This window comes from Xenopus tropicalis, chromosome 5, assembly GCF_000004195.4.
Source record: "Xenopus tropicalis strain Nigerian chromosome 5, UCB_Xtro_10.0, whole genome shotgun sequence".
NCBI classification, from domain to species: Eukaryota; Metazoa; Chordata; class Amphibia; order Anura; family Pipidae; genus Xenopus; species Xenopus tropicalis.
In genome coordinates this window covers 133197977-133270065 of record NC_030681.2, presented here as the reverse complement: position 1 = coordinate 133270065, position 72089 = coordinate 133197977, and the positions used below count along the sequence as shown (strand labels likewise).

General features: G+C 40.4%; 3 protein-coding genes across 3 annotated transcripts in view; all 3 read left to right on the top strand.

Moving 5' to 3' along the window:
- LOC116410959 (probable serine/threonine-protein kinase DDB_G0277449) overlaps positions 1 to 1734 on the top strand; it is a 3700-nt gene extending 1966 nt beyond the window's left edge. The window contains exon 3 of the mRNA XM_031902695.1: positions 100 to 1734. Within this exon, the coding sequence (XP_031758555.1) occupies positions 100 to 213 (114 nt within the window). The 3' untranslated portion in view covers positions 214 to 1734. The remainder of the gene's footprint in view (positions 1 to 99) is intronic.
- Positions 1735 to 16430: 14696 nt separating this feature from the next.
- Positions 16431 to 24896, top strand: LOC116410992 (protein kinase C delta type-like). Its single transcript, XM_031902752.1, has 9 exons — positions 16431 to 16941; positions 19242 to 19348; positions 19497 to 19664; positions 20280 to 20371; positions 20960 to 21022; positions 21475 to 21613; positions 21859 to 22050; positions 23498 to 23626; positions 23983 to 24896. The coding sequence occupies exons 1-9, from the start codon at positions 16431 to 16433 to the stop codon at positions 24094 to 24096; spliced, it is 1515 nt and encodes a 504-aa protein (XP_031758612.1). The 3' UTR covers positions 24097 to 24896.
- A 14693-nt stretch (positions 24897 to 39589) lies between these two features.
- On the top strand, positions 39590 to 45559 carry LOC116410991 (protein kinase C theta type-like). The gene is made up of 8 exons (XM_031902751.1): positions 39590 to 40100; positions 42403 to 42509; positions 42656 to 42823; positions 43434 to 43525; positions 44108 to 44170; positions 44629 to 44767; positions 45013 to 45204; positions 45554 to 45559. Exons 1-8 carry the CDS (start codon positions 39590 to 39592, stop codon positions 45557 to 45559), a joined length of 1278 nt encoding a protein of 425 aa, XP_031758611.1.
- The last annotated feature ends 26530 nt before the right edge of the window (positions 45560 to 72089 follow it).

Below are 72089 nucleotides of genomic sequence, written 5' to 3'. Positions count from 1 at the left end.
TATATACCATATGCTTCTACTAGATACTTATTTTGTTAACTATTCTTTCCTTAAAATGGAGCTTCTCATAGAAATTTGACAAGTGTTTTTTTTTCTTAGATGCAGCAACTGGCTGAGAATAATGAAGGGTGTCAAATGAACAACGGCAGTGTCCCAACAGGAGTTAACATCATTGAAGGGTTTTCCTATCAGAGTCCCAGCTGGCAGGAGTGAGTCCGTGCAGCGAAGTGGCGATGCACAATATCATTTTTTGCATCCACAGTGTACCATCAAATGTCACCATCAAATGTCTATCAACATCATTTGACCAAGGCCCCACCTATTCTGTTGTATTGCATCATCTGCCTCATACCTTCTGCTCTGTCTCCACCTTACCCCATCTAATTGTGCCATCACCTCCTATAGAAGAAACATCTGCTCTGTCTATGCTATGCCATCTGTTAAACTGACCCTGCTATTTCTATCTGCCCTTACTGTCTAGTCCAACTCAGTGAGTAATCTGCTTCACCTGGCTGTACTATCTCAGGATTTTTTTTCTGGTTTCTTACCATAACATCTTTAATCTGTGTCATTTACTCCATCAAGCAATGCTACCACCTTCTCCATCTGCAATTGACACATATTACACGTTAACATACTGTTGCCCCCTGTACCAAGTTGTATCTGTATCATCTAAGATGCCCTACCATCAAATCCATCTAACATAACAGATTTTGGTCCTTCTTTGTATCCACTTTGAGTGTAACATCTAGTCAACCAACATATCTACTTACTCTCTAAGATTGTTTATGCCTGTTTTATCTACTTGTGTCATCTACTTTATTAATCAATGCTACTTTCTTTTCCATCTGCAATTAACATCTATTCCTCTGTCCCATAACATCGGCACCTTCTACCATCTGATCCATATGGCATTAACATCAACTGCTCAGGGACCTCGCCATCTGCACTACCTGTTCTAATCAAAGCAGCCATTAATATGTGGCTGAAATAAAAATCAAAAAATACCCTTTTCCCACAATATATATATAATTCTATCCCTTACACTCACTTAATATGCCAGCTCTGTGCCCAAAATCCTATTCAATCGCCACACTAAATATGCCACTTCTCAACTCTAGACTAACATACCTCTTCCACTACTCACCACATCATTCATTAATATTGCAACTTCCGCAAAACCAACTTGCTTCCACTACACCAGTCACACACATATATATATATATCACATACCGCCCCTCAAGAAACAATACAAGGTTACATCTCTCTCCTATCACAACGTTGATCCAGAGACTCATCCAATTGCCATTTTGGGATCAGGAAGGAATTTTTTCCCTGTCTGAGGCAAATTGGCTATAGCTTCAGAAGGGGTTTTTTTTTGCCTTCCTCTGAATCAATGCTACTATCATTTCCATCTGCAATTAACATCTATTCCTCTGTCCCATAACATCGGCACCTTCTACCATCTGATCCATATGGCATTAACATCAACTGCTCAGGAACCACACCACCTGCTCTACCTATTGTAATCAAAGCAGCTATTAACATCTATGTGGCTGAAAAATACCCTTTCCCAGAGTATATATATATAATTCTATCCCTTATCCTCACATACCGCCCCTCAATAAACAATACAAGGTTACATCTCTCTCTTTTCACAAAGTTGATTCAGGGAACTCGTCCGATTGCCATTTTGGGATCAGGAAGGAATTTTCCCTGTCTGAGGCAAATTGGCTATAGCTTCAGAAGGGTTTTTCGCCTTCCTCTGAATCAACTATAATAATCCATCATCTTTTTCTCCATTTATTATAAACACATCTCCCCCTGTCCCAGCTAATATCTCAACTCTTTTTAAAATTTAAAATAAAGTCTTTAATTGCCCCTACTAAAAAATGCAATGACTATGGTGTGTTTCATTTAGGAAAATTAGGCATGAAAGTGTACGTGTGTTTTTGTGAGTGTTTATGGATTGTGTGAATGAGATGAGTGACAAGTAGAAAGTATTAAATGTATTGAAATGCATTTGTTATTTAAGCAATTCAGCCTTTTCAAGATTTAAGCCCATACAAAAAATGTAAAAATGAATTAGGGTAACGACACGCAGGGCATTTTTCCACCTGAGTTTGATCACAAAAGTACTTTTCCATTGCTGGCAACGTAAATTGAAGTGGGTATGTATACCCGACAATGCACACTGACATACATGTGGCAATTTACACTGTCAGAAATGTAAAGGCATTTTATAGTGTTTCGCTCTACAGATTGTGGATATGTTATGATGCAAATTGAACTGATTGGGAAATAAAAGAAATATTTAGGAATCCTCAGGTTGACCCATGAGAAATGCCCATTTAGAGCGGGTTATGGATACTAGGTTTTCTGGTGGGTACTAGAAGGCACACTCTGCCAGGGACTGCACCTCCTGCTACTGAGCATATAGACGAGAAAGCTCTAGATCTAGTGCAGTATCTCTGTATCCTTTGTGTCCAGGGACTGGTCCAGGGACTGGTCCGATTGCCATCTTGGAGTCAGGAAGGAATTTTTTCCCCTCTGAGGCAAATTAGAGAGGCTTCAGATGGGGTTTTTTGCCTTCCTCTGGATCAACTTGTAGTTAGGCAGGTTAGGTATAGGCATTATGGTTGAACTTGATGGACGTATGTCTTTTTTCAACCCAACTTACTATGTTACTATGTTACTATGTTACTATGTGTAATGAATATAAATCATTACCTGTTCCTGGTTGTATCCAATCTCTTAGTAACTTGGTATAGTGCTGTGCTGGTCCATTTTTGCCTCCTCTATTCTGGTCACATAATCATGTGTACACTTCAGCCAGCCCTGGTAGAGTTTCCAGACATGCCAAATAGAGAAGACTTACCTATATATAAAGAAAATGATCAGCCACACTTTTTTGCTGTCAGTGGTAGTTGTAAAGCACAGGGCTGTCTTGGGCCTTAGTGTTCATTGCCTTGTGCCTGAATCTGAGGAAAGCAAAATGGCTTATTAAAATATCCATGTGCATTAAAACATATTTATATAGTTATGTATTTTCCTCACAATGCAGTTTTACCACTAAATTCCAGTGTAATTGTGGGCTTCCATAAAACAGCAGGTTTTATTACGGTGAAAGATGTCACTTCCAGTGTGCTGATGCATTCACTGTCAATAAGTCTGCACGTGGTTCACTAGGCCAATGTCAGTTGTATGTGTATGTGCCACACACACTCCTCCTCAAAGGGGGTGTTAATTTCTCCCTTGTGTTTGTCCTGCAATGCACAAGTTATAAGGAGTCTGTATGAAAAGGTGCATAGATCTGCCAGTGAAGGATAAGGCTCCATCTAGAATAAGCCATACAGTTTGGGTTTCCAGTGCTCAAATGGGACATTATTGAATTAGAGAGGGTCCAGAGATGGGCAACTAAGCTGGTAACGGGTATGGAAGGTCTCAGTTATGAAGACTGGTTGTTTATGCTGGAGTTGCTTTTGGGGGCTATGATATTTATAAATATATAAGGCAGTGATCCCCAACCAGTGGCTTGTGAGCAACCTGTTGGATGTTGCTCCCAGTGGCCTCAAAGCAGTTCCTTATTTTTTAATTCCTGGCATAAACTCAAGCTTTAGTTGCATAAAAACCACATGTACTGCCAAACAGCCTCATTTAGGTTGCCAATCCACGTAGGGGTTACCAATAGCCAATCAAAGCCTTTAATTGGCGGCCCCAGACGATTGCAAATTGCCTCAGAATATTAATCTCTACATCATACTAAAGGTTAACTCAAAGGTGGACAACCCCTTTAAGCAAGTGAAAGAATAAAGGGACTGGTCTGATTGTCATCTTGGAGTCAGGAAATCATTTTTTCCCCTCTGAGGCACATTAGAGGAAAAAAAAGTAAGCGACCACCCATGGACTGCGGTGCCCTGCTTAGACCACCACATATTATTAGCAGTTCATCGCCATTACGTACTCATCAGGGGGTTACGTTGTAGGTCCGTGTCACTGCGCTTGTGTACTCTGTAGTCACACATCACTGTCTCATCTTGTGAGACTGTCAGCAAATTCTGGGAGAGCTGTCCGGCAGGAGCCAAGTTGCTGTGGCTTTCAATGGGGCTGTGGGGCATTTAGGCAGCGGTCCCAGACTGCAGGACAGTTGTGCAGTACGGGTGGCTGTTGTAGTGTATGTGTTATGTATGTATTTAATATATTATGTACAATTGCACAACACTACTATAGTTTATATAAACAAGGCGGATGTGCAGCCATGGCTGTAGCAAAGTGTATTATTATCAGATTCCCTGCTCTAGCATTTCTACAGTGTGTTTGTAACCTTTTACATAAATCCTTCTCAATCTTCTTGATATTATATTTAGCCTGATATTCCTTATGTCAAGGATCCCCAACCTTTTATACCCGTGAGCTACATTCAAATGGAAAACGTGTTGGGGAGCAACACAAGCATGGAATAAGTTCTTGGGGTTGCAAAGTAAGGCTATAACTGGCTGTTTGGTAGCCCTATGTGGACTAGTAGCCTTTAGAAGCCTATATGCAATCAAAACTTGCCTTCTAACCAGAAATTCAGAAATGAACACCTGCTTTGAGGCCACTGGGAGCAACATCCAAGGGGTTGGGGAGCAACATGTTGCTCCTGATACACAGGTTGGGGATCACTGCCTTATGTAATATGAGGCTAGGTTAGACATTAACATTCTTAATAACTGCCTCATTTTTGTCTTTTATAACAAATGCATACGAGTTTTATTAAGGCCAGGCAACCTTCTGTATTGCAGAACTATAGCTCCATACTATAAAAACAATATGTTGCATTGCATTCATATCAACACAACCATGTTGCGTGTAAATGCTCTGTTGAGTAATCAGCCTAAATCATATGTGCACTTAAAGGTGTTCTGATTTAAACAGGTATTTAGGCAACATTAAATGACATAAGTCAGACTGTAGAGTAACCATGCTGCAATGTTTAAACATGTCGGCTATGTGCCCTAGGTCTCCTTAGCCATAAGAATTGGAAAATTATACCAAACTATGGAGTTTGGAAACTGGTTACCCTAAATCTGAGCTGCCGGTTACCCTAAATCTGAGCAGCATACAGCTATGCTCCCTCAGTAGTAAGGCTAATGCAGCATAGCCAGTAGGCCCCAGTTTGAGCACATAACCTTACATGCTGCCTTATAGTATCCCATGAGCAAGGAGTTGATTTAAGGGGTAAAGGAGCAATAGACTTTGTGCCCAACAGAGGTGGCTTTGTTGTTTTTGTTTGAAACTGAAGAACAGGCCAAAGTCCAATGAGGTGGTTTCTAAAGGGTTAAAGAGACTCATAATAAGCATATAGGGATAGCCATAAAATATTTTCTTGCAAGTGATAATCATCACCAACACTGAGCATGTGCTGCACCTGGTTGAAATTGATCCATCTCGACTCCAACTGCACAAACTGCACATCTGCAATCAAGAAAAGATTTAGCGACGCAAAATGGCACCCTTCAACCCTGCTGGCTGCTCTGTTTTTTATCAACATGAAAGGAATAGGGGGCAAATTTGGGAGGTAAACCTTGTAAAGTTTGGGAGAGGGGCGCTCAGAAAACAATCTTACGGAGGGGTTTCGTTCATCTTTAATAGATCCAAAAGTGTAATTGAACCCAGGTCTCTGTTTTCCTTTTATATTAAATTATGCACAATGATGTCATCTTGGATAATGTCCCATCGGGTAACAAAGGCTACATTTTCTACTAGGATTAAAATGCACAATCAGACACAAAACTAGGGCAGGTAAAGGGGAAATCCTACATTATTAAAAGTCTGCCCATTTCTTTTTAGGCCTGTAAACAGATCTAAATCACATTCATCCGAAGCAACTCTAAATATTGCTGTAAAAAAAAAATATCTGACTACATTTTATTGTTGTATAGGCCCTTGTACGGCACTTAATAGGTAAGATGATATACTTGGCTTGCCCATCAAAATGATGATGCAATGTAATGAGTAATGTATATATTGTACTCTAGTTCATGGGGAAAACATTGCCTTCATTCTGAGATGTATTACTCTATTTACTATTACACAGGAGTCTGCAACGCAATACAAAAGTGTTCCCATGTGTTATGGTGGGAATTTCACATGTTCAGATTGGAGGTTTGGTTTAAACAATGTAACTTATTCCGACTTAGCTTCTGAATAAAGAAGTAGCAAGTTATTCACAGCTGAAGAGACATGTAACCCATTGATGCAAGAGGGATCTCTTTCAACACATAAATAACACCAGGATCACTCATCATGTAGAATGTCAAATCACTTGGGATTTATTCAAATAGAAAATACATATTCAAGTACAAATGTGTATAAAAGTAAAAAAATCAAAGGTCACTGTCTCTTACACCCTTTTGTGTGAGCTATTCCAAAAGCTTGTTAGTAGCCCTCTCAATGCTCAAGTACTTGGATCACCAGTCCCCTCCCCTATGTTGACTCTAGTTAGCCCACAAAGTCCAAGGGTGCCAAATCCTTTTTTTTTAATTCCCTATGGGACAAATTAAGGTCCATACAGAATAGGTTTGCAGATAAGAGAGTTGAGGAACATGAATAGCTTGAATAGAGCCAGTTCCTTAACTCACCTGAACTCTGGGATGAAATAGAATCTGGAATTCAAGCCAGGCCTGACAGCCCACATGTCATTGCTCAACTCACTAATGTTTTTGTAGCCAAAGGGAAACATTTCCAACTAATATTTAGTAAAAATCCTTTCCAGGAGAGTAAAGGCTGTCAAACTAGTAAAAGGAGGACCAATTTCGTATTAGTACTCTTGGATCTAAAATTTTGCACAGGTGTCCAGATCCTTTTAATATAGTGTATATTAAAGTATGTAAACCATGTAGGGGCAGTGGTACAGGAGGTGGGACAGACATAATGAAAGTTTATATAGCATATTACAGATACAAACTTCATAGTTCTACACCTTAGAAATCACATTGTATGTAATGTGTAGAACCAAATATGAACAATATTATCAGGTACGATACACTCTCCAGCTAGTGAACCAGTGCCCAGGTGGTTGCCTTACTCTATGTGAACAGAAGCAGAGGACAATTGCTTTCTCCAAAAACACAATAAACTAGTCATAGATCTGCTTACACATGTGTAGTTTCATCTTGTGCTTGTATTATGTTTGGTTTGAGTTTAATACTAATTACAGTGGTAGCATTTCAAAAAACATTGGCATGGGTCCGGAGATATTCGGGAACAAGGAAATTGGGTCAGTACATATCGACTTCCAGTTACACTGTGTGTTCTGCTAATGGTATACATTGCTGAAACTGTTACAGCAATGTATACCATTAGCATAACACAGCGCAACTGGCCTATCAACACGCTGAGGCATGGCTGCTTCTATTCATACAGATAAAGACTATACTGAGAGTGTAGACAATAAATACTTATAGAACTGGGCCTGTTATGTCTTTGGTTTACTAATCTCCATTTACACCATCTGTATCATATGAAATGGCAGCTGTTCCTGTACTACACTGAGCACACTGGTATAGGGTTAATGTATGACTATATAGGAATGTGATAATGTTCTCTCTAGCTTGTAATACTGAGATGTATATTTATTACACATGAAGTCTGTGCAGATTTGCAGCATTGTCACATTTGATACCTGGATTGGGCAGCTCCATCTGTGCCATGACATCCCTCAGTTTAGTTGGGTGTAATCAGATTAATCTTTTTAGTCTGCAAAATAAGGGAGAGAGATGTCAGCTCTGGTCATCAGCATAAAAACAAAAAGAACTGTGATTCCTTATAGATATCTATTATTTTACTTAGATATGATTCTCATATAATATTCACCAGGAGTACAAGTTTGCTAATGGTAAAATAAGTATGGTAAATACGCTTAGCCAGTAATTCCCCAACATGTTTTTGGATTAAATTTCCATTTAGGGGGGCCCACTTTGGAAGACATGCAAAATACATATTTAGCAAAAGATCAACAGTATATCAAGTGTATACAATCATCTCCTGCACTGAACGCTAAAAAAAGAGACCGTTTCTCAAACTTAATTAGATGTAGGGTTTTGGCAGAGCCTTGAATACTCAACCCCTGCACTGAGATACAATTGCAACTTATTAATCTTATCCTTGATGGGGTCAAAATTCAGAAAGTGAAAGAGTTACCTCCAATAACCAACCTCTTCTACCTGCTAACCTGCTAGCCTCATCCCTAGTTAGTAGGTCAGGACTCACCCAAGGTCTTAAGCTACTGCTTCCCCTTTTAGAGCATTAGGCAATCTCTGTCATGCTAAATCCCAGTACAGGTATCGGACCCCTTATCCGGAAACCCGTTATCCAGAAAGTTCCGAATGATGGAAAGCCTGTCTCCCATAGACTCCATTTTAATCAAATAATTCAGAATTTTAAAACTGATTTCCTTTTTCTCTGTAGTAATAAAACAGTACCTTCTAATTGATATTGGGTGAGTGGTCTTTATTTCACCTATCATTTCTACTACTCTAACCTCAAGGACAACTGGTACGCCAAACATAACTTAATGATTTATATACAGGTTTCATTTTATGTAACCTTACAGCACTTTGTAAATAAAACGCAGGGTGATACAGCACATATTTATTACGATATCAGGTTGATTGATTAACACCTTCGTGACTAGATACTGAGTAGCTTTACACATACTGATCAACTATTATAAAATGGTTAATGAGCTGAATGTAAAAAATTATGTACCGTATTTTTCGCCCTATAAGACGCTCCGGAATATAAGACGCACCCAATTTTAAAGGAGGAAAATCTAGAATAAAAATGATTCTGAACCAAATACTGTAGTAAAATATTTTATATCATCTGTATAAAGTTAATTGTCTCTGGGCTCGCACATAATGAGGCTTCCCCCAGGGCCCCCCCCAAGCATCTTTCAGCTTCCCCCAGGCCCCCCCAAGTATCCTTCAGCTTCCCCCAGGGCCCCCCCCCCAAGTATCCTTCAGCTTCCCCCAGGGCCCCCCCCAAGTATCCTTCAGCTTCCCCCCGGGCCTCCAAGCATCCTCCAGCTCCCCCACGGCACCCCCATTTCCCCACTAACCTCCCCCCAGCGGCCTCCAGCTCCTGTGTCTTCCTCTCTGTGCCGCGGCTCCCAGCTGCTTCTGTGCTTTTATAAGGTTGCGCCCTGTGCGTGTGACATCAGTACGCACGGTCGCAACCTTATAAAATCGAGGATGCGGCAGAGAGCCGCGGCACATAGAGGAGTTTGCCGTATAAGACGCACCAACTTTTTCCCCCCAGTTTTGGGGAAGAAAAAGTGCATCTTATACAGCGAAAAATACGGTAACAATAATTCCCCGTGACCCAAGATGAACAATGGGCTATAATAAATTATGCGTTGCAAGAATGAATTGAGACACAGTGAGAACATTGTTCTTAAACTCTTTATTATACAGCTTTTAAATAACATTTAATCGTTTTTTATAGTGTATAAGGGATCTTGTCAAATTTATTGTTGGCACTGTAATGTATACGTCATGTTTGTACGTCACTATCTAGTTTCCAGCCACACTGGGTATTTAAGTTTTGTTTGTTTGTTTACGTGTAACTTTGAGAAAAGCTGCTGTCGCGGCTGAAACGTCAGTTCTTGTTCTTTACACCTAATAAATTACTGAATTTTTTCATAAGTCCTGTGAGATGCGATCCATTTTTTCTACTATGTACGCCGATGAGGACTGCACCCAGGCATTCATTGATATATATATAGATATATATATATATATATATACATACACACACACACGCAGGGGAATGTAGATATTGTTCCCATTACTATGTGCCAAAACCCCCCTAACATCATAGAGTCTAGGGCAGGAGAGTTCAGACCGGAGACCCAAAATCTGGATTTAATAACATCTAAGCCATTACTATGGTGCATTTGGAGCAAGTAGAATACAGTGCCCTCTAACTTAAAAACATAACTTAGTTTGCATGGAAATCCCTTCTCTCATTTGTTTGTCAGAATTGCAGGTGTGAACATCCCCATATGACTCAATGAAACCTATATGTGAATTGTCACCACTACAGAACCACTAGCTACATGCACTCTTGCCTTCTTTGGGCAGGACCAGTACTAGTGGGGAATGATGGGAGGTATATGCCTGGAACTGCAAATTTTAAGTGACTTTCAGTTGGACTTTTGTTCAGGCGGTGGAAAAGCACCTGAACGAGTCCAGTTGGACTTTAGGACAGGTTACATGGGCTCTTACTCATGAGCCAGGGTGGGTATGGCCTGTGTGCCATAGGCAAAATCATCGGTGCCAGGGTAGTAGAGTGTAATTATAATTCTGTGTATATTGGACAAGGAAATGCAGTTGCTCCAATGGGCTCTCTACTTTGCACTAAGAATGAGATTTTTGAATTGTTTTTAAAAAAATCATTTAAAAATATACTGTGTATTGCGCCGTCCTCATATTTTATTTTTGTACTCCTGAGCCAGAATTCAAGCAAGTGAAGGATTATGATGTATGTACAAGAGTGAGAATTTCTTTTTACAAAAAAAGAGCAAGGGTATTCCGGATAAGGGATCTTTCCGTAATTTGGATCTCCATACCTTAAGTCTACTAAAAAATCAATAAAACATTAAATAAACCAAATAGGATTATTTTGCCTACAATAAGGATTCATTATATCTTAGTTGGGATCAAGTACAAGGTACTTTTCTATTATTACAGAGAAAAAGGAAATCAATTTTAAAATTCTGAATTATTTGATTAAAATGGAGTTTATGGGAGACAGGCTTTCCGTAATTCGGAGCTTTCTGGATACCTGGTTTCCGGATAAGGGATCCCATACCTGTACAAGAGCTGGGGCCTGGGCACCTGTTGCAGTTGCTCTTGTGTTTTTTAAAGTGGGCTGGATTTTTCTGAGGTTACTTTGTTTAACTGGAAGGTATGGCTCTTTATTTATAATTCTAGCCTGTAGCCAATCAGAACATTCCGAGCCGGCTGCCACAGAAAGAACTAAAAAATATACGTGTAAAGAAATTTCCTTGTGATTATTTATGCAAGGAAGGCAAATCCACCTCTAGCGTGGGAGTTGCCCATGGTATCAGAAGACACACATTCAAGCACATAAATTACTTTGATCAGGAAGGGTCTGGGGCACAAATAAATGTCCATGAAAGGTTATGTATTTGTTCCCCAAATGTCAATGGGAGGAAAGAATTTTCAGTGTCCGGAGAGGGACTTCAGGGGAACATTAATAAACCTTTCTTATTTCTGTAGATAAGCTTTATAATGATTTGTGTGAATGTTTTTGTACTGAATGAAATCAAATGGCTTTAATTAAAAAAACAACAAAATGTTCCTACCATTGGTGTTGTGTCTGATTCTAACACTATTGCGTCGCAATACGGTCTGATGGTTCCCATACTAGGGGGCTTCAAGAAGTGGTACTTGGGTCTGAGGCAAATTGGCTATAGCTTCAGAAGCCTTTTGCCTTCCTCTGTATCAACTAGAATAAGCCATCATCTTTTCCTCCATTTATAATAAACACCTCCCCCCCCCGTCCCAGCTAATATCTCACCTCTATTTCAAATTTAAAATAAAGTCTTTAATTGCCCCCTCCTAAAAAATGAGAATTATGAGAGTAGGCCCTGAACATGGTGAGCCGTCTGAGCCAACTGTTTGCTCCATCTCTAAAATAAAGGTATGTGCTTCTGGGAAGAATTATTTTGTTAGGGGTCATTCAGAAAGCTGTTTGTATGGCCTCATATATGTATAAAAAGTGATAGACTTCTCTCCAAGACAAACAATTCCAATGAGGCCAACCTTACTTCATAACTAAGATCCTCTGATTACTTTATTAAGATACCAACTCTTGTCAGGACTTTGGGTCCATAGTGTAATTTTTGAATGCTGGAACCCAGTACTAGACACTCGTGATGGAGTCTTGCCAATACTTTAAAAAAGGGGTATGGAGTGGTAACTGAAAGCACCATGATGGCAAAGTATCTCTCTCCCAGAATGCTCTGTGAGACAAAGCAGATGTAAGTTAAACTGAGTGTTTAAAACTTTACGTTCTACTCAATATGCCCCATCTTTCTCCATTACACAACCTATACAGCAGGGAGAAGTAACAAGGGCCCTTACCAATGAATAAAGCCTAAAATGCTGATATCAGTTGGCCCATGTCTAAGTCCTATTCACCAATGAAAATGGTTTGCAAAATTGATATTCAAGGCATTTGAAAAAGCAGTTTGGCTTAAAGCAATCAGTGGAATAGGCTTTATACTTTCACCATTGCTCACTATAGGATGGGGTATAAAGTGATAATAAAACCTCTTTAAAATGCTATGTGCTGCAAGTTAATGGTATCAATACTATGTAGATTCAGGGGGGAAAAGATGTTGCATAGAACCCTTTGTGTTTATTCTTTGCTGAAAGGCTGTTTCTCAATGATCTTCCTATTAAGTTTCAGTAAGATAAAGAGGAACATTTCTGGTTTGGACTTGCACATACAGAAACTGGATAATGATCATATAATCTATGAAACCTAAATACAATTTTTATAGTAAATCATGTAAAGTTGGATGGATGAAAGGCTGTATATTGCCTAGGAGTTTTTCCTATGTGAGTATGGCATAAAGAAATAAAGAGCTCCATTAAAATCAGCATATTTGATAAATATTGTGGTGGTCCCTTAGCATTATTTTGTTATTTAGTTGTCAGTATAAATGACCCAGTTTGCTGTGGTTTTATTGATAGCTAAGGTCAAAAGAATTCCCCCGATTCAACAACATGCTTTAGGTGCAAGAGTAAGGAGTTGTCATTCATGGAGTTACATAATAACAGCATACAAAATATATATTAATATATAAAGTGTTTGTTGTTTGCTAGAGTCTTGGTCAGATAAAAGCTGAAACCAACACTGAATAATCTTAAGATAAAAATGGTAGATCCCCGACAGAATTTTCACAAATAAATATATGGACGGCACTTATGTGTGGTTATCATGCATTCATGCCCAATAGCTTGCCCAGGGGACTATTTCTCACACACGCGCTACCCTTATAATGGAATATGTGTCCTAGTCTCTTGATGCTAAGGGAACCACCGGGTACTGTAGTAGTTACCGCACCATGTGCCCTATTGCACACAATTGAACAGGCTAAATAGGCATGTAGGTGCTCACCATAGGTTGCCAGGAACATGTATGGGCACATGGGCCTCTGTCAATAGCATTAATTTGAGTGCAGTTTTGCTTTCATTCTACGCCGGTACAACGGTGCTGCCCTTTTCCTGTGCTTTTGTACATCTTTCTGTTAGGTCCCATATATCTCCAGCTCAGATAAGGTCAATACCCATATCCCCAACGTGCAATGCCAAATAAAGTCATGGTGTCTCATTATTATTTCTCTGTTCATCTAAAACCAAGTGTCTGTGATTGTATATAGCAAGTATGCTTGTTTTCTAATAAAAGGCAAGGGAATGGCAATGTTAGTGTCACTCAGTAGAACTAATAAAACAATGGGATAATAAAGGCTTGTTCCAAATCTGATAATCAACTGCAGTCAATGTTGCAACAGATGCATGCTTGCAGTTGGACTGTGCTACTTGCTGATGGCAAGGTACTTTCTATCCACCCATATCCCTCAGTCCAGGGGTGCCCAGACTTTGTCACCCTGTGATCTACTCGTGCCACCTGGCCTCCATCATGAGTTCTACCACAGTTAAAATAGCGCAACGTCTATCATTTGGCGCAATAAGCAAGAAAAAGTATCAATTGATGTTTAACAAATACACATATCAATATATAAATGCAGCGCCAAATTCACATTTAATGCCCACGTAACATTAAACTTGAAGTTGGCACTTGATTAATGTGAAAGGATTGTAGTAGTTTGTACTTCCCTTCATGGCCCACTTTGTAGTCTGCACACAGAAACATATATAAAGTGGGAACAAATATATACAGCGGCCCGGTGGGGACAATCTTCTATACTTGGATGAAACTACAAAGACGGATGGCTTGAGCAGCCACACACAAAAGCTCGAGTATGCTGGGGGGTGAAAAGAAGTGGCGGGATGTCATCCCACTGCATTCCACCCCGAGGTCTACCAGAAACGTTAAAGTGATCTACTGGTAGGCCGCAATCTACCTTTTGGGCACCCATGCCTCAGCCCATCTGTGCCTATAAAGCCAAGCTCTGCCAACCTAGAGTATACTGCCTCCTTAATTAAATGAAAGAGGTCATTTACTAATGCACCCGCAAAGGTTCTCCATAATGGCATAATGGATGCAATGGAGATCTCAGGAGTTATTTATTATCACATGTGCAAAATAACATTTCAGATGCAACTTGCCATTTTTTCATCCATTACACGGTATTTTTTCTGACAATTTTGCTGCAATGGTGGCCATTGCGTCAAGTCGGAGGCAATTTCACTTGTGTTTTGGACCATCTTTCCCTGTGTCTAATTATCCTTATAACTGCAGAGAACCCAACAGGTGCCATATACTGTATACCCTGAGGATGGCCCCAATATGTCATCGTGTTTAAATAAACCAAAACTGGTACCTTTTGAATATCTGCATGCAGTCATTTATCAACGCAAAAGACTTGCTGTGCAGGGCAAAAGAAAGAAATAACACAATCTGGTATGGCAATTACTGGCACAGAACCCATTAGAAACCTTATATGTATTGTTAAAACTTTAATATAACTTAGAAAGTTTAATGAGTATCTCCCCATAGCAAATTAGCAAGAGCATGCGTAATAATGGCGGCTAGCTACATGCTTGTGCGTTATGCACTAATAAATAGGAAATATAACATGACATAACAGTAACTGATACATAAGGAGCTTTGTTTCTTTTGAATAAGTGAGCAGCATATAGGGTTTTCTTAAGTTACTGCACACATTTTGGTCTTTGAAACTACATTTTTCCTACGTTTTGTGTCTATGACACAATCAATGAACTGATAGGTGCAACTGGGATCAGCTAACACCTATAAAGAGGTGGCATGAAGGCAATACATAGGCATATGTTCTCCCTTCTCTCTAACACTAACATTTGGCAGCCATGGCCAGCATATCTCTCCTAAGAAACAAAGAAGAGTATAATAACTGAGGTAATACTAAAGGTTACAATACAACACAGTCAGTCAATGTGCCCACAAAAATATGATACATTGATCCAGGTATTATATTTTAGATTGTAAACTCTACAGGACAGGGAGCTCCTTCCTACTGTCTCATACCACATGGCACAGCGCCGCGGGAGACCCATAAAAATCAGGCAACTCACGAAAAAAAATAGGGGAGGGGTTGACAGCTCTGCGTGTCTGAATCCCTAGCACCCCTATTCTCTATGGAAAATCATGTGAGGCCTTCAAATACAATAAACCAAATAAACACAGCTTTCTTTCTTAAATATTCCCTTTCTTTAGTGAAAAATAGCATAATGTCACACAATGTATTTCTGTTGTACTGCTTACTCATGCCCCAATAGAGTGCTAGCTCTTCTACATACAAACCATATCCCCATGTGGTATGCATGTGGCACAGTGGATCTGGGACAAAATGTTCTAGGAAACTATGTACAGCGCCCAATTCTGTTTCTTCCAAAAATGCAATATAAACACGCAAAACTGATCTTTGTTTCACACTTTCCCAAATGCAGAAATTCAGTGCATGTCACATCAGTTCCACTATCCCATAATAACCGCCGGGTTTCTATTGCAACTCAATCAGCAGCAAACTGGGTGTGGCAGTAGTACAGACAGGCACACGTGTAGCATGTATGTAACTGCAATGGGCACAATTCTGTACCCATGTGTCTGTGATTTCTATTTTGCACTTACAATCATGTGCAGTCCCTAACTAGAATAAACCAGGTTAATAGATGACCAACTGCAACTTACATTGCACTTATATTCCCCTTCTTCACTGAAAGTACCTATTAAGGCTACTCTCAATATGATTCTTATATATATATATATATATATATATCCCTTTCCAGTGATATAAAACTAGACTCCCGGGTCTCTACAAACCTTACAGTATGCTAGGGGCCCTATCCAGCCAGTGTGACAGTCCCTACTCTGGGCTGATACAGCCATGTGACCAGCATCCTAGTGCGCACGGCAGTGTCAGTTGGCCCAACTGCCGTTATCTCAGATCTGCTTAGGTCTTTGGAGAGTCTGGGTGCGTTTTTTCGGTGCGATTGTTCTTTGGCGAATAAACAGTGACACGTCGTTGGATTGCATTTGTAGGAGTCTGCGAACAGCAGTTATTAAATAACATCGCCTCCAAACACTGTGGGGTTCGTTTAATTCCGATTAAATACCCCATAAGTGTTATTCAGTGCAGGGATTGACAAGGAGGACCAACTGTCAATCCCATCAAACTCTCCAGCAACAACATGGAGAGAAAACCTTCCTGCAGCATTATAAACATCAGCAGCAGTGATTGGGAAGAAAATAGACAGGTAAGTCCCATCAAACTCTCCAGCAACAACGTGGAGAGAAAAACTTCCTGCAGCATTATTAACATCAGCAGCAGTGATTGGGAAGAAAATAGGCAGGTAAGTATTAAATGTAAGAACCACAGCGATGGCGAGGAGGAAAGGAAGAAAAAGAGGATGAAAGTCTCCACTAACATCAGGAAGAGGAAAAGAAGCAGCAGTAGCCTCACTGACAACAGCAGCGATTGGGGAGTAAATAGTGGAGAAAAGTTTAAAAAGGTGATTATTAAATGTAAGACCCACAGCGATGGCGAGGAGGAAAGGGAGAAAAAGAGGCAAAAACTCTCCAGTGACATCAGGAAGAGGAAAAGAAGCAGCAGTAGCATCACTGACAACAGCAGCGATTGGGGAGTAAATAGTGGAGAAAAGTTTAGGAAGAGAAAAAACGGCAGCACAGACAGCAGCACTGGTAAGTAACTGAAATTACAGATAATTAAACATTATTTTTTATTCCAAGCCTGGCAAAAAAAAGTGTAAAGTTTAAAGATCTACCCCCATATGTAATAAAAGGCACTACCTTTGCCCAGTTGCAGTAACCCATAGCAACCAAATACAGGTATGGGATCCCTTATCCAGAAACCCGTTATCCAGAAAGTGCCGAATTACAGAATGCCCGTCCCCCATAGACTCTATTTTAATCAAATAATTCAGAATTTTAAAACGGATTTCATTTTTCTAAGATATAAATAATCCTTTTTGTATGTAAAACAATCCCATAGGGTTTAATTAATGTTTTTTTCATTGTTTAGTAGACTTAAGGTATGGAGATCCAAATTAAGGAAAGACCCCTTATCCAGAATACCGTCGGTCCCGAGCATTCTGGATAATGGGTCCTATACCTGTACATGTTTATTTTTAAACAGGTGACCAGTTAATTCTACCTGCTGATTTGTTGTTATTGCTCCTGGGCAAATGTAATGCAATCATTTTATTATAAAAAATATTAAGGGGGTTATGTAATAAAACATACAGACTAAGAAAAGACTACAAACATTGCTTCTAAACACTGTGACTTGATCTTACTCCCATATGTTATAAAATACACTAAGTTTGCCCAGGAGCAGTAACCTATAGCAACCAACCAGCAGGTAGCATTTACTGATCACCTGTTTATAAGCAAACATCTTATTGGTTGCTATGGGTTACTGCTCCTGGGCAAACTTAGTGTATTTTATAACATATGGGGGTATGTTTAGAAGCAATGTTTGTAGTCTGTTCGTAGTCTGTATGTTCAGGTTCTGTAATGGCATCTTATCACCCCACAGCAGCGGCCACATAATTCCTGCTTTCACTTTGTCTAAAGTTAAGATTCAAAGGCATCACTGCTCTCCATTATTTAGCGTGTCTCTAGTACTGAACATGGGTCCCTCCGTATGAACCTGAACATACAGACAGACATAGTGCAGTGGTTACGTACAATCTAATGAATTCCTTACATTAAGCATGTGATTACAAACATTGCAAACATGATCTTAGGAGACTGAGTTGTTGTGCCACATTATAAACAAAGCTGTTGGTTCGCACCAAAACCTTTTTGGAGGATAAGGTATACATAACTGAGCCGAGTTATAAGAATCTGCACATGTAAGGCACTGTCCGGCTACTTAGAAAGCATTTTAATAATAAAGAACTAATAGCATTGCCTTTGTTTTGCCAACTGAGGAAGCTTGTCCTAATGTTGGGGGCCCCTCAAATATGGCTTTTGTCTTCTTTGCTTTTAGGGAATGGAAAGTACTTTTTAAATGTTTTTCAATAAAATCTGGATGTGATTTTATGCTATAATTGTGACCATTAACTTGAATATCACTTTTTAAAGAGGATTTAAAGTGGTTTTGACTATACACAGGGTTGCTGTATGAACCCCTGGCCCACCCAACCCTGCCCCAAATCCACTCAAACCTCCTTTGTAGTAATTCCCTCCCCTTTCTTGGCAATCCAGGCTGCTCTGTTTCATATGGGCCCCTGATTTCACTATAAAGTGCTGAGAAATATGTTGAGATACAGTGAATATATAACAGGGGGTTGCAGAATGTACAGTTAAAGCACTGGTCTCATAGAAAAGCTTGGTGCTGATCATTAATATGTCAGCCACAGATCTCTTTTTGTGACTTTTGGGTTTAATAAAGTTAACTCTTTCATTATTTTGACTGCACCATATGGCCCTTACCCAAGCCACCAGAAATCTTGGGGCCCCTTGCATTTAAATTTGAGGCCCAACATGACCAATGCAGCATGGTTAGAGTTAGCTAATAACATATATGATAGCAAAGTAAATTCAAACCCCAAATTCCTCCTGAAACTAGCTGGCCTTCAGGGGTATCTAGAGAAGAAAATATGGATTATACTTGAATGTCACACTAAATGGCCTTCAGTCTGATTCTCCCTGCCAACTACTGCCCCCCAAGGGTCCAGCACTACTATAGTTTAGTAATCATTTTACAGTATTCCCAAGCTATAAAAAAATTCTCCACAAGAATCCCCAGCCCCCAACCTGCAAATCACTTAAAAAAAAAAAAACCCTTCACTATTAATATGTGAGGTATGAGGAATAGGACCCTCTTCACCTCCTGTACAGGTAAGGATTTGTATTAAATATGCGTCTGTTTGATGTATACAACTATTGTACGGTGCTACAGTTAATAATATTAAAGATTGCTCTTTGTCGATGTGATGGCAGCCAAGTGAAATTAATAAAATATCTCTCCCCAGGAGAAGGATGCAGCCAGAGGCCCTGTGTTCAGGTCAGGAGGCCCCTCGCTTTGGACATCACAAGCTACACATTCCATCGTGTACTTGGACGGGGTACATTTGGCAAAGTAAGTGACAGCAACATAATTGGATATGAACACAAAAGTCAGACATGTGTTTTTTTGTCCACAAAGTCATTATAGTGGCAGCGACATTGCCCCACAGCGTCCCTAAGGAAATCCATTAACCTTTTATTCTTTTCTCTGCCTTTCTTAGGTCATGTTGGCTTCCACACCTACCAACAGTCAACAAGTGGCCATTAAGGTCATCGTGAAGAAGCCACAGATGGCGAACAGACAGAGCATTCTGCGGGAGGCACGAGTGCTAAGGGTTGCTGCTGGGCACCCATACCTGTGCCATATGCATGCAGCCTTTCAAACACAGGTAAAAGATATTGCCAGACATGCCATGTAATTTATTTAAAATCATGGCTCTCTTCCACAGGTCAGTCACACACTTGTACATAGTGTGCAGATGCCATTTAGACTTTTTAGTACTGGCATGAGTGGATGATGAAGGGGTTACTGTGATAAAAAGGGGCACAGTGATCTGCCATTTCTCATACTTTGGGTTATTAGAAATTTGTTTCCAGCCCTCCCGCCAAGTACATACTGTAGAGTCTTACTCCCTATCTGCCCAGGGTGAGATCATGGACAAACCCAGTATCAGTGTGCCATAGATGCAATGTGACCATTAACAGCATTCTAGAGAAATATTTGAAAGCTTTTAATGTATTTGAATGATATACAGTACAGGGATAGGGAGCTAAAACAATATAGTCAATAGTATTCCTTAACAGTTTCATATATCTTTGTCTCCAGAGGAGTAATTATGACGGTACCAGGGCCCAAGCACAGTTGCAGCTCCTATACGTATGCACCTGTTTGTGCCATATGTACTTTGTTCTAATGTAACCATGTAGAAGCCTACATTAAACTGTTCAGTACTGTGCTACCTGATCATCTGAGTCATTCTCCTTTTCCTTTATCCAAAAACCAGAACTACGCCTTCATCGCTATGGAGTTTGCCAGTGGAGGAAGCCTTAAGGATCTTCTCAAGAAGGAACACCACCTGAAAACCAGACAAGTGATGTAAGAATATAGTACCTATGGCAAACAGAAAGAACACAGTCATTGCACAGAAAGTTAGAGTGAAAAGGGGCAAAACAATTAGCAGAAAATAAATATAATTACTCTGCTATAAATGATTATACCTATACACTAAAATATGTTGGTAATGGATATATATATATATATATATATATATTAGTATTACACACAGTACAAATAAAATTGGATCTATTTTATACTGGCACAGGCCCCAGTAGCAGTTAAATAGCATGAGCAGTTTCCATAGACATAGACACTTTACTTACTTATAGTATTACTGCTGCTTGGTCTTCTATGTAATTATTGCACACAGGTTAAAATAATCCAGCTTGGATATGTAGGAAAGTGTTTGCAGCCCTAAAGGAAAGAAAAAGGCAAAAGTCATATATGCTCCTGAAATATATGTTTGTGCAGTGGGTGGGCTGTTTGGGGTTGTGATTCACCTAAAGGAAAAACAATCACTTTGCTTAATTTCACCTGATTTCTCATATTCTTCATCAACAAATGATTCAGTGTAGTTATTAATATATATTTAGTATTGGGGTAATATAATTATGCTATCATAAACAGCTTCTACTCTGCGGAGATGGTGTGCGGCCTGCAGTATCTTCACTCTCGTGGAATTATCCATTGGTAAGTTAAATCCTGCTCTCAATTCTAATATTTGTTTTGTATTCTCCAATTTAGACAAAATGTCAAGGGAAAAGATGCCCTAAGAGTTCCTTAACACTGGCACTGATATATATGTTAGTGAAATGCTTTCAATGCCTGTGCGTTTGAGCACCATGGTGAATATGCTACTCATGGGACCTATACTTGCAACAGAGACGGTGTTTGGGTGCATTATAGACACAGGCAAAATGCTGCATAATAGTCCTATGGAAATTGCATGCTGCATCAGTATGTTTTCATACAGCTGCAGTTTTCTTTTTGGGTGACTACAAGAACAGTACAAAAAAATAAGTTTTATAAGAAATTGCCAGGAGAAAATTTCCCTTTAATGCTTCAAAATTTCCTTTAGCAGGTAACATAACAGAAATGTGAGTTATTTTATTCTATGTCTCAACTATTTCTCTACGTTGCAGTGATCTCAAGCCCGACAACATACTGATAAGCAGCGAGGGTCACATCAAGATTGCAGACTTCGGCCTGGCAGTGGAACATGTCTTTGGCCACGACACAACCTGCGGCTATAGAGGAACACCTAAGTACATGGCTCCAGAGGTAAGGGAGTTTAAGCTCTTTCAAACATCTGTTCCAAGGACTCCACTAGATTTAAGTAGTATTTCTGAATATAAAATGGGACACATTTTTACAATTTTTACTGTTGGCTCACGTGGGCTGGGAACTAGGTGTACTGGCCTAATATATTAGTATTGAGTATTATGATGATGGGGCATGAACATATTATAGGAAAACCGCTTTGGATATATTTAGCAGTTTGTTAAGTAATCTACCTTTCCTTCAAGGTGCTAGCAGACCAGCGATATAATGCAGCGGTGGACTGGTGGGCATTTGGCATTATTCTGTGCCAAATGGCCACTGGCTGGTACCCATTTGATGACAAACACGGGGATGCGGCATTGAGACACTCCATCCTTGAGAATAGGGCCAAAGTTCCAACCTGGACTCCCTCCAAATTAGTCATCCTCCTTCGAAAGGTGAGTTTGAGCAATTATTTTATCTCTCTCATACATCTCTCTAACACATGTACCCATCCCTCATGATGATGATGATGAATCTCATTACAAGATACATTACAGCATAGCTTACATTACCTGTGAAGAGTTTTCTTTTACCCAGTAATGTTACCTCTCATATGAACCAAAGAGGTTTTCTGGTACTTGGATAATAGAAAGTTCTCACACATTTAATTACTTAGTAAACCACATGCTACTATATGCAAACTCAAAGAAACAATCAGTACCAAGACAGTAATAACAATGTAAATGGGAAAGTACAGCACCTAGCAGAATATATGTGTATTCTATTTTGTTGATCTGTATTCAGTGTTAAGTTGCTGGTTGTGTCCCTCTCTTTACGCATAGTCTAGATCAGTGATCCCCAACCAGTGACTCAGGGGCAACATGTTGCTCACTAATCCCTTGGATGTTGCTCTCGGTGCCCCCAAACCAGGGAGTTATTTTTGAATTCCTGACTTGGGGGCAAGTTTTGGTTGAATAAAAACAAGATTTCCTACCAAATAAAGCCCCCTGTAAGCTGATAGTGTGCATAGAGGTGCCTAATAGCCAATCACAGCCTTTATTTGGCTCCTCCATGAACCTTTATGGTGCTTGTGTTGCTCTCCAACATTTGACTGTGGCTCACGAGTAAGAAAGTTTGGGGACCCCTGGTCTAGATGTAAGAAGAATTAGACAGTAAGAAGGTTCTTAAGTAATCTGGAACCCTATTCTCTCTTTCATCCCATATTCTATAAAGAATTGCACTTCATACTTTTATAATACATTGCTACTGGATATTGCTATGCTACAGGATCAAGGTCATTGCACTATATATATAGTTTTGACCCTGTCGATTACCTTATGACAACCAATGAGGGGGAGGATTGATCAATCTACATGTTTTAGAATAATAAAAGTAAATTTGCATTATTAATATTAGAAATATTCAAAGAAAGGGATAATGGGGCTCAATAAATGTTAGTGGGCATCGATGCAAATGTTGCTTCTACTACTGTAAATAACAAGAGAACTGTGCTAAGGAGTACTTACACCTGCCACTGACCAAGAGGTATGAACAGAACAACAAGTGATTGCCCTTGCCCTGTCCCAGTCATGCCCATAATGACAAGGAAGGGACTTGCGTTCCAGCATGGCGTGTGCCTACTGGCAAATATAGTCAGCCAAAGAAGGGGAGAGGCACACTGAATTTTCAGTGGGCTACTGCCCTATGTTGTATATTGTAAGCAGAAAACTTCGACACAAGCTTTAATGGCCAACTCCCTTCCTCAGCTGGAAAGTCATAGCAGATTTGCACTTTACTCTTTCCCAATGTTTGTCTGTTTTGTTATAAATACAACAATGATTGTAATTATTGATGTTCAACAAATTTCTACAATGTTTAAACAATTGTCTTTTCTATAACCAGCTCCTGAGGAAGAAGGCTTGCAACCGTTATGGTGTCAAAGGGAACATCAGGCAATGCCTCTTTTTTTATTCCATTGACTGGGAAGCAATGGAAAACGGGAGACTGCCACCCCCATTCCAGCTAGAAGCTGTAAGTACATTACTGCAGGGATAATGGGAAAACTACTTCTTTATGTATCAGAACTCACCTTCCACCTCTTCTCTGCTAGTATGTTTGTAAATAAAAAAATGATGGTTCACTAACTACACAGGGTAATACTGTATTACCTGTAAATTTATCATTGCAGATATGACTGTTTACTCCATGTGCTAGGCTGAAAATGATCTATTGCCAATATAGGCCAGAGCCCTAGTGCAGTAACATGTATATGCTTTGATAATTCTTTCTATATACCATATGCTTCTACTAGATACTTATTTTGTTAACTATTCTTTCCTTAAAATGGAGCTTCTCATAGAAATTTGACAAGTGTTTTTTTTTCTTAGATGCAGCAACTGGCTGAGAATAATGAAGGGTGTCAAATGAACAACGGCAGTGTCCCAACAGGAGTTAACATCATTGAAGGGTTTTCCTATCAGAGTCCCAGCTGGCAGGAGTGAGTCCGTGCAGCGAAGTGGCGATGCACAATATCATTTTTTGCATCCACAGTGTACCATCAAATGTCACCATCAAATGTCTATCAACATCATTTGACCAAGGCCCCACCTATTCTGTTGTATTGCATCATCTGCCTCATACCTTCTGCTCTGTCTCCACCTTACCCCATCTAATTGTGCCATCACCTCCTATAGAAGAAACATCTGCTCTGTCTATGCTATGCCATCTGTTAAACTGACCCTGCTATTTCTATCTGCCCTTACTGTCTAGTCCAACTCAGTGAGTAATCTGCTTCACCTGGCTGTACTATCTCAGGATTTTTTTTCTGGTTTCTTACCATAACATCTTTAATCTGTGTCATTTACTCCATCAAGCAATGCTACCACCTTCTCCATCTGCAATTGACACATATTACACGTTAACATACTGTTGCCCCCTGTACCAAGTTGTATCTGTATCATCTAAGATGCCCTACCATCAAATCCATCTAACATAACAGATTTTGGTCCTTCTTTGTATCCACTTTGAGTGTAACATCTAGTCAACCAACATATCTACTTACTCTCTAAGATTGTTTATGCCTGTTTTATCTACTTGTGTCATCTACTTTATTAATCAATGCTACTTTCTTTTCCATCTGCAATTAACATCTATTCCTCTGTCCCATAACATCGGCACCTTCTACCATCTGATCCATATGGCATTAACATCAACTGCTCAGGGACCTCGCCATCTGCACAACCTGTTCTAATCAAAGCAGCCATTAATATGTGGCTGAAATAAAAATCAAAAAATACCCTTTTCCCACAATATATATATATAATTCTATCCCTTACACTCACTTAATATGCCAGCTCTGTGCCCAAAATCCTATTCAATCGCCACACTAAATATGCCACTTCTCAACTCTAGACTAACATACCTCTTCCACTACTCACCACATCATTCATTAATATTGCAACTTCCGCAAAACCAACTTGCTTCCACTACACCAGTCACACACATATATATATATATATCACATACCGCCCCTCAAGAAACAATACAAGGTTACATCTCTCTCCTATCACAACGTTGATCCAGAGACTCATCCAATTGCCATTTTGGGATCAGGAAGGAATTTTTTCCCTGTCTGAGGCAAATTGGCTATAGCTTCAGAAGGGGTTTTTTTTTGCCTTCCTCTGAATCAATGCTACTATCATTTCCATCTGCAATTAACATCTATTCCTCTGTCCCATAACATCGGCACCTTCTACCATCTGATCCATATGGCATTAACATCAACTGCTCAGGAACCACACCACCTGCTCTACCTATTGTAATCAAAGCAGCTATTAACATCTATGTGGCTGAAAAATACCCTTTCCCAGAGTATATATATATAATTCTATCCCTTATCCTCACATACCGCCCCTCAATAAACAATACAAGGTTACATCTCTCTCTTTTCACAAAGTTGATTCAGGGAACTCGTCCGATTGCCATTTTGGGATCAGGAAGGAATTTTCCCTGTCTGAGGCAAATTGGCTATAGCTTCAGAAGGGTTTTTCGCCTTCCTCTGAATCAACTATAATAATCCATCATCTTTTTCTCCATTTATTATAAACACATCTCCCCCTGTCCCAGCTAATATCTCAACTCTTTTTAAAATTTAAAATAAAGTCTTTAATTGCCCCTACTAAAAAATGCAATGACTATGGTGTGTTTCATTTAGGAAAATTAGGCATGAAAGTGTACGTGTGTTTTTGTGAGTGTTTATGGATTGTGTGAATGAGATGAGTGACAAGTAGAAAGTATTAAATGTATTGAAATGCATTTGTTATTTAAGCAATTCAGCCTTTTCAAGATTTAAGCCCATACAAAAAATGTAAAAATGAATTAGGGTAACGACACGCAGGGCATTTTTCCACCTGAGTTTGATCACAAAAGTACTTTTCCATTGCTGGCAACGTAAATTGAAGTGGGTATGTATACCCGACAATGCACACTGACATACATGTGGCAATTTACACTGTCAGAAATGTAAAGGCATTTTATAGTGTTTTGCTCTACAATTGTGGATATGTTATGATGCAAATTGAACTGATTGGGAAATAAAAGAAATATTTAGGAATCCTCAGGTTGACCCATGAGAAATGCCCATTTACAGCGGGTTATGGATACTAGGTTTTCTGGTGGGTACTAGAAGGCACACTCTGCCAGGGACTGCACCTCCTGCTACTGAGCATATAGACGAGAAAGCTCTAGATCTAGTGCAGTATCTCTGTATCCTTTGTGTAATGAATATAAATCATTACCTGTTCCTGGTTGTATCCAATCTCTTAGTAACTTGGTATAGTGCTGTGCTGGTCCATTTTTGCCTCCTCTATTCTGGTCACATAATCATGTGTACACTTCAGCCAGCCCTGGTAGAGTTTCCAGACATGCCAAATAGAGAAGACTTACCTATATATAAAGAAAATGATCAGCCACACTTTTTTGCTGTCAGTGGTAGTTGTAAAGCACAGGGCTGTCTTGGGCCTTAGTGTTCATTGCCTTGTGCCTGAATCTGAGGAAAGCAAAATGGCTTATTAAAATATCCATGTGCATTAAAACATATTTATATAGTTATGTATTTTCCTCACAATGCAGTTTTACCACTAAATTCCAGTGTAATTGTGGGCTTCTATAAAACAGCAGGTTTTATTACGGTGAAAGATGTCACTTCCAGTGTGCTGATGCATTCACTGTCAATGCACGTGGTTCACTAGGCCAATGTCAGTTGTATGTGTATGTGCCACACACACTCCTCCTCAAAGGGGGTGTTAATTTCTCCCTTGTGTTTGTCCTGCAATGCACAAGTTATAAGGAGTCTGTATGAAAAGGTGCATAGATCTGCCAGTGAAGGATAAGGCTCCATCTAGAATAAGCCATACAGTTTGGGTTTCCAGTGCTCAAATGGGACATTATTGAATTAGAGAGGGTCCAGAGATGGGCAACTAAGCTGGTAACGGGTATGGAAGGTCTCAGTTATGAAGACTGGTTGTTTATGCTGGAGTTGCTTTTGGGGGCTATGATATTTATAAATATATAAGGCAGTGATCCCCAACCAGTGGCTTGTGAGCAACCTGTTGGATGTTGCTCCCAGTGGCCTCAAAGCAGTTCCTTATTTTTTAATTCCTGGCATAAACTCAAGCTTTAGTTGCATAAAAACCACATGTACTGCCAAACAGCCTCATTTAGGTTGCCAGTCCACGTAGGGGTTACCAATAGCCAATCAAAGCCTTTAATTGGCGGCCCCAGACGATTGCAAATTGCCTCAGAATATTAATCTCTACATCATACTAAAGGTTAACTCAAAGGTGGACAACCCCTTTAAGCAAGTGAAAGAATAAAGGGACTGGTCTGATTGTCATCTTGGAGTCAGGAAATCATTTTTTCCCCTCTGAGGCACATTAGAGGAAAAAAAAGTAAGCGACCACCCATGGACTGCGGTGCCCTGCTTAGACCACCACATATTATTAGCAGTTCATCGCCATTACGTACTCATCAGGGGGTTACGTTGTAGGTCCGTGTCACTGCGCTTGTGTACTCTGTAGTCACACATCACTGTCTCATCTTGTGAGACTGTCAGCAAATTCTGGGAGAGCTGTCCGGCAGGAGCCAAGTTGCTGTGGCTTTCAATGGGGCTGTGGGGCATTTAGGCAGTGGTCCCAGACTGCAGGACAGTTGTGCAGTACGGGTGGCTGTTGTAGTGTATGTGTTATGTATGTATTTAATATATTATGTACAATTGCACAACACTACTATAGTTTATATAAACAAGGCGGATGTGCAGCCATGGCTGTAGCAAAGTGTATTATTATCAGATTCCCTGCTCTAGCATTTCTACAGTGTGTTTGTAACCTTTTACATAAATCCTTCTCAATCTTCTTGATATTATATTTAGCCTGATATTCCTTATGTCAAGGATCCCCAACCTTTTATACCCGTGAGCTACATTCAAATGGAAAACGTGTTGGGGAGCAACACAAGCATGGAATAAGTTCTTGGGGTTGCAAAGTAAGGCTATAACTGGCTGTTTGGTAGCCCTATGTGGACTAGTAGCCTTTAGAAGCCTATATGCAATCAAAACTTGCCTTCTAACCAGAAATTCAGAAATGAACACCTGCTTTGAGGCCACTGGGAGCAACATCCAAGGGGTTGGGGAGCAACATGTTGCTCCTGATACACAGGTTGGGGATCACTGCCTTATGTAATATGAGGCTAGGTTAGACATTAACATTCTTAATAACTGCCTCATTTTTGTCTTTTATAACAAATGCATACGAGTTTTATTAAGGCCAGGCAACCTTCTGTATTGCAGAACTATAGCTCCACACTATAAAAACAATATGTTGCATTGCATTCATATCAACACAACCATGTTGCGTGTAAATGCTCTGTTGAGTAATCAGCCTAAATCATATGTGCACTTAAAGGTGTTCTGATTTAAACAGGTATTTAGGCAACATGAAATGACATAAGTCAGAATGTAGAGTAACCATGCTGCAATGTTTAAACATGTCGGCTATGTGCCCCAGGTCTCCTTAGCCATAAGAATTGGAAAATTATACCAAACTATGGAGTTTGGAAACTGGTTACCCTAAATCTGAGCTGCCGGTTACCCTAAATCTGAGCAGCATACAGCAAAGCTCCCTCAGTAGTAAGGCTAATGCAGCATAGCCAGTAGGCCCCAGTTTGAGCACATAACCTTACATGCTGCCTTATAGTATCCCATGAGCAAGGAGTTGATTTAAGGGGTAAAGGAGCAATAGACTTTGTGCCCAACAGAGGTGGCTTTGTTGTTTTTGTTTGAAACTGAAGAACAGGCCAAAGTCCAATGAGGTGGTTTCTAAAGGGTTAAAGAGACTCATAATAAGCATATAGGGATAGCCATAAAATATTTTCTTGCAAGTGATAATCATCACCAACACTGAGCATGTGCTGCACCTGGTTGAAATTGATCCATCTCGACTCCAACTGCACAAACTGCACATCTGCAATCAAGAAAAGATTTAGCGACGCAAAATGGCACCCTTCAACCCTGCTGGCTGCTCTGTTTTTTATCAACATGAAAGGAATAGGGGGCAAATTTGGGAGGTAAACCTTGTAAAGGTTGGGAGAGGGGCGCTCAGAAAACAATCTTACGGAGGGCTTTCGTTCATCTTTAATAGATCCAAAAGTGTAATTGAACCCAGGTCTGTTTTCCTTTTATATTAAATTATGCACAATGATGTCATCTTGGATAATGTCCCATCGGGTAACAAAGGCTACATTTTCTACTAGGATTAAAATGCACAATCAGACACAAAACTAGGGCAGGTAAAGGGGAAATCCTACATTATTAAAAGTCTGCCCATTTCTTTTTAGGCCTGTAAACAGATCTAAATCACATTCATCCGAAGCAACTCTAAATATTGCTGTAAAAAAAAAATATCTGACTACATTTTATTGTTGTATAGGCCCTTGTACGGCACTTAATAGGTAAGATGATATACTTGGCTTGCCCATCAAAATGATGATGCAATGTAATGAGTAATGTATATATTGTACTCTAGTTCATGGGGAAAACATTGCCTTCATTCTGAGATGTATTACTCTATTTACTATTACACAGGAGTCTGCAACGCAATACAAAAGTGTTCCCATGTGTTATGGTGGGAATTTCACATGTTCAGATTGGAGGTTTGGTTTAAACAATGTAACTTATTCCGACTTAGCTTCTGAATAAAGAAGTAGCAAGTTATTCACAGCTGAAGAGACATGTAACCCATTGATGCAAGAGGGATCTCTTTCAACACATAAATAACACCAGGATCACTCATCATGTAGAATGTCAAATCACTTGGGATTTATTCAAATAGAAAATACATATTCAAGTACAAATGTGTATAAAAGTAAAAAAATCAAAGGTCACTGTCTCTTACACCCTTTTGTGTGAGCTATTCCAAAAGCTTGTTAGTAGCCCTCTCAATGCTCAAGTACTTGGATCACCAGTCCCCTCCCCTATGTTGACTCTAGTTAGCCCACAAAGTCCAAGGGTGCCAAATCCTTTTTTTTAATTCCCTATGGGACAAATTAAGGTCCATACAGAATAGGTTTGCAGATAAGAGAGTTGAGGAACATGAATAGCTTGAATAGAGCCAGTTCCTTAACTCACCTGAACTCTGGGATGAAATAGAATCTGGAATTCAAGCCAGGCCTGACAGCCCACATGTCATTGCTCAACTCACTAATGTTTTTGTAGCCAAAGGGAAACATTTCCAACTAATATTTAGTAAAAATCCTTTCCAGGAGAGTAAAGGCTGTCAAACTAGTAAAAGGAGGACCAATTTCGTATTAGTACTCTTGGATCTAAAATTTTGCACAGGTGTCCAGATCCTTTTAATATAGTGTATATTAAAGTATGTAAACCATGTAGGGGCAGTGGTACAGGAGGTGGGACAGACATAATGAAAGTTTATATAGCATATTACAGATACAAACTTCATAGTTCTACACCTTAGAAATCACATTGTATGTAATGTGTAGAACCAAATATGAACAATATTATCAGGTACGATACACTTTCCAGCTAGTGAACCAGTGCCCAGGTGGTTGCCTTACTCTATGTGAACAGAAGCAGAGGACAATTGCTTTCTCCAAAAACACAATAAACTAGTCATAGATCTGCTTACACATGTGTAGTTTCATCTTGTGCTTGTATTATGTTTGGTTTGAGTTTAATACTAATTACAGTGGTAGCATTTCAAAAAACATTGGCATGGGTCCGGAGATATTCGGGAACAAGGAAATTGGGTCAGTACATATCGACTTCCAGTTACACTGTGTGTTCTGCTAATGGTATACATTGCTGAAACTGTTACAGCAATGTATACCATTAGCATAACACAGCGCAACTGGCCTATCAACACGCTGAGGCATGGCTGCTTCTATTCATACAGATAAAGACTATACTGAGAGTGTAGACAATAAATACTTATAGAACTGGGCCTGTTATGTCTTTGGTTTACTAATCTCCATTTACACCATCTGTATCATATGAAATGGCAGCTGTTCCTGTACTACACTGAGCACACTGGTATAGGGTTAATGTATGACTATATAGGAATGTGATAATGTTCTCTCTAGCTTGTAATACTGAGATGTATATTTATTACACATGAAGTCTGTGCAGATTTGCAGCATTGTCACATTTGATACCTGGATTGGGCAGCTCCATCTGTGCCATGACATCCCTCAGTTTAGTTGGGTGTAATCAGATTAATCTTTTTAGTCTGCAAAATAAGGGAGAGAGATGTCAGCTCTGGTCATCAGCATAAAAACAAAAAGAACTGTGATTCCTTATAGATATCTATTATTTTACTTAGATATGATTCTCATATAATATTCACCAGGAGTACAAGTTTGCTAATGGTAAAATAAGTATGGTAAATACGCTTAGCCAGTAATTCCCCAACATGTTTTTGGATTAAATTTCCATTTAGGGGGGCCCACTTTGGAAGACATGCAAAATACATATTTAGCAAAAAGATCAACAGTATATCAAGTGTATACAATCATCTCCTGCACTGAACGCTAAAAAAAGAGAACGTTTCTCAAACTTAATTAGATGTAGGGTTTTGGCAGAGCCTTGAATACTCAACCCCTGCACTGAGATACAATTGCAACTTATTAATCTTATCCTTGATGGGGTCAAAATTCAGAAAGTGAAAGAGTTACCTCCAATAACCAACCTCTTCTACCTGCTAACCTGCTAGCCTCATCCCTAGTTAGTAGGTCAGGACTCACCCAAGGTCTTAAGCTACTGCTTCCCCTTTTAGAGCATTAGGCAATCTCTGTCATGCTAAATCCCAGTACAGGTATGGGACCCCTTATCCAGAAACCCGTTATCCAGAAAGTTCCGAATGATGGAAAGCATGTCTCCCATAGACTCCATTTTAATCAAATAATTCAGAATTTTAAAACTGATTTCCTTTTTCTCTGTAGTAATAAAACAGTACCTTGTAATTGATATTAGGTGAGTGGTCTTTATTTCACCTATCATTTCTACTACTCTAACCTCAAGGACAACTGGTACGCCAAACATAACTTAATGATTTATATACAGTTTTCATTTTATGTAACCTTACAGCACTTTGTAAATAAAACGCAGGGTGATACAGCACATATTTATTACGATATCAGGTTGATTGATTAACACCTTCGTGACTAGATACTGAGTAGCTTTACACATACTGATCAACTATTATAAAATGGTTAATGAGCTGAATGTAAAAAATTATGTACCGTATTTTTCGCCCTATAAGACGCTCCGGAATATAAGACGCACCCAATTTTAAAGGAGGAAAATCTAGACTAAAAAAGATTCTGAACCAAATACTGTAGTAAAATATTTTATATCAACTGTATAAAGTTAATTGTCTCTGGGCTCGCACATAATGAGGCTTCCCCCAGGGCCCCCCCCAAGCATCTTTCAGCTTCCCCCAGGCCCCCCCAAGTATCCTTCAGCTTCCCCCAGGGCCCCCCCAAGTATCCTTCAGCTTCCCCCAGGGCCCCCCCCAAGTATCCTTCAGCTTCCCCCCGGGCCTCCAAGCATCCTCCAGCTCCCCCACGGCACCCCCATTTCCCCACTAACCTCCCCCCAGCGGCCTCCAGCTCCTGTGTCTTCCTCTCTGTGCCGCGGCTCCCAGCTGCTTCTGTGCTTTTATAAGGTTGCGCCCTGTGCGTGTGACATCAGTACGCACGGTCGCAACCTTATAAAATCGAGGATGCGGCAGAGAGCCGTGGCACATAGAGGAGTTTGCCGTATAAGACGCACCAACTTTTTCCCCCCAGTTTTGGGGAAGAAAAAGTGCGTCTTATACAGCGAAAAATACGGTAACAATAATTCCCCGTGACCCAAGATGAACAATGGGCTATAATAAATTATGCGTTGCAAGAATGAATTGAGACACAGTGAGAACATTGTTCTTAAACTCTTTATTATACAGCTTTTAAATAACATTTAATCGTTTTTTATAGTGTATAAGGGATCTTGTCAAATTTATTGTTGGCACTGTAATGTATACGTCATGTTTGTACGTCACTATCTAGTTTCCCGCCACACTGGGTATTTAAGTTTTGTTTGTTTGTTTACGTGTAACTTTGAGAAAGGCTGCTGTCGCGGCCGAAACGTCAGTTCTTGTTCTTTACACCTAATAAATTACTGAATTTTTTCATAAGTCCTGTGAGATGCGATCCATTTTTTCTACTATGTACGCCGATGAGGACTGCACCCAGGCATTCATTGATATATATATATATATATATATATATATATAGATAACTAGATATTTTTGTACTCCTGAGCCAGAATTCAAGCAAGTGAAGGATTATGATGTATGTACAAGAGTGAGAATTTCTTTTTACAAAAAATGTCATTTTAAATAACTTCATAAAAAGGAGAAAAAAATGTTTACTCCGAGACACAGCACATCTTGGGCCCAATGTCTCAGTGGCAGCAGCGTGGTTGGAATTGTTGGCTGTGTGTAAATGAGCCTATCAAAGAGCTGCCATTTTTAGGTACAGGTATAGGACTCATTATCCAAAATGCTCGGGAGCAAGGGTATTCCGGATAAGGGATCTTTCCGTAATTTGGATCTCCATACCTTAAGTCTACTAAAAAATCAATAAAACATTAAATAAACCAAATAGGATTATTTTGCCTACAATAAGGATTCATTATATCTTAGTTGGGATCAAGTACAAGGTACTTTTCTATTATTACAGAGAAAAAGGAAATCAATTTTAAAATTCTGAATTATTTTATTAAAATGGAGTTTATGGGAGACAGGATTTCCGTAATTCTGAGCTTTCTGGATACCTGGTTTCCGGATAAGGGATCCCATACCTGTACAAGAGCTGGGGCCTGGGCACCTGTTGCAGTTGCTCTTGTGTTTTTTAAAGTGGGCTGGATTTTTCTGAGGTTACTTTGTTTAACTGGAAGGTATGGCTCTTTAGTTATAATTCTAGCCTGTAGCCAATCAGAACATTCCGAGCCGGCTGCCACAGAAAGAACTAAAAAATATACGTGTAAAGAAATTTCCATGTGATTATTTATGCAAGGAAGGCAAATCCACCTCTAGCGTGGGAGTTGCCCATGGTATCAGAAGACACACATTCAAGCACATAAATTACTTTGATCAGGAAGGGTCTGGGGCACAAATAAATGTCCATGAAAGGTTATGTATTTGTTCCCCAAATGTCAATGGGAGGAAAGAATTTTCAGTGTCCGGAGAGGGACTTCAGGGGAACATTAATAAACCTTTCTTATTTCTGTAGATAAGCTTTATAATGATTTGTGTGAATGTTTTTGTACTGAATGAAATCAAATGGCTTTAATTAAAAAAACAACAAAATGTTCCTACCATTGGTGTTGTGTCTGATTCTAACACTATTGCGTCGCAATACGGTCTGATGGTTCCCATACTAGGGGGCTTCAAGAAGTGGTATTTGGGTCTGAGGCAAATTGGCTATAACTTCAGAAGCCTTTTGCCTTCCTCTGTATCAACTAGAATAAGCCATCATCTTTTCCTCCATTTATTATAAACACCTCCCCCCCCGTCCCAGCTAATATCTCACCTCTATTTCAAATTTAAAATAAAGTCTTTAATTGCCCCCTCCTAAAAAATGAGTTGTGAGAGTAGGCCCTGAACATGGTGAGCCGTCTGAGCCAACTGTTTGCTCCATCTCTAAAATAAAGGTATGTGCTTCTGGGAAGAATTATTTTGTTAGGGGTCATTCAGAAAGCTGTTTGTATGGCCTCATATATGTATAAAAAGTGATAGACTTCTCTCCAAGACAAACAATTCCAATGAGGCCAACCTTACTTCATAACTAAGATCCTCTGATTACTTTATTAAGATACCAACTCTTGTCAGGACTTTGGGTCCATAGTGTAATTTTTGAATGCTGGAACCCAGTACTAGACACTCGTGATGGAGTCTTGCCAATACTTTAAAAAAGGGGTATGGAGTGGTAACTGAAAGCACCATGATGGCAAAGTATCTCTCTCCCAGAATGCTCTGTGAGACAAAGCAGATGTAAGTTAAACTGAGTGTTTAAAACTTTACGTTCTACTCAATATGCCCCATCTTTCTCCATTACACAACCTATACAGCAGGGAGAAGTAACAAGGGCCCTTACCAATGAATAAAGCCTAAAATGCTGATATCAGTTGGCCCATGTCTAAGTCCTATTCACCAATGAAAATGGTTTGCAAAATTGATATTCAAGGCATTTGAAAAAGCAGTTTGGCTTAAAGCAATCAGTGGAATAGGCTTTATACTTTCACCATTGCTCACTATAGGATGGGGTATAAAGTGATAATAAAACCTCTTTAAAATGCTATGTGCTGCAAGTTAATGGTATCAATACTATGTAGATTCAGGGGGGAAAAGATGTTGCATAGAACCCTTTGTGTTTATTCTTTGCTGAAAGGCTGTTTCTCAATGATCTTCCTATTAAGTTTCAGTAAGATAAAGAGGAACATTTCTGGTTTGGACTTGCACATACAGAAACTGGATAATGATCATATAATCTATGAAACCTAAATACAATTTTTATAGTAAATCATGTAAAGTTGGATGGATGAAAGGCTGTATATTGCCTAGGAGTTTTTCCTATGTGAGCATGGCATAAAGAAATAAAGAGCTCCATTAAAATCAGCATATTTGATAAATATTGTGGTGGTCCCTTAGCATTATTTTGTTATTTAGTTGTCAGTATAAATGACCCAGTTTGCTGTGGTTTTATTGATAGCTAAGGTCAAAGGAATTCCCCCTGATTCAACAACATGCTTTAGGTGCAAGAGTAAGGAGTTGTCATTCATGGAGTTACATAATAACAGCATACAAAATATATATTAATATATAAAGTGTTTGTTGTTTGCTAGAGTCTTGGTCAGATAAAAGCTGAAACCAACACTGAATAATCTTAAGATAAAAATGGTAGATCCCTCACAGAATTTTCAGAAATAAATATATGGACGGCACTTATGTGTGGTTATCATGCATTCATGCCCAATAGCTTGCCCAGGGGACTATTTCTCACGCACGCGCTACCCTTATAATGGAATATGTGTCCTAGTCTCTTGATGCTAAGGGAACCACCGGGTACTGTAGTAGTTACCGCACCATGTGCCCTATTGCACACAATTGAACAGGCTAAATAGGCATGTAGGTGCTCACCATAGGTTGCCAGGAACATGTATGGGCACATGGGCCTCTGTCAATAGCATTAATTTGAGTGCAGTTTTGCTTTCATTCTACGCCGGTACAACGGTGCTGCCCTTTTCCTGTGCTTTTGTACATCTTTCTGTTAGGTCCCATATATCTCCAGCTCAGATAAGGTTAATACCCATATCCCCAACGTGCAATGCCAAATAAAGTCATGGTGTCTCATTATTATTTCTCTGTTCATCTAAAACCAAGTGTCTGTGATTGTATATAGCAAGTATGCTTGTTTTCTAATAAAAGGCAAGGGAATGGCAATGTTAGTGTCACTCAGTAGAACTAATAAAACAATGGGATAATAAAGGCTTGTTCCAAATCTGATAATCAACTGCAGTCAATGTTGCAACAGATGCATGCTTGCAGTTGGACTGTGCTACTTGCTGATGGCAAGGTACTTTCTATCCACCCATATCCCTCAGTCCAGGGGTGCCCAGACTTTGTCACCCTGTGATCTACTCGTGCCACCTGGCCTCCATCATGAGTTCTACCACAGTTAAAATAGCGCAACGTCTATCATTTGGCGCAATAAGCAAGAAAAAGTATCAATCGATGTTTAACAAATACACATATCAATATATAAATGCAGCGCCAAATTCACATTTAATGCCCACGTAACATTAAACTTGAAGTTGGCACTTGATTAATGTGAAAGGATTGTAGTAGTTTGTACTTCCCTTCATGGCCCACTTTGTAGTCTGCACACAGAAACATATATAAAGTGGGAACAAATATATACAGCGGCCCGGTGGGGACAATCTTCTATACTGAGAAGAAACTACAAAGACGGATGGCTTGAGCAGCCACACACAAAAGCTCCAGTATGCTGGGGGGTGAAAAGAAGTGGCGGGATGTCATCCCACTGCATTCCACCCCGAGGTCTACCAGAAACGTTAAAGTGATCTACTGGTAGGCCGCAATCTACCTTTTGGGCACCCGTGCCTCAGCCCATCTGTGCCTATAAAGCCAAGCTCTGCCAACCTAGAGTATACTGCCTCCTTAATTAAATGAAAGAGGTCATTTACTAATGCACCCGCAAAGGTTCTCCATAATGGCATAATGGATGCAATGGAGATCTCAGGAGTTATTTATTATCACAAGTGTGCAAAATAACATTTCAGATGCAACTTGCCATTTTTTCATCCATTACACGGTATTTTTTCTGACAATTTTGCTGCAATGGTGGCCATTGCGTCAAGTCGGAGGCAATTTCACTTGTGGTTTTGGACCATCTTTCCCTGTGTCTAATGATCCTTATAACTGCAGAGAACCCAACAGGTGCCATATACTGTATACCCTGAGGATGGCCCCAATATGTCATCGTGTTTAAATAAACCAAAACTGGTACCTTTTGAACATCTGCATGCAATCATTTATCAACGCAAAAGACTTGCTGTGCAGGGCAAAAGAAAGAAATAAAATAATCTGGTATGGCAATTACTGGCACAGAACCCACAGAAACCTTATATGTATTGTTAAAACTTTAATATAACTTAGAAAGTTTAATGAGTATCTCCCCATAGCAAATTAGCAAGAGCATGCGTAATAATGGCGGCTAGCTACATGCTTGTGCGTTATGCATTAATAAATAGGAAATATAACATGACATAACAGTAACTGATACATAAGGAGCTTTGTCTCTTGTGAATAAGTGAGCAGCATATGGGGTTTTCTTAAGCTACTGCACACATTTTGGTCTTTGAAACTACATTTTTCCTACGTTTTGTGTCTATGACACAATCAATGAACTGATAGGTGCAACTGGGATCAGCTAACACCTATAAAGAGGTGGCATGAAGGCAATACATAGGCATATGTTCTCCCTTCTCTCTAACACTAACATTTGGCAGCCATGGCCAGCATATCTCTCCTAAGAAACAAAGAACTTCTAGAGTATAATAATTGAGGTAATACTAAAGGTTACAATACAACACAGTCAGTCAATGTGCCCACAAAAATATGATACATTGATCCAGGTATTATATTTTAGATTGTAAACTCTACAGGACAGGGAGCTCCATCCTACTGTGTCTCATACCACATGGCACAGCGCCGCGGGAGACCCATAAAAATCAGGCAACTCACGAAAAAAAAAATAGGGGAGGGGTTGACAGCTCTGCGTGTCTGAATCCCTAGCACCCCTATTCTCTATGGAAAATCATGTGAGGCCTTCAAATATAATAAACCAAATAAACACAGCTTTCTTTCTTAAATATTCCCTTTCTTTAGTGAAAAATAGCATAATATTCTGTCACACAATGTATTTCTGTTGTACTGCTTACTCATGCCCCAATAGAGTGTTAGCTCTTCTGCCTACAAACCATATCCCCATGTGGTATGCATGTAGCTCAGTGGATCTGGGACAAAATGTTCTAGGAAACTATGTACAGCGCCCAATTCCGTTTGTTCCAACAATGCAATATAAACACGCAAAACTGATCTTTGTTTCACACTTTCCCAAATGCAGAAATTCAGTGCATGTCACATCAGTTCCACTATCCCATAATAACCGCCGGGTTTCTATTGCAACTCAATCAGCAGCAAACTGGGTGTGGCACTGGTACAGACAGGCACACGTGTGGCATGTATGTAACTGTAATGGGCACAATTCTGTACCCATGTGTCTGTGATTTCTATTTTGCACTTACAATCATGTGCAGTCCCCAACTAGAATAAACCAGGTTAATAGATGACCAACTGCAACTTACATTGCACTTATATTCCCCTTCTTCACTGAAAGTACCTATTAAGGCTCCTCTCAATATGATTCTTATATATATATATATATATCCCTTCCCAGTGATATAAAACTAGACTCCCGGGTCTCTACAAACCTTACAGTATGCTAGGGGCCCTATCCAGCCAGTGTGACAGTCCCTACTCTGGGCTGATACAGCCATGTGACCAGCATCCTAGTGCGCACGGCAGTGTCAGTTGGCCCAACTGCCGTTATCTCAGATCTGCTTAGGTCTTTGGAGAGTCTGGGTGCGTTTTTTCGGTGCGATTGTTCTTTGGCGAATAAACAGTGACACGTCTTGGAATTGCATTTGTAGGAGTCTGCGAACAGCAGTTATTAAATAACATCGCCTCCAAACACTGTGGGGTTTGTTTAATTCCGATTAAATACCCCATAAGTGTTATTCAGTGCAGGGATTGACAAGGAGGACCAACTGTCAATCCCATCAAACTCTCCAGCAACAACATGGAGAGAAAACCTTCCTGCAGCATTATAAACATCAGCAGCAGTGATTGGGAAGAAAATAGACAGGTAAGTCCCATCAAACTCTCCAGCAACAACTTGGAGAGAAAAACTTCCTGCAGCATTATTAACATCAGCAGCAGTGATTGGGAAGAAAATAGGCAGGTAAGTATTAAATGTAAGAACCACAGCGATGGCGAGGAGGAAAGGAAGAAAAAGAGGATGAAAGTCTCCACTAACATCAGGAAGAGGAAAAGAAGCAGCAGTAGCCTCACTGACAACAGCAGCGATTGGGGAGTAAATAGTGGAGAAAAGTTTAAAAAGGTGAGTATTAAATGTAAGAACCACAGCGATGGCGAGGAGGAAAGGGAGAAAAAGAGGCAAAAACTCTCCAGTGACATCAGGAAGAGGAAAAGAAGCAGCAGTAGCATCACTGACAACAGCAGCGATTGGGGAGTAAATAGTGGAGAAAAGTTTAGGAAGAGAAAAAGCGGCAGCACAGACAGCAGCGCTGGTAAGTAACTGAAATTACAGATAATTAAACATTATTTTTTATTCCAAGCCTGGCAAAAAAAAAGTGTAAAGTTTAAAGATCTACCCCCATATGTAATAAAAGGCACTACCTTTGCCCAGTTGCAGTAACCCATAGCAACCAAATACAGGTATGGGATCCCTTATCCAGAAACCCGTTATCCAGAAAGCGCCGAATTACAGAATGCCTGTCCCCCATAGACTCTATTTTAATCAAATAATTCAGAATTTTAAAACTGATTTCATTTTTCTAACTAAGATATAAATAATCCTTTTTGAATGTAAAACAATCCCATAGGGTTTAATTAATGTTTTATTCATTGTTTAGTAGACTTAAGGTATGGAGATCCAAATTAAGGAAAGACCCCTTATCCAGAATACCCTTGGTCCCGAGCATTCTGGATAATGGGTCCTATACCTGTACATGTTTATTTTTAAACAGGTGACCAGTTAATTCTACCTGCTGATTTGTTGTTATTGCTCCTGGGCAAATGTAATGCAATCATTTTATTATAAAAAATATTAAGGGGGTTATGTAATAAAACATACAGACTAAGAAAAGACTACAAACATTGCTTCTAAACACTGTGACTTGATCTTACTCCCATATGTTATAAAATACACTAAGTTTGCCCAGGAGCAGTAACCTATAGCAACCAACCAGCAGGTAGCATTTACTGATCACCTGTTTATAAGCAAACATCTTATTGGTTGCTATGGGTTACTGCTCCTGGGCAAACTTAGTGTATTTTATAACATATGGGGGTATGTTTAGAAGCAATGTTTGTAGTCTGTTCGTAGTCTGTATGTTCAGGCTCTGTAATGGCATCTTATCACCCCACAGTAGCGGCCACATAATTCCTGCTTGCACTTTGTCTAAAGTCAAGATTCAAAGGCATCACTGCTCTCCATTATTTAGCGTGTCTCTAGTACTGAACATGGGTCCCTCCGTATGAACCTGAACATACAGACAGACATAGTGCAGTGGTTCCGTACAATCTAATGGATTCCTTACATTAAGCATGTGATTACAAACATTGCAAACATGATCTTAAGAGACTGAGTTGTTGTGCCACATTATAAACAAAGCTGTTGGTTCGCACCAAAACCTTTTTGGAGGATAAGGTATACATAACTGAGCCGAGTTATAAGAATCTGCACATGTAAGGCACTGTCCGGCTACTTAGAAAGCATTTTAATAATAAAGAACTAATAGCATTGCCTTTGTTTTGCCAACTGAGGAAGCTTGTCTTAATGTTGGGGGCCCCTCAAATATGGTTTTTGTCTTCTTTGTTTTTAGGGAATGGAAAGTACTTTTTAAATGTTTTTCAATAAAATCTGGATGTGATTTTATGCTATAATTGTGACCATTAACTTAAATATCACTTTATAAAGAGGATTTAAAGTGGTTTTGACTATACACAGGGTTGCTGTATGAACCCCTGGCCCACCCAACCCTGCCCCAAATCCACTCAAACCTCCTTTGTAGTAATTCCCTCCCCTTTCTTGGCAATCCAGGCTGCTCTGTTTCATATGGGCCCCTGATTTCACTATAAAGTGCTGAGAAATATGTTGAGATACAGTGAATATATAACAGGGGGTTGCAGAATGTACAGTTAAAGCACTGGTCTCATAGAAAAGCTTGGTGCTGATCATTAATATGTCAGCCACAGATCTCTTTTTGTGACTTTTGGGTTTAATAAAGTTAACTCTTTCATTATTTGGACTGCACCATATGGCCCTTACCCAAGCCACCAGAAATCTTGGGGCCCCTTACATTTAAATTTGAGGCCCAACATGACCAATGCAGCATGGTTAGAGTTAGCTAATAACATATATGATAGCAAAGTAAATTCAAACCCCAAATTCCTCCTGAAACTAGCTGGCCTTCAGGGGTATCTAGAGAAGAAAATATGGATTATACTTGAATGTCACACTAAATGGCCTTCAGTCTGATTCTCCCTGCCAACTACTGCCCCCCAAGGGTCCAGCACTACTATAGTTTAGTAATCATTTTACAGTATTCCCAAGCTATAAAAAAATTCTCCACAAGAATCCCCAGCCCCCAACCTGCAAATCACTTAAAAAAAAAACCCTTCACTATTAATATGTGAGGTATGAGGAATAGGACCCTCTTCACCTCCTGTACAGGTAAGGATTTGTATTAAATATGCGTCTGTTTGATGTATACAACTATTGTACGGTGCTACAGTTAATAATATTAAAGATTGCTCTTTGTCGATGTGATGGCAGCCAAGTGAAATTAATAAAATATCTCTCCCCAGGAGAAGGATGCAGCCAGAGGCCCTGTGTTCAGGTCAGGAGGCCCCTCGCTTTGGACATCACAAGCTACACATTCCATCGTGTACTTGGACGGGGTACATTTGGCAAAGTAAGTGACAGCAACATAATTGGATATGAACACAAAAGTCAGACGTGTTTTTTTGTCTACAAAGTCATTATAGTGGCAGCGACATTGCCCCACAGCGTCCCTAAGGAAATCCATTAACCTTTTATTCTTTTCTCTGCCTTTCTTAGGTCATGTTGGCTTCCACACCTACCAACAGTCAACAAGTGGCCATTAAGGTCATCGTGAAGAAGCCACAGATGGCGAACAGACAGAGCATTCTGCGGGAGGCACGAGTGCTAAGGGTTGCTGCTGGGCACCCATACCTGTGCCATATGCATGCAGCCTTTCAAACACAGGTAAAAGATATTGCCAGACATGCCATGTAATTTATTTAAAATCATGGCTCTCTTCCACAGGTCAGTCACACACTTGTACATAGTGTGCAGATGCCATTTAGACTTTTTAGTACTGGCATGAGTGGATGATGAAGGGGTTACTGTGATAAAAAGGGGCACAGTGATCTGCCATTTCTCATACTTTGGGTTATTAGAAATTTGTTTCCAGCCCTCCCACCAAGAACATAGAGTCTTACTCCCTATCTGCCCAGGGTGAGATCATGGACAAACCCAGTATCATTGTGCCATAGATGCAATGTGACCATTAGCAGCATTCTAGAGAAATATTTGAAAGCTTTTAATGTATTTGAATGATATACAGTACAGGGATAGGGAGCTAAAACAATATAGTCAATAGTATTCCTTAACAGTTTCATATATCTTTGTCTCCAGAGGAGTAATTATGACGGTACCAGGGCCCAAGCACAGTTGCAGCTCCTATACGTATGCACCTGTTTGTGCCATATGTACTTTGTTCTAATGTAGCCATGTAGAAGCCTACATTAAACTGTTCAGTACTGTGCTACCTGCTCATCTGAGTCATTCTCCTTTTCCTTTATCCAAAAACCAGAACTACGCCTTCATCGCTATGGAGTTTGCCAGTGGAGGAAGCCTTAAGGATCTTCTCAAGAAGGAACACCACCTGAAAACCAGACAAGTGATGTAAGAATATAGTACCTATGGCAAACAGAAAGAACACAGTCATTGCACAGAAAGTTAGAGTGAAAAGGGGCAAAACAATTAGCAGAAAATAAATATAATTACTCTGCTATAAATGATTATACCTATACACTAAAATATGTTGGTAATGGATATATATATATATATATATTAGTATTACACACAGTACAAATAAAATTGGATCTATTTTATACTGGCACAGGCCCCAGTAGCAGTTAAATAGCCTGAGCAGTTTCCATAGACATAGACACTTTACTTACTTATAGTATTACTGCTGCTTGGTCTTCTATGTAATTATTGCACACAGGTTAAAATAATCCAGCTTGGATATGTAGGAAAGTGTTTGCAGCCCTAAAGGAAAGAAAAAGGCAAAAGTCATATATGCTCCTGAAATATATGTTTGTGCAGTGGGTGGGCTGTTTGGGGTTGTGATTCACTTAAAGGAAAAACAATCACTTTGCTTAATTTCACCTGATTTCTCATATTCTTCATCAACAAATGATTCAGTGTAGTTATTAATATGTATTTAGTATTGGGGTAATATAATTATGCTATCATAAACAGCTTCTACTCTGCGGAGATGGTGTGCGGCCTGCAGTATCTTCACTCTCGTGGAATTATCCATTGGTAAGTTAAATCCTGCTCTCAATTCTAATATTTGTTTTGTATTCTCCAATTTAGACAAAATGTCAAGGGAAAAGATGCCCTAAGAGTTCCTTAACACTGGCACTGATATATATGTTAGTGAAATGCTTTCAATGCCTGTGCGTTTGAGCACCATGGTGAATATGCTACTCATGGGACCTATACTTGCAACATTGCAACTTGCATTATAGACACAGGCAAAATGCTGCATAATAGTCCTATGGAAATTGCATGCTGCATCAGTATGTTTTCATACAGCTGCAGTTTTCTTTTTGGGTGACTACAAGAACAGTACAAAAAAATAAGTTTTATAAGAAATTGCCAGGAGAAAATTTCCCTTTAATGCTTCAAAATTTCCTTTAGAAGGTAACATAACAGAAATGTGATTTATTTTATTCTCAACTATTGAGTTATGTCTCAACTATTTCTCTACGTTGCAGTGATCTCAAGCCCGACAACATACTGATAAGCAGCGAGGGTCACATCAAGATTGCAGACTTCGGCCTGGCAGTGGAACATGTCTTTGGCCACGACACAACCTGCGGCTATAGAGGAACACCTAAGTACATGGCTCCAGAGGTAAGGGAGTTTAAGCTCTTTCAAACATCTGTTCCAAGGACTCCACTAGATTTAAGTAGTATTTCTAAATGTAAAATGGGACACATTTTTACAATTTTTACTGTTGGCTCACGTGGGCTGGGAACTAGGTGTACTGGCCTAATATATTAGTATTGAGTATTATGATGATGGGGCATGAACATATTATAGGAAAACCGCTTTGGATATATTTAGCAGTTTGTTAAGTAATCTACCTTTCCTTCAAGGTGCTAGCAGACCAGCGATATAATGCGGCGGTGGACTGGTGGGCATTTGGCATTATTCTGTGCCAAATGGCCACTGGGTGGTACCCATTTGATGACAAACACGGGGATGCGGCATTGAGACACTCCATCCTTGAGAATAGGGCCAAAGTTCCAGCCTGGACTCCCTCCAAATTAGTCATCCTCCTTCGAAAGGTGAGTTTGAGCAATTATTTTATCTCTCTCATACATCTCTCTAACACATGTACCCATCTCTCATGATGATGATGATGAATCTCATTACAAGATACATTACAGCATAGCTTACATTACCTGTGAAGAGTTTTCTTTTACCCAGTAATGTTACCTCTCATATGAACCAAAGAGGTTTTCTGGTACTTGGATAATAGAAAGTTCTCACACATTTAATTACTTAGTAAACCACATGCTATTATATGCAAACTCAAAGAAACAATCAGTACCAAGACAGCAATAACAATGTAAATGGGTAAGTACAGCACCTAGCAGAATATATGTGTATTCTATTTTGTTGATCTGTATTCAGTGTTAAGTTGCTGGTTGTGTCCCTCTCTTTACGCATAGTCTAGATCAGTGATCCCCAACCAGTGACTCAGGGGCAACTTGTTGCTCCCCAACCCCTTGGGTGTTGCTCTCAGTGCCCCCAAACCAGGGAGCTATTTTTGAATTCCTGACTTGGGGGCAAGTTTTGGTTGAATAAAAACAAGATTTCCTACCAAATAAAGCCCCCTGTAAGCTGATAGTGTGCATAGAGGTGCCTAATAGCCAATCACAGCCCTTATTTGGCTCCTCCATGAACCTTTATGGTGCTTGTGTTGCTCTCCAACATTTGACTGTGGCTCACGAGTAAGAAAGTTTGGGGACCCCTGGTCTAGATGTAAGAAGAATTAGACAGTAAGAAGGTTCTTAAGTAATCTGGAACCCTATTCTCTCTTGCATCCCATATTCTATAAAGAATTGCACTTCATACTTTTATAATACATTGCTACTGGATATTGCTATGCTACAGGATCAAGGTCATTGCACTATATATATAGTTTTGACCCTGTCGATTACCTTATGACAACCAATGAGGGGGAGGATTGATCAATCTACATGTTTTAGAATAATAAAAGTAAATTTGCATTATTAATATTAGAAATATTCAAAGAAAGGGATAATGGGGCTCAATAAATGTTAGTGGGCATCAATGCAAATGTTGCTTCTACTACTGTAAATAACAAGAGAACTCTGCTAAGGAGTACTTACACCTGCCACTGACCAAGAGGTATGAACAGAACAACAAGTGATTGCCCTTGCCCTGTCCCAGTCATGCCCATAATGACAAGGAAGGGACTTGTGTTCCAGCATGGCGTGTGCCTACTGGCAAATATAGTCAGCCAAAGAAGGGGAGAGGCACACTGAATTTTCAGTGGGCTACTGCCCTATGTTGTATATTGTAAGCAGAAAACTTCGACACAAGCTTTAATGGCCAACTCCCTTCCTCAGCTGGAAAGTCATAGCAGATTTGCACTTTACTCTTTCCCAATGTTTGTCTGTTTTGTTATAAATACAACAATGATTGTAATTATTGATGTTCAACAAATTTCTACAATGTTTAAACAATTGTCTTTTCTATAACCAGCTCCTGAGGAAGAAGGCTTGCAACCGTTATGGTGTCAAAGGGAACATCAGGCAATGCCTCTTTTTTGATTCCATTGACTGGGAAACTCTGGAAAATGGGAGACTGCCACCCCCATTCCAGCTAGAAGCTGTAAGTACATTACTGCAGGGATAATGGGAAAACTACTTCTTTATGTATCAGAACTCACCTTCCACCTCTTCTCTGCTAGTATGTTTGTAAATATAAAAATGATGGTTCACTTACTACACAGGGTAATACTGTATTACCTGTACATTTATCATTGCAGATATGACTGTTTACTCCATGTGCTAGGCTGAAAATGATCTATTGCCAATATAGGCCAGAGCCCTAGTGCAGTAACATGTATATGCTTTGATAATTCTTTCTATATACCATATGCTTCTACTAGATACTTATTTTGTTAACTATTCTTTCCTTAAAATGGAGCTTCTCATAGAAATTTGACAAGTGTTTTTTTTTTCTTAGATGCAGCAACTGGCTGAGAATAATGAAGGGTGTCAAATGAACAACGACAGTGTCCCAACAGGAGTTAACATCATTGAAGGGTTTTCCTATCAGTGTCCCAGCTGGCAGGAGTGAGTCCGTGCAGCGAAGTGGCGATGCACAATATCATTTTTTGCATCCACAGTGTACCATCAAATGTCACCATCAAATGTCTATCAACATCATTTGACCAAGGCCCCACCTATTCTGTTGTATTGCATTATCTGCCTCATACCTTCTGCTCTGTCTCCACCTTACCCCATCTAATTGTGCCATCACCTCCTATAGAAGAAACATCTGCTCTGTCTATGCTATGCCATCTGTTAAACTGACCCTGCTATTTCTATCTGCCCTTACTGTCTAGTCCAACTCAGTGAGTCATCTGCTTCACCTGGCTGTACTATCTCAGGATTTTTTTTCTGGTTTCTTACCATAACATCTTTAATCTGTGTCATTTACTCCATCAAGCAATGCTACCACCTTCTCCATCTGCAATTGACACATATCATACTGTTGCCCCCTGTACCAAGTTGTATCTGTATCATCTAAGATGCCTTACCATCAAATCCATCTAACATAACAGATTTTGGTCCTTCTTTGTATCCACTTTGAGTGTAACATCTAGTCAACCAACATATCTACTTACTCTCTAAGATTGTTTATGCCTGTTTTATCTACTTGTGTCATCTACTTTATTAATCAATGCTACTATCTTTTCCATCTGCAATTAACATCTATTCCTCTGTCCCATAACATCGGCACCTTCTACCATCTGATCCATATGGCATTAACATCAACTGCTCAGGGACCTCGCCATCTGCACTACCTGTTCTAATCAAAGCAGCCATTAATATGTGGCTGAAATAAAAATCAAAAAATACCCTTTTCCCACAATATATATATAATTCTATCCCTTACACTCACTTAATATGCCAGCTCTGTGCCCAAAATCCTATTCAATCGCCACACTTAATATGCCACTTCTCAACTCTAGACTAACATACCTCTTCCACTACTCACCACATCATTCATTAATATTGCAACTTCCGCAAAACCAACTTGCTTCCACTACACCAGTCACATATATATATATATATCACATACCGCCCCTCAAGAAACAATACAAGGTTACATCTCTCTCCTATCACAACGTTGATCCAGAGACTCATCCAATTGCCATCTTGGGATCAGGAAGGAATTTTTTCCCTGTCTGAGGCAAATTGGCTATAGCTTCAGAAGGGGTTTTTTTTTGCCTTCCTCTGAATCAATGCTACTATCATTTCCATCTGCGATTAACATCTATTCCTCTGTCCCATAACATCGGCACCTTCTACCATCTGATCCATATGGCATTAACATCAACTGCTCAGGAACCACACCACCTGCTCTACCTATTGTAATCAAAGCAGCTATTAACATCTATGTGGCTGAAATTTTCAAAAAATACCCTTTCCCAGAGTATATATATATAATTCTATCCCTTATCCTCACATACCGCCCCTCAATAAACAATACAAGGTTACATCTCTCTCTTTTCACAAAGTTGATTCAGGGAACTCGTCCGATTGCCATTTTGGGATCAGGAAGGAATTTTTCCCTGTCTGAGGCAAATTGGCTATAGCTTCAGAAGGGTTTTTCGCCTTCCTCTGAATCAACTATAATAATCCATCATCTTTTTCTCCATTTATTATAAACACATCTCCCCCTGTCCCAGCTAATATCTCAACTCTTTTTAAAATTTAAAATAAAGTCTTTAATTGCCCCTACTAAAAAATGCAATGACTATGGTGTGTTTCATTTAGGAAAATTAGGCATGAAAGTGTACGTGTGTTTTTGTGAGTGTTTATGGATTGTGTGAATGAGATGAGTGACAAGTAGGAAGTATTAAATGTATTGAAATGCATTTGTTATTTAAGCAATTCCGCCTTTTCAAGATTTAAGCCCATACAAAAAATGTAAAAATGAATTAGGGTAACGACACGCAGGGCATTTTTCCACCTGAGTTTAATCACAAAAGTACTTTTCCATTGCTGGCAACGTAAATTGAAGTGGGTATGTATACCCGACAATGCACACTGACATACATGTGGAAATTTACACTGTCAGAAATGTAAAGGCATTTTATAGTGTTTTGCTCTACAAATTGTGGATATGTTATGATGCAAATTGAACTGATTGGGAAATAAAAGAAATATTTAGGAATCCTCAGGTTGACCCATGAGAAATGCCCATTTAGAGCGGGTTATGGATACTAGGTTTTCTGGTGGGTACTAGAAGGCACACTCTGCCAGGGACTGCACCTCCTGCTACTGAGCATATAGACGAGAAAGCTCTAGATCTAGTGCAGTATCTCTGTATCCTTTGTGTAATGAATATAAATCATTACCTGTTCCTGGTTGTATCCAATTTCTTAGTAACTTGGTATAGTGCTGTGCTGGTCCATTTTTGCCTCCTCTATTCTGGTCACATAATCATGTGTACACTTCAGCCAGCCCTGGTAGAGTTTCCAGACATGCCAAATAGAGAAGACTCACCTATATACAAAGAAAATGATCAGCCACACTTTTTTGCTGTCAGTGGTAGTTGTAAAGCACAGGGCTGTCTTGGGCCTTAGTGTTCATTGCCTTGTGCCTGAATCTGAGGAAAGCAAAATGGCTTATTAAAATATCCATGTGCATTAAAACATATTTATATAGTTATGTATTTTCCTCACAATGCAGTTTTACCACTAAATTCCAGTGTAATTGTGGGCTTCCATAAAACAGCAGGTTTTATTACAGTGAAAGGTGTCACTTCCAGTGTGCTGATGCATTTACTGTCAATGCACGTGGTTCACTAGGCCAATGTCAGTTGTATGTGTATGTGCCACACACACTCCTCCTCAAAGGGGGTGTTAATTTCTCCCTTGTGTTTGTCCTGCAATGCACAAGTTATAAGGAGTCTGTATGAAAAGGTGCATAGATCTGCTATGATATTTATAAATATATAAGGCAGTGATCCCCAACCAGTGGCTTGTGAGCAACCTGTTGGATGTTGCTCCCAGTGGCCTCAAAGCAGTTACTTATTTTTTAATTCCTGGCATAAACTCAAGCTTTAGTTGCATAAAAACCACATGTACTGCCAAACAGCCTCATTTAGGTTGCCAGTCCACGTAGGGGTTACCAATAGCCAATCAAAGCCTTTAATTGGCGGCCCCAGACGATTGCAAATTGCCTCAGAATATTAATCTCTACATCATACTAAAGGTTAACTCAAAGGTGGACAACCCCTTTAAGCAAGTGAAAGAATAAAGGGACTGGTCTGATTGTCATCTTGGAGTCAGGAAATCATTTTCTCCCCTCTGAGGCACATTAGAGAGGAAAAAAAAGTAAGCGACCACCCATGGACTGCGGTGCCCTGCTTAGACCACCACATATTATTAGCAGTTCATCGCCATTACGTACTCATCAGGGGGTTACGTTGTAGGTCCGTGTCACTGCGATTGTGTACTCTGTAGTCACACATCACTGTCTCATCTTGTGAGACTGTCAGCAAATTCTGGGAGAGCTGTCCGGCAGGAGCCAAGTTGCTGTGGCTTTCAATGGGGCTGTGGGGCATTTAGGCAGTGGTCCCAGACTGCAGGACAGTTGTGCAGTACGGGTGGCTGTTGTAGTGTATGTGTTATGTATGTATTTAATATATTATGTACAATTGCACAACACTACTATAGTTTATATAAACAAGGCGGATGTGCAGCCATGGCTGTAGCAAAGTGTATTATTATCAGATTCCCTGCTCTAATAGCATTTCTACAGTGTGTTTGTAACCTTTTACATAAATCCTTCTCAATCTTCTTGATATTATATTAAACCTGATATTCCTTATGTCAAGGATCCCCAACCTTTTATACCCGTGAGCTACATTCAAATGGAAAACGTGTTGGGGAGCAACACAAGCATGGAATAAGTTCCTGGGGTTGCAAAGTAAGGCTATAACTGGCTATTTGTCTAGTAGCCTTTAGAAGCCTATATGCAATCAAAACTTGCCTTCTAACCGAAATTCAGAAATGAACACCTGCTTTGAGGCCACTGGGAGCAACATCCAAGGGGTTGGGGAGCAACATGTTGCTCCTGATACACAGGTTGGGGATCACTGCCTTATGTAATATGAGGCAAGGTAAGACATTAACATTTTTAATAACTGCCTCATTTTTGTCTTTTATAATAAATGCATACGAGTTTTATTAAGGCCAGGCAGCCTTCTGTATTGCAGAACTATAGCTCCACACTATAAAAACAATATGTTGCATTGCATTCATATCAACACAACCATGTTGCGTGTAAATGCTCTGTTGAGTAATCAGCCTAAATCATATGTGCACTTAAAGGTGTTCTGATTTAAACAGGTATTTAGGCAACATTAAATGACATAAGTCAGACTGTAGAGTAACCATGCTGCAATGTTTAAACATGTCGGCTATGTGCCCCAGGTCTCCTTAGCCATAAGAACGGGAAAATTATACCAAACTATGGAGTTTGGAATCTGGTTACCCTAAATCTGAGCTGCCGGTTACCCTAAATCTGAGCAGCATACAGCAAAGCTCCCTCAGTAGTAAGGCTAATGCAGCATAGCCAGTAGGCCCCAGTTTGAGCACATAACCTTACAGCCTTATAGTATCCCATGAGCAAGGAGTTGATTTAAGGGTTAAAGGAGCAATAGACTTTGTGCCCAACAGAGGTAGCTTTGTTGTTTTTGTTTGAAACTGAAGAACAGGCCAAAGTCCAATGAGGTGGTTTCTAAAGGGTTAAAGAGACTCATAATAAGCATACAGGGATAGCCATAAAATATTTTCTTGCAAGTGATAATCATCACCAACACTGAGCATGTGCTGCACCTGGTTGAAATTGATCCATCTCGACTCCAACTGCACAAACTGCACATCTGCAATCAAGAAAAGATTTAGCGACGCAAAATGGCACCCTTCAACCCTGCTGGCTGCTCTGTTTTTTATCAACATGAAAGGAATAGGGGGCAAATTTGGGAGGTAAACCTTGTAAAGTTTGGGAGAGGGGCGCTCAGAAAACAATCTTACGGAGGGCTTTCGTTCATCTTTAATAGATCCAAAAGGGAAATTGAACCCAGGTCTCTGTTTTCCTTTTATATTAAATTATGCACAATGATGTCATCTTGGATAATGTCCCATCGGGTAACAAAGGCTACATTTTGTACTAGGATTAAAATGCACAGACAGACACAAAACTAGGGCAGGTAAAGGGGAAATCCTACATTATTAAAAGTCTGTCCATTTCTTTTTAGGCCTGTAAACAGATCTGAATCACATTCATCCGAAGCAACTCTAAATATTGCTGTAAAAAAAAAAATATCTGACTACATTTTATTGTTGTATAGGCACTTAATAGGTAAGATGATATACTGGGCTTGCCCATCAAAATGATGATGCAATGTAATGAGTAATGTATATATTGTACTCTAGTTCATGGGGAAAACATTGCCTTCATTCTGAGATGTATTACTCTATTTACTATTACACAGGAGTCTGCAACGCAATACAAAAGTGTTCCCATGTGTTATGGTGGGAATTTCACATGTTCAGATCGGAGGTTTGGTTTAAACAATGTAACTCATTCTGATTTAGCTTTCTGAATAAAGACGTAGCAAGTTATTCACAGCTAAAGAGACATGTAACCCATTGATGCAAGAGGGATCTCTTTCAACACATAAATAACACCAGGATCACTCATCATGTAGAATTTCAAATCACTTGGGATTTATTCAAATAGAAAATACATATTCACGTACAAATGTGTATAAAAGTAAAAAAATCAAAGGTCACTGTCTCTTACACCCTTTTGTGTGAGCTATTCCAAAAGCTTGTTAGTAGCCCTCTCAATGCTCAAGTACTTGGATCACCAGTCCCCTCCCCTATGTTGACTCTAGTTAGCCCACAAAGTCCAAGGGTGCCAAATCCTTTGACCACGACTAGACACCAATATACTGAGATTTTTTAATTCCCTATGGGACAAATTAAGGTCCATACAGTGTATATTAAAGTATGTAAACCATGTAGGGGCAGTGGTACAGGAGGTGGGACAGACATAATGAAAGTTTATATAGCATATTACAGATACAAACTTCATAGTTCTACACCTTAGAAATCACATTGTATGTAATGTGTAGAACCAAATATGAACAATATTATCAGGTATGATACACTTTCCAGCTAGTGAACCAATGCCCAGGTGGTTGCTTTACTCTATGTGAACAGAAGCAGAGGACAATTGCTTTCTCCAAAAACACAATAAACTAGTCATAGATCTGCTTACACATGTGTAGTTTCATCTTGTGCTTGTATTATGTTTGGTTTGAGTTTAATACTAATTACAGTGGTAGCATTTCAAAAAACGTTGGCATGGGTCCGGAGATATTCGGGAACAAGGAAATCGGGTCAGTACATATCGACTTCCAGTTACAGCAATGTATACCATTAGCAGAACACAGCGCAACTGGCCTATCAACACACTGAGGCATGGCTGCTTCTATTCATACAGATAAAGACTATACTGAGAGTGTAGACAATAAATACTTATAGAACTGGGCCTGTTATGTCTTTGGTTTACTAATCTCCATTTACACCATCTGTATCATATGAAATGGCAGCTGTTCCTGTACTACACTGAGTACACTGGTACAGGGTTAATGTACGACTATCTAGGAATGTGATAATGTTCTCTCTAGCTTGTAATAGGGAGATGTATATTTATTACACATGAAGTCTGTGCAGATTTGCAGCATTGTCACATTTGATACCTGGATTGGGCAGCTCCATCTGTGCCATGACATCCCTCAGTTTAGTTGGGTGCAGTCAGATTCATCTTTTTAGTCTGCAAAATAAGGGAGAGAGATGTCAGCTCTGGTCATCAGCCTTAAAACAAAAAGAACTGTGATTCCTTATAGATATCTATTATTTTACTTAGATATGATTCTCATATAATATTCACCAGGAGTACAAGTTTGATAATGGTAAAATAAGTATGGTAAATACGCTTAGCCAGTAATTCCCCAACATGTTTTTGGATTAAATTTCCATTTAGGAGGGCCCACTTTGGAAGACATGCAAAATACATATTTAGCAAAAAGATCAACAGTATATCAAGTGTATACAATCATTTCCTGCACTGAATGCTAAAAAAGAGAACGTTTCTCAAACTTAATTAGATGTAGGGTTTTGGCAGAGCCCTGAATACTCAACCCCTGCACTGAGATACAATTGCAACTTATTAATCTTATCCTTGATGGGGTCAAAATTCAGAAAGTGAAAAGAGTTACCTCCAATAACCAACCTCTTCTACCTGCCAACCTGCTAGCCTCATCCCTAGTTAGTAGGTCAGGACTCACCCAAGGTCTTAAGCTACTGCTTTCCCTTTTTGAGCATTAGGCAATCTCTGTCATGCTAAATCTCAGTACTCACTGACTGTCCCATAACTGTCCCACTGACTGTCCCATATGCTACCACCAAGCAATAAAGTTTTGGGGAGGGCATTAATTGGTGGAATAATGTCATTATTCAGTTTTGTTCAGTTTTTAAATTTCCCCTGTGTATCCTCCCTTTTTCCACTCAGAAAGCCTGGGTTCACACAAGCCCACAGTTCTTCATATGTAGATCCATAAAGATCCTTCGCCCAAATGGTTGTAAATTTTCATCACATCAATGGATTATTAGCTAGAAACGTCAGAACATAGAGTATGTGCTCTTGACCTTGCAGTTAAACCCTCACCCACCTGTTATGCTGCTTTGACATTTACTTGCACCAGGCATTATTTAAGTTCTAATTAAGGCTAATGGCTCATATGCCAGTTAGTGTATGTAGCACACCCTTGAGTGAGACTAATATGTATGGGTAACCCCAGCACGCTCAGTGACACCCCAATGACAGACCACAATAATGGTAAACAATAAGATCCCTTTTCTTTATTAAGTGTAACAAACAAGCAGCAGGGATCGGACTATAATTGACAATAGTAAAGCATATTATATTATATATATATATATATACACTTCCAGCAAAGGTAGCACACCACAAACAGTGAGGAGAATGCCCGGGTGCTCATGCAAAAAATCCAAATAAAAGTGCAAGAGAGGCCAGCACTCACGGGGCTTTTAACACCATGTCATGAAGACAAAAAGAGTTATTATTATAGCATGGTTTCTTTATTAATCCGACGTTTCAGTTCCAAGCTGGAACTTTCATCAGGGAAAACAGCACTGTACATGTACACCAACATTTAAAAGCACAGGGTGGCGCCACCCTGTGCTTTTAAATGTTGGTGTACATGTACAGTGCTGTTTTCCCTGATGAAAGTTCCAGCTTGGAACTGAAACGTCGGATTAATAAAGAAACCATGCTATAATAATAACTCTTTTTGTCTTCATGACATGGTGTTAAAAGCCCCGTGAGTGCTGGCCTCTCTTGCACTTTTATATATATATATATATATATATATATATATATATATATATATATATATAAAGACTCAAAGATCAGGCACTCACATATCAAAAAGGTAACAAATGCCTGGGTGCAGAATGTCAAAAGCATAGATATTGTAAACAAATATCCCGCACTCACAGGGCTTATGAAAACAAAAAATATTTTATTTAGTCACTTGCCAATAAAATATTTTTTGTTTTCATAAGCCCTGTGAGTGCAGGATATTTGTTTACAATATATATATATATATATAATAGAAAGAGTGCCGCACACATAGGGACTTGATACAAAAGAAAAAGTGGTTTTATTGAAAAAATTCAATAAAACCACTTTTTCTTTTGTATCAAGTCCCTATGTGTGCGGCACTATTATATTTTTGTTTTTTGACCTGCACCAAGGGCATTTGGACTTGTATAGGGTGTGCTCCTCCCTGTATACTCTATGTAACATGATATACCAAAGAACAATAACACAATATAAATAGCTATTATAGAGTATGCAGTAAATATAAACTTGTAATAGGCTAAATCCTTTAGATTAATTCCCCTGTCACAGTCCCAGATGATTTGTGCACGTTGGGGCCCTTATTAAGTTTAACGTATTGGCCAATGACACTGTTCCTTTCATTTTCCGGTTAGCAGTATAACTCTGACAACTTAGTGAGGAAACACTTTCCTTCCAGGTGAGAAATCACTTGTCAGAGAGTATAGTTCAGCAACCGATGGGTTAACTCCTATGGGTTAATAGTACACAGTTCCCCAATAGTGTGTGATGTTGCAGGTTACTCACAGTCTGTTCTCCTAAATCACTGTTTCACCTTTAGTAGCAGATATCAGATGGGACACAGGCAGCTCTGTAATCACCTGGGCCTCTGTGCAGCCTGTCAGCCTGGGACTTTCCTACCAACAGCGGCAGCTTCCCCTGCTCCCTTTCTGGCTAGCACTGATAGCTCTTTTACAGGTGCAAGTCCAGAGCTGGGAGAGCAGGGTCAGCCCTCTGGCTCTCTCTCTCACTCTCCTCACAACATTTTGCGCCTTTCCTTATGATTGGTGGATCCAAAGCCCCAGCCAGGTCCTCAGCTCTGAGGCATGCTGGGATATGTAGTCCTGTAAACTGTCTATGCAAACTACAGTATATAAGGAGATGCAAGTTTCATGTGTTCACAAGTGTTCATGTTTCTCGCTTTAGTTAGGGGTGTTACATGTATGATATGGGAGCAGTTCTGTTTGTTCTCATAGATACCCATGAAAGCCCAAATTGAGGCTAAAATGGGGACAAACTTGGAGTGAAAACTTGTCTGCTAGATATTCTTGATACTGTGGCTGAACGACCGATACACTTGTATTGTCTGATGTCATGACTTGGACCTCCAAAGGCTAGAATTGAAAAAGTCCAACTACCACTGAGTGTGAGCATGTGTCAAAAGAATTCTGTCATGGAAAGAAATGTTTTGTTTTTTTTTTCAAAACACATCAGTTTCATTTTGAAACTTCACATGGGGCTAGCCATATTCTTCATTTCCCAGGGTGCCACAGCCATGTGACCTGTGCTTCAGTCACACTTTACTGCTGTGCTGCAAGTTGGAGTGATATCCCCCCCCCCCTCCCAGCAGCCGATCAGCAGAACAATGGGAAGGGAGTAAGATAGCAGCTCCCAGTAGGTATCAAAATAGCACTCAATATTTAGTAATCCAAGTCCAGCTTGGGCTCCTCCAGTTAAATGGGAGTAGGAGAAACAATAGGTTAGCTGAAAGCAGTTCTAATGAGTAGCACTGGCTCCTTCTGAAAGCTCAGGCACAATGCACTGAGCTGGCACCTACACACCAATATTACAGCTAAAAAATATACATTCGTTGGTTCAAGAATAACATTTTAAATCGTACAATAAATTTTGTAAACAGTGTAATTTATAAATAAAAAGTACAACATACAAATCATGACAGTATCCCTTTAACAATGCTGGGTTTACTTGGAAGGGTTGAACTTGATGGTCTTTTTTCAACCCTATGTAACTATATATGAAGCCCAGATAATGGTTGGATCCAAATGCAGCATGTAGGAGGCTTTTAGGAAAGGAGGGTGCATTACTGTAGTTTGGGGAGAATACCAATAGAAGACTTTCTACCAATAGAAGAACTTCATTATTCTCCAGCTTTGTAAGCACCACCTTCTGCCCTTAGTACTGTGACTGTGTACAATTGATCCAATTATTTAGTCTTCTCTTGCAACTGCCAATAAATCTGGCACAGAGGTGAAGTACCAACAAGCACGCACCATGTTCCTTTTCCTTTCATTTCACTTACAGTATAGTGTTCTGTGTGTGTAAAACAAGTCTTTTCATGCTAAAGGGCAGAGTCATGTTTGGAGAGCTGGATGGTCCCACATTTCACATGGAGATAAAAATCATTCTCCAGGAATAACTTGGCCTTACAGAGCCATGGCAACAAACTGCCCTATGAGCTGCGTCAATGTAGTGCGGCTGAGGGAAATGCCTTGGCAGCTTGCAAGGTCGCCTTTGGTTCCTTAGAATTTCTGCATTCCTTAGCAAGGGCCTTCAATACACAACATTGAATAAAAGTTTACAATTTCTAGAATGTTTTTTTTATATTTCCTAGAATGTGATACATTATCACGTGCCATTTCCATATCTAGTTTTCTTTAAACGGAACTCTCTAACCGTTCTCTGTTCTTTATCAGTGTGCCCCCTAATCTATCCAAGACCACTCTCCAAAACACCCCTTTACTAACTGGGTAGTGACTTGTAGCAGATCGTGGGCACATTTTTGGCTGTTGTAAGTTGCAACTACTCCTCATGCCATATGGCCTTCAAACTACACACAAATTAAATGGCACCTTTGCTAAAGCTCGGCAAATATGACATTTTGTCTAGTTTCTACTTTATTTCCTAAAAAAATGCCCCTCCCGCACTCTGCTCTGAAACCAGTTCTGGTGCCTGTGTGCAATGCCATGTCCCTTTTGGCAATATCACAATCTGTCAGTACTTTGTGGTGCCCTAGTTGGTAATTTAACATTCCCTAAGTACTCAGTAGGGCCGAAACAGTGAGGGCTCTAATGTCTTGCTACGGATCTGTCAGGCAACACGAGTCCAATCATTTTTCCTTAATATCTGACAAAGCAGAGCTCAGATATTGATTATGCTAATGCTGGCAGCAGAAGTAGACAGGCAAAGGCAATAACCCTTTTATATGTACAGGTTTTATAAGGAGCTGCAGATTAATAGCTGGATATAAAAGTGCTTGGGGCCGAAGCAGAACCGCCCGCTGTGTAATTGTCCAATCAAGTGAGTGTACGCATTGCTCAATAAAGTCGCCATGGATTTCTGAGCAGATAAACCTGAAAATGAACCTCAAACTGCTTGGCCTGTTTCAAGCAGTGATTTTTCAAATAGGCTGCATATTACTTGTTACACTTTGTTCCTTCAGGGGAATAAGTAAAGCCTAGCAAAAGAAAAGTTGATTTTACTGGAAATACTGATTTTTGCTCTTTTTTTTAGGCGCTTACTTCCAAGGTAAGCATGTGGCGTGCAGCCAAAAAACAGCTGGGGTAACACGAACGTCCAAAAAGCATCCGAATGCGTTTATTTCATAATGATCGGTATTTTGCGTTTTTTTCGTAAATTGTCGCAACTTTTTCGTAGCCGTTACGACTTTTTCGTAGCCATTACGACTTGTGCGAATTGTCGCGACTTTTTCGTAGCCGTCACGCAGAGTATGAAAGTTTCAATTTCGGATTCATTCAAGCTTCAGTATCGTGACTTGGGCCAGGTTGAAGCTGCAGAGTGCCATTGAGTCCTATGGGATACTTCCAAAATCATGCAAAGTCTGAAAGGTTTGCCAGCCGTTTACGAGCACTCAATACGGAAAAGTCGCGACAATATACGAGCAAATCGTAACGGCTACGAAAAAGTCGCGACAATTTGCGCAAGTCGTAACGGCTACGAAAAAGTCACAACAATTTACGAAAAAGTCGTGACGGCGACGAAATTCGCAAAAAATACGAAAAAGTCGCAAAATGTTCGTTTCCAATCCAGATTTTTCCCATTCAGATTCAGATTCGTGGTTTAGTAAATGTGCCCCTTAGTGTGAGAAGTAACACAGGGCATATGATAAAGGGAAGGAATATATCATTTATCGGTGTGGTTTAGGGAAGAAAAACATTTGAATCAATTATAAGGAAGATTGCGACTTGTGACTAAAATGCTAGAACTCTCCAAAATATCACTTGTAACAGATCAGCCCAGTAATGGATCACTAATGGAGCAGGACTTTCTCTCACCCCCTGTGATGGTTCCATTTTTGACTCCTTCAAAACCCTTGCCTAAAGGAAATACCACTGCCTCTCTCCCTCAGCTTCCTCTTGGTCAGTCGGCCCCACCCCTAACTTTTAATTTTTAAGTTTTACTTGCTTATTTCCTTAAATACACTTTTAATACATTAGAACAGTTTCTCCGTGGAGGAGATATGTCCTCATTTGTATGCAAAGCAGAAGAAAGTCTGGGAAGGAAGCCCAGGATTGCTCCTAAAATTTCCATTTACATGGAATTCCCTAGACCAGGGAATGCCCAAGCATGTTTACTCATGAGCCACACTCAGATGCAAAAAGTATTGGTGAGCCACACCAGCATTAAAAAAAGTTACTTGGGGATGTCAAATAAGGACTGTGATTGGCTATTTGGTAGCCCCATGTGGACTGCTGGCCTGCAGGAGGCTCTGCTTGGAGTAAAACTGTGTCTCTGTGCTTCCAAAACGTGCCTCCAAGCCAGAGATTTAAAAATGGGAAACTACCCTTGGGCCACTCAATGGGGTTGGTGAGCAACATGTTGCCTCTGAGCTACTGGTTGGGTATCACTACCTTAGGGCCTAGAGACTGGGACTCACCCTCACAGCCAGGATAGTATGCTGATTGAACTTAGAGCTTACCAGTTAGACTGCTTATCTGAAAAGTTGATGCCACCACCATGGGCCTCAGAGTAATAGCTACCAAAAATCAAAAAGAATAGAGCTTTCAGGTAATAGTGGGAGTATTGGTTTCAATTCTCTTTGAATAGTCAAGAGCAGGGCTCTCCAGCTGGAGGCCTACTGGCCTTATTCTAATTCTGTGTAATAAGAATGATCAGTGCTTGTCTTGCCCACAAATTGGTTACCCCCTAGTTAAACCAAATTAAATTCACGCCAGAAAAATAGTCTTACTCGGAAACTCACCATTATCCAATGCATTTTCTAATTCAATAACCACCGTGTCCAAACAGGCTCACTTATCATCATTAGCGAGCAAGTTAAGCGTGGAGAATATGATCAGATAATATGGATTACCAGTTCTTGGTCAGTTGGACACACTGTAAAAGTCAATACCTTGGAGAACCGAGAAATGATCATGAGCGGAGCTTTAAACTCATTTTAATGACTGCGCTGAAACTGGAAGTGAATTTCTTCTATTTTGAATTTTATTATTTTATTCTAGCTAAATCAATAAGTGTTTAGAGGCGGCGGAGATAAGGAGGGATAAGAGTATGATATCATTTGGGGTTTTTTTTATCTCCTCTTCTGTAAAAACAAATAATTATGCTACAATGTTGTGATATAAAAGAACAAAGGGAATTCAGACCTTTAAAAGGGCCAATAAAAACCAGGGATTAAAATGTTTTAAGACCATTAACAAAGAGGGCCTGATATATTAAAAAGGCAATAAAATGCATTGTTCAATACAAGTTTAATATATAAGGCTTTTGGTCTTTTGATATTTCGTCTTTGCTATTTCCTGCACTAAACAGAGCAAAGACTGATATTTAAAGGAGAAGGAAAGGCATTTTGGCATTTTACTACCAATAGATTTGCCACATTAGTGTCACCTAGAGCACTATATTCTGCAGAAAGCTTTATCATACCTGAGTATGGTAACAGCCCTAGAAGCTTTCTCTGTTTGTTTAAGATTGCAGCTGCCATTTTAGCTTGTTCTCAAAAGCTTCAGTGCTGTAGCTCTAGCCATTCATAGCTCAGATCACATATTCTGATGGGAGGGTGGTGAATTCTTATGGGAGGGGGGAGCAGGAGAAGGGAGAGAGGAGAGAGCTGCACAGACTCTGGCCCCAAACCTAACGCAGCCCTAAAGGAGAGGATGTCTGATACTGAAGAACATAAGAAGACAAGAAATCCTGCTCTAACACTGATTAGCCTACCCCAGTGGTTCTGGGCGCAGGCATAGGGGTAGGCTGATTGGCACATAGGGGCTAGTTCATCAGTCTTGTATGGCTGTAGCCTTAGTGGTAAGCAGAACTTTCCTTATTTGCTCTGTATAATGAACCTGGCACACTGCACGTGTGGGAAAGTAAGGGTATGTTTATACAGAGCTCATTATCTCTAATTAAACACACTCTCTTGATTACAGGGGAGACAAGGGCAGTTGTAATGGTAAAAACAAACCAATGATCTTTTATTGGTTTAAGTATGTATGTATGTCTCTATTTATAAAGCGCTACATATGTACACAGCACTGTACAGTAGAACAGTAAATTAATACAAACAGGGGGTTATTATAATAACAGATTAATACAAAGTATGATAATAAATAAATACAAGGTCCTGTTGGAATAAGTTAAGAATCAAAGGGACAAGAGGATAGAGGTCCCTGCCCCGTAGAACTTAATGGGAGAATATTATTGCTGCAGGTTACAGTGGGTGACGCTGCAATATAAGTACTAACGCATTTTCTAATTCTAATAAGCCCTATTATGGTGCTGATGTTGAGCAAAGATGTATACAGGCATATATACTGTGCCTTGCTAATGTGTATTACTGCTCTTAAAGAAAAAAAAATGCTGATGGGCATGGCACTGGCCTGTGTGCAGATACATGGAGTAGAAATCAGTGTGAAAATGTATTCCTGCACGGACATCTGCTCTGTGTGTCTGAATATAAATACTCAGTCAATTTCAACCCCTCCAAATGAACCCCAGTGTACATATACACACACTCATACCAACCTATCTATACACGCATTTATATAAACTATATATACCAATATGTATACTGTAGATTTTGTAGTTTTAAGTATCACAATAGCCTTGAATTGTTAAAGAACTCATTCAGGCCCCTCTTATAGGCATTAACAGAATCTGCCATTACAACATCACTAGGAAGGGCATTCCCCAACCTCACTGCCCTCACCGTGACAACCCCCTACGCTGCTTCAAATGGAAACTCCGTTCCTCTAATCTAAAGGGGTGGCCTTTTTTATGGGAAAAAAGAACACCCCCTATCTGCCTATAATCCCCTCTAATGTACTTGTACAGAGTAATCATGTCCCCTCGCAAGCGCCTCTTTTCCAGAGAAAACAACCCCAACCCTGACAGTCTAACCTCATAGCTTAAATCTTCCATCCCCTTTACCAGTTTAGTTGAAGACTCTGCACTCTCTCCAGCTCTCTCTATGTGTTTTGCTGAGTTCTTTTCAATCTAGGAGAACCTGATGCACTTCAGCAAGTTAAAAGTACAGCCATAGACCATCTCTCTCAAGTGGAGAACACTGGTGGTCCTGGAGGTGCATGGAGGGATGACGAACCTCAGTTGGCTGTCAATGCTCCTTGCAGTAGGTTATTAAGAGCAACGGCAAGAGGATGGGATTTTTTGGCCTCTTATTCTCCATGAAAGACAGCAGCAGCAGACAAACGCCCCCACCAGTGTGCCACTGGCCAAACTCCAGCCCTGACCCCCACAAAAGCCATTCCTGCTAATGAAATGTAATAACGCTCCATTGTATCCACTGTTTTAAAACATTGCCTAATTACAAAAGATCTCATTTATGTTTGGCCGGGATTTGTCTTTCTGTTTTCCTTTTTTCATGAAAAGTGCATTAAATGAGAATCCCATCAATACGTAATATAATAATGTACGCGGTGAATATGAATTCCTTTCTGTAGGGATCTATCAGAAAATCAATGCTCACATTTCCTGTAAGGCTTTCTCATAGAGAGGAGGGGAGGGCTCTTATTTTGCTTTAATATTGTGCCGAGATAATTGTAACAAGATCCAAGGTTTGCTGCCGTTCTAATGTGATTGCTGGCGAGATGTCCTGGATAATAAAATAACTGCCTTCTTCTTGTTTGCTCTTTATTAGATGCCACGTGCTCTCTGCCCGCACTCTCCTATAGAATAAAGTGGCATTTGCAACTGCCAACCTTAGGCTCTTGCAAGTTTTGCACCCCAGCCATTTGAAAACTGAAATAGAAGATAAAATATTCCTCTGCTGTGTGTGGCTTGGGATAGATTCCTACCAACATCACACTTTTTATCCCCAGTTAAATCCGTTATTACGAGATGAAGATTACTGCCATTTATGTTGTTTTTGATACAAAAAACTTATAGCTAATGATTTTACTTGCATGGGGCAATGAGTTTCTTATGGGCAATTTAATCATATTTAAGATCGCCTTCTTTCCGCCATTTGAGAAAATCACAGCAAAGAGCACAGTCATGAATGTATCCTAAATCTCAAAAATTTGAACAAAATACTCTACCACCTAAAAACTAATTGAGAGTCCATAGACGTCAGTGGGAAGTGTATAGGATACATTCAAAGCAGTGCCAGGCCAAGAGGTACTTGTGCCCAAGGAATGTACCATTTGGCAACCCACCACCAACTTACCACCACCGGCTCACTGAAGCGCAGCACAGTGGCAGTAGCAGCAATGGTACCTTCCTTCCCTCACCCCTTACTGTGGACCGCTCCTGCTTGCCCATTTATGAATTAAGAGCAAGCTAGGGTGGGGTGGAGAGACTAGAAAGATTTTATTTTTCACCTAACTGCACCCCCTACAGCTCTGCCCAGGTGTTCGCGAGTTCGCGAACTTTTCACGTATGTTCGCAATTTGGGTTCGCGTGGGGTTTTCCCGCTGCGTTTTTTCTCGGCCTAAAAATGCCGCACAAGCCACACATGGCGTTTTTCAGCAAATCCCGTTTCCATGGTGCTAATAGCGCGAAATAGCAAAAAACGCTGCGTATTTCCGCTAGGTTTGCCAGCTGCCTTTGCGGTTTTACGCAACGCTGTGTCAACAAAGTATTTTTCAGAGAAATTTTTGCCCTTGATCCCCCTCCTGCATGTCACTGTCCAGGTCGTGGCACCCTTTAAACAACTTTAAAATCAGTTTTCTGGCCAGAAATGGCTTATCTAGGTTTTAAAGTTCGCCTTCCCATTGAAGTCTATGGGGTTCACAAAGTTCGCGAATATTCACACTTTTTGGCGTAAGTTCGCTAACGGGTTTGCAAACTTTTTTTTTAGGTTCGCTACATCCCTAACAGTGGGCTGGAGGGCCCCTACACTAAGGAAGTGCTGACACAACTTGAGGGATGAGGACAATTCCAAGGAAGGAAACGGAATGAACCACCAGTATGGGGGGATGATTGAGTTAGTACAAGGGGTGGTGGCGGCTCCAAGCAGTATTGCACAGGGGCAAATAAAACTTGGCCCAGCTCTGGAACATGCTCCAGTGTTAAGCTTTTACAGTCCCATTGGAGAAAATGAATGCAGTAATTACATTTTCCTTTGCAATTTAGATTTTTTCTGCATTTCAATGCAATTAACCCATTCAAGTTGTTTAAATGTGGGAACAAAAGTCGATGGCAGAAAAAAACGTTGCTTAAGTTTTATCACTTTTTTATCCCCTTGAATGTAAAAACTGATAAATCCTCCTCCCAGTATTTGGATGAAAGTCTCGCCCTCATTTCTGCATGATATATAGGAGCCCAGTCTTGGACGGCTCAGGTTTCAGGTGTTTCAGGTGGGGGGGGGGCTACACTATATGCACTAAAATATTATCATTATTTGCAATTCATAGGAGAATAATCATTTAGGTAAGTGGGAAGATATAAATACACAAAGGAGGAATATTCTAAGTACAATATACATTTCAGGCTGTTTAAGTGAAAATAACATAATGGACAATCCAGTTCATAGAAAAGCTTGTATTTGCTCTTTAATCAGCAAAGTAAAGTCAGGAATGGCACTTGCAGGCTGGAATGCAGCTTTCCCTTGCTCTAACTGCTTATAGAGGGACATTTAATCAACACATTCCTGTCACTAAAAGGGTCAAAAGTGACCACTGGCACCTCGAGCAGCACATTACTGGGGCACCAGGCAGCATGACTTGGGGCTGTTACTGAATGATACTGTTTATACATACATACAAACCCAGAGAAGTTGTTTTATTAAACTCCTGGGGATGGGGGGGGGGGGGGGGAGCTGCCTTTTTCATATCCCACCCCCCATAATCCCAAATCAGCTAAACATTGCTCCCCTCTGCTGTCTGTATCTGTATCCCGCTTCACACTGCACAAGGAGCTTCACATAGGGCTGTGCCCACATTCATCTTTGTAAAGTAGAATTATTTCCTATGTAGCTCGCTCCCTAGATTCATGGAATACATATATCATGTATATATTTAAGGAGGGGGTTAGGAAGCCTAGCTTATGGCTGCAGCCATACCTTTCAGTGGTTTCAATGTTTATCACAATTATTTTTTTTCAATGCCTAATAAAGAACCAGATTTTTCAGAAGAGACAGTAGCTAAGCAGTTCAGTGGAACAGCTGCAAGAAGTGCAGATCTAAAATATATATATACCCCGTAAGCAAGTTCTTCTCTAGGCCAGTTGTTATACCTGTCTGCCTCTACTGCTGAAATGGCTATTTCTGTTAACAACAAAAACATATACAAAACTCAGATCCTGTGTCAGTAGAAAAAAAGCACATTTGTTATATTGCAGTGTGTGCCCTCTCCTGTGAGGCAGCATGGGCTGGCAGAGAGGAGAGTACAGGGTAGGAGAGGATATGAGAGGAGAGCAGGAGACAGAAGAGGAGAGTAGAGGAAAGTAGAAGACAGGAGAGGATAGTAAAGGATAGGAGAGTAGAGGAGAGGAGACAAGAGTAGATAATATCTATTAGCTGTAGGCTGTTTCTCGCTGGGCACCTAAGACTAAATTAAGGGCACTGGTGGCCCCAGACAGTTCTGTTACTAAACCCTCTCATTTTTTCATTATACAATATAACAGGGGTCCCCAACCTTTCTTACTCATGAGTCACAGTCAAATGTAAAAAGACTTGGAGAGCAACACAAGCATCATAAAAGTTCATGGAGGTGCCAAATAAGGGCTAAGATTGGCTATTAGGCAGTCTCTATGCACACAATCAGCTTACATGGGCTTTATTTGGTAGTATATCTTGTTTTTATTCGACCAAAACTTGCCCCCAAGTCAGGAATTCAAAAATAACTCCCTGGTTTGGGGGCACAGAGGCAAAATCCAGGGAATCACTGCTATATAAAGCCATCGGCCTCCTACTTAGAACCACAAACAATATTTTTAATGAATTCTAATGTTTTATCATCTAGTAACAATGGCGATAGTTATTGTGCTGTAGTTTCCTGCATAAAATAACGACTCCTAATTTATTCTAATGTGCATGATGTGAGGCTGAGCTGCCTGCAGAACCCATTCTGTGCTTATTGTATTCCTGCCCTCTGGTACGGAGCTAATTGTGTGCACTTTCCTTTATTCTATCAGTGAGGAGGTCAGGTTCAGCTTCCTTGTCATTATTCCCATTCAGCGTGAATGCATATATATATATATATATATATATAGTACATCTATTTCTCCCTTTCAAATCACCGCTGCCTCCAACTGTGTAAATGGAAGTGTGGGCTGCTTATTCTTATGTCTCTACCCATTGGGCTGTGAGTGCCCCCCCCACCCTAGCTGCAACATACTGTCAATTCAGAAGCCTTGTGTAGTGGGGACTCCAGCACTCCCCTGGCAGTAATGGGATCCGTAACAACCATCAAGCCATGGGTAACCAACATATTCTTACTATGTCAGTAAGGCTGAGATTTGAACTGACAATTTTATTGCATGGGATCTGCCATCAGCGGGAAGAGTTGCATGAGGAGTAAGGCATGTCACTAGATTAGGGATTGGATGCACCAAAGCTTCGTTCTTCTTCAGCGGTTTAATGCCAAGGACTCCCATTGCAAGTCTGCCCCTATGTTCTTCCACTAAGTCTTCTTGACAAGGTGAAAAGCTGTAGCCCATACATTAGCTTATGGCTTTTACTGATCGAACATAAAAGGTCCCTAAGTCTTTCGAGGTGATCACTCTTTGAGCATGCTCAATGGTGGCAATCAAATTTAATCTGATACTGATTAATCAGACTAAGAGACATACCCCCCCACTAACAGAACAGCCCCCAAGAGCAATTTCTCTATGCAGAGGATAAGTGAAGCAACTCCATTTGTAAGGGCTTGAGAAAGGAAGAATGTTGAATTGTACTCTGTTCTCCAGTGTAGCTTCAGCTATGAGTCTAATAGTTGTTGTAAGGGTTAGTTGTCCCCTGTAGTTCAGCCACTAGGTGGCAGCAGTTCCCAGGTAATTTGGGAGACGGTTCAGAGAGTATATAGAGCAGTGGTCCCCAACCAGTGGCTCAGGGGCAACATGTTGCTCCCCAACCCCTTGGATGTTGCTCTCAGTGCCCCCAAACCAGGTAGTTATTTTTGAATTCCTGACTTGGGGGCAAGTTTTGGTTGAATAAAAACAAGATTTCCTACCAAATAAAGTCCCCTGTAAGCTGATAGTGTGCATAGAGGCCCCTAGTAGCCAATCTTAGCCCTTATTTGGCTTCTCCATGAACTTTTATGGTGCTTGTGTTGCTCTCCAAGTTTTTTTACATTTGACTGTGGCTCACGAGTAAGAAAGGTTGGGGACCCCTGATATAGAGGGTACCACCCTTAGTTTGGGGCTTCTGGTCACACCAGCAGGATAGATAGAACATTATTAAGACACAGTTCTGCTACCAAGTGGTTGCCACAATGTTTTCTTGCACACAGTGCCATGGTGCCTCTTGTGAATATCTTGCAGTGTTTCTTGCAATACTGCCTACAACTGAGATAATCATGCTGGAATTTGGGGTAAAGTAATGCTTTTATGGGATAAAAAATAGGTTTAAAAAAAATTTTTTTTTTTGCACTTTGGAAAAGGACACCCATTAGTGATGTGCAGGTCAGGAATAACTAAACCCCCACCCAAGCCTAACCCACAAAACCGTAAACCCGCACCCAAGCCTAACCTGCAAAATGTCGCCATTGTACCCACGTCTTTCCACTCTGTATGCTACTTCTGTGCACATCTTGGGTTCCAAGGCAGGGAAACTGTGGGAGCAAAGGAAGAGTGTACTTCCTCAGTCAGTCCAACCCGAACCTGCAATGGTCGCCTAAATTTATATTCTAAACTGCTTGACCTGAGGGTAAACCCACGGGTCCCATGGGTTGCAGGTTAACCAGCACATTGCTAACACCCATAGTATTTCTTTTCTTCTCTCTTTTCTCAATGGTTTACTCACTGTACCAACACTAGGTGGCAGTAAAGCCCCATACCTGAAAGCGTTGGTTATTAGTGGAGAGTCCCTTGGCCATCTGTAACAAAGCAGCTCTAACAGTGATTAAAGGAAAAGCAAGCACAGAAAATATACACGGGGGTTTCCCACTCTCATTCTTTCTGACTCCTTTTTACAGAGATGATATTCAGTGGTATTTATAAAGCGTTATAGCTTCTGATCACAGTACTTGGTGCTGTATAGATAATATCGGCAGAATAATCCAGTAGGAATCCAGTAGGATAGGAACTAAATAAGAACAGCCAGCAATGTCTCCTATTTTGTCTCATTTGGCGACTCTATCTACGGAACACCCATAGAAAGAATGGATTTGAACATAGTTTAGATTTAATAATGTTGGCTTGGCAGCTCCTTGTAGCTTTAATCACCCTCTGTTATTGGTTATGTGCTGTGGTAAAGTGTTCTTCTTGGCTGTACTTGTGAAATAACACTAGGCATTCTGATCACACAAATAATCCATGATGAAGTGCTCATCTCCCTATTTATAAAGAAGCCAGCAGGGTCAGACTGGGCCGGTGGAATACTGGGAAAAACCTGGTGGTCCCCAGCCCTTGTGGGTTCCAATGACCCAGACCCGATCCCTACCTGTTGGTCCCTGCTGCTGCCTTTGCTGCCCCCCAACCCCCCGATCACTGCAATGTATAAGGTGTGCACACAGGGGGAAGGTGCTGCAGGTGGGTGAGTCAATGGCCCCTGATGGGGTGCGGGGGCCCCTGAGGTAGCATCGCTAGTGGGCCTTGCACCCCGCAATCCGACCCTGGGGGCCAGTGGGATTCCAGCTATGTAAATCTTCATATCTTGGACATTCTTCATACTGTATATGCTTCCAGCAATGTCTGGGGGTCATCTGCCCATCAATTAGTTAAAGCTGCCGGTGACATATGGCATTTATGGCTTCTCTTTGGGGTAAATGATTTGAATAAAAGGGAAGGGGCAGAATTATAATTTTGTGCCACGTTGCTGTTACCTTCAGCCCCAGTCAGGGGTGGGGTAGGAGCCTGGCTCAGAGTAGGGGGCTGGCCTGGGTCGGCGAGGGCCACCATTTTTTTCCTCTGTCCCGCCAGCCCAGTCCGACCCTATATTAATTTGAAAAGAGACAACACATAAATGTGATCCTGTGTGTATGTGCATCCAGGGAGGCATTACTGTATATGTTATATGTGCATTTACATGCAAGGGAAGCCCACTTTAATACATTGCACATTCTGCAGTTCCACCTAAGGTCACATTTGTGCCATACAGTGTTGCTAGTGTTCGGCAGTTCTATATTCATAAGGGGCAGGGGGGTCAGGCACATAGGCAGCCCCTCCCTGGGGCCTATTCTTACAGTCTGGCACAGGGGTCTTGCACCAACTCTGCCCCCTGTGCCGGATTTGCAATCTGGTGCTAAGTGCCGAGGGCAGCTAGACCCCTAATGTAAGTACTTTTAAACTGGCACAAATGGGCACCCCTAATGCTCTTGCAGCTGGGTCAAAGTAAATGACTGTGGAACCTACAATGGTACAAACTCAAAGCATAAAAGCATAAATCCTGAACTTAATATATATTTTTGTGAATGTGAGCCCAAGTTATAATTCTCACATTGTGGACTTTACACAATTTACAGAGTTTACATAGCTATCCCTGTGCTGATGCCCATTTCCCAGCATGCTCGGCTGGCCTCAGTGCAAGGAGTTAAGTTTGCCTTCCTGCTGTTCCCAGTGCCATTATGTTTCTGGTGCCTGATGCAGGAAATTGAAGCTGTGGCCCTCCAGTTGCCAGGGAATGCTGGGAGTATTTATTTGATGCAATGTATAAATTGCTGAGTTAACCGGTTATCAGTGGCTGCCGCTATCACTAAGCAAAGCAGTCATTTGGATATTCTTCAGGGGGGCACAAGATTCAGGAGTAACTGATTGGATGGAATGCAGCTAATTACAAAGCCCAGTCGTCAGGCATGTCTTCCTTATCCGCCACATTATGATACCCCGGCATAGGAAGAGATAAAGTGCTGTGAGAATGGAGCAAGTCACACCAGCACGGGCCCAGGGAGACGAATCAGACCTTGGAATCATCACATTGACCTTGGAAGGTGATTTCTGCCATCGCTGGATTACGCTTCTATAAACTTTACGAGACAAAAAAAAATCCCGGCTCCTCTGCCAATAACAGCTAATGAGACAGAAGCTCGAACGCACGGTGAGCACCGCCGAAAACATCTTTCCCCCAGTGCCTTACAGGGTTGTTTTACTCTCAGCTTGGGGGGGGGGGGGGGGGAGAGAATTGTGATTACTCCAGAGCAGGGGAAAAATAACACCTAATGATAAGACACACAACAGCGGTCACACAATTCTGCTTTCATTTCAAATGAAATATGGATTTCTGAATGTGCGCTCCTGCCGCCACAAGTCACCCATACTGAAGGAATGAGCCTTATTCTATTAACCCTGCCTGGCATGAAATCACAATCTGGGACCTCAAGCCCATGCTAGAAAGATCCATGTAACTCTTTCAGTGCCAAGTGCTGCTAATAAATGCCCCCATGCCTGTAGCCACAAGGGAGAGTTTGGCGTAGGCACAAGGGAGAGTATCGGTGTAGGCACAAGGGAGAGTATCGGTGTAGGCACAAGGGAGAGTATCGGTGTAGGCACAAGGGAGAGTATCGGTGTAGGCACAAGGGAGAGTATCGGTGTAGGCACAAGGGAGAGTATCTGTGTAGGCACAAGGGAGAGTGTCGTGGTAGGCACAAGGGAGAGTGTCGGTGTAGGCACAAGGGAGAGGGTCGGTGTAGGCACAAGGGAGAGAGTCGGTGTAGGCACAAGGGAGAGTGTCGGTGTAGGCACAAGGGAGAGTGTCGGTGTAGGCACAAGGGAGAGTGTCGGTGTAGGCACAAGGGAGAGTGTCGGTGTAGGCACAAGGGAGAGGGTCGGTGTAGGCACAAGGGAGAGTGTCGGTGTAGGCACAAGGGAGAGTGTCGGTGTAGGCACAAGGGAGAGTGTCGGTGTAGGCACAAGGG

Excerpts from the sequence above, each read along its gene's own strand:
- LOC116410991 (XM_031902751.1), top strand. The coding sequence starts at position 39,590 with ATGGAGAGAAAACCTTCCTGCAGCATTATAAACATCAGCAGCAGTGAT. Across the intron at positions 42,824-43,433 it reads ATGCAGCCTTTCAAACACAG|AACTACGCCTTCATCGCTAT; the intron begins GTAAAAGATATT and ends TCCAAAAACCAG. Across the intron at positions 44,171-44,628 it reads TCTCGTGGAATTATCCATTG|TGATCTCAAGCCCGACAACA; the intron begins GTAAGTTAAATC and ends TCTACGTTGCAG.
- LOC116410992 (XM_031902752.1), top strand. The coding sequence starts at position 16,431 with ATGGAGAGAAAACCTTCCTGCAGCATTATAAACATCAGCAGCAGTGAT. Across the intron at positions 20,372-20,959 it reads CTGAAAACCAGACAAGTGAT|CTTCTACTCTGCGGAGATGG; the intron begins GTAAGAATATAG and ends TATCATAAACAG. Across the intron at positions 21,023-21,474 it reads TCTCGTGGAATTATCCATTG|TGATCTCAAGCCCGACAACA; the intron begins GTAAGTTAAATC and ends TCTACGTTGCAG.